The sequence below is a fragment of the Phocoena sinus genome, chromosome 11, assembly GCF_008692025.1.
Source record: "Phocoena sinus isolate mPhoSin1 chromosome 11, mPhoSin1.pri, whole genome shotgun sequence".
Classification (NCBI taxonomy): domain Eukaryota; kingdom Metazoa; phylum Chordata; class Mammalia; order Artiodactyla; family Phocoenidae; genus Phocoena; species Phocoena sinus.
In genome coordinates, this window is record NC_045773.1 from 80890123 (window position 1) to 80961046 (window position 70924).

At 46.0% G+C, this 70924-nt stretch overlaps 3 protein-coding genes, 1 long non-coding RNA gene and 1 pseudogene across 7 annotated transcripts; 3 read left to right on the top strand and 2 right to left on the bottom strand.

Annotated features, from left to right (window-relative positions):
• The first annotated feature begins 6784 nt into the window (after positions 1–6784).
• On the top strand, positions 6785–26244 carry LOC116761847 (40S ribosomal protein S29-like). The gene is made up of 3 exons (XM_032648181.1): positions 6785–6789; positions 8553–8554; positions 25979–26244. The coding sequence occupies exon 3, from the start codon at positions 25983–25985 to the stop codon at positions 26151–26153; it is 171 nt and encodes a 56-aa protein (XP_032504072.1). The 5' UTR covers positions 6785–6789; positions 8553–8554; positions 25979–25982; the 3' UTR covers positions 26154–26244.
• On the top strand, positions 15022–19275 carry LOC116761841 (BOLA class I histocompatibility antigen, alpha chain BL3-7-like). 4 transcript variants are annotated; one of them, XM_032648166.1, is made up of 8 exons: positions 15022–15182; positions 15511–15780; positions 15982–16257; positions 16877–17152; positions 17271–17381; positions 17811–17843; positions 17983–18030; positions 18193–19275. In XM_032648166.1, exons 1-8 carry the CDS (start codon positions 15119–15121, stop codon positions 18255–18257), a joined length of 1143 nt encoding a protein of 380 aa, XP_032504057.1. In that variant the 5' UTR covers positions 15022–15118; the 3' UTR covers positions 18258–19275. The 4 variants fall into 4 exon arrangements, with proteins under 4 accessions (XP_032504057.1, XP_032504058.1, XP_032504061.1 ...); XM_032648167.1 differs by lacking the exon at positions 17811–17843 and having other exon boundaries at positions 18193–18807; XM_032648170.1 differs by lacking the exon at positions 17983–18030 and having other exon boundaries at positions 18193–18806.
• Positions 26245–26532: 288 nt separating the features above from the next.
• Positions 26533–28356, top strand: LOC116761848. Its single transcript, XR_004352127.1, has 3 exons — positions 26533–27000; positions 27227–27263; positions 28065–28356. It is a non-coding gene; the product is annotated as an uncharacterized LOC116761848 (long non-coding RNA).
• A 7559-nt stretch (positions 28357–35915) lies between these two features.
• LOC116762182 (MHC class I polypeptide-related sequence B-like) lies at positions 35916–45629 on the bottom strand. Its single transcript, XM_032648929.1, is given in 8 exon segments — positions 35916–35925; positions 36809–36998; positions 40543–40709; positions 40711–40801; positions 40804–40824; positions 41057–41317; positions 44867–45288; positions 45589–45629. Coding segments are annotated over 8 exon segments (1203 nt in total).
• Positions 45630–51405: 5776 nt separating this feature from the next.
• On the bottom strand, positions 51406–51680 carry LOC116762778 (annotated as a pseudogene).
• Positions 51681–70924: the final 19244 nt, after the last annotated feature.

Genomic DNA, 70924 nt, shown 5'->3' on the forward strand with positions numbered 1-70924 from the left:
ATAATGATACCCAGAAAAAAGAAAATAATAGAGACGTACAGCTGGATCTCTTTTTTAGACGGTATATTCATGGAGAAAGTTCCTTCAGGGTGTTATTCAGCAGTTACTCCCTGGTGGTGGAAGCTTCTCAGATTTTTACTTTGTAACCATAGGCACTGTTTGAACTTTTTCAAGGAGCATATACATACAATACTAGGTTTACAATGAAAACAAAGAAACCAAACCAACAAACAAACCAACCCCTCTGCAAACGACTCCTTGTTCAAGAAGTCTTTCCTGACCCCTCACTGAACTCCTCTGCCCTGTGCCTTTCTCATGACATTGAATAATTATGGTTGTAACTACTGTAACTAATGGGCCAGGCACTAAACTCTCCAAATCTGTTTCCTAATCTGTAAAAGGGGGGATAGTCAGAGATCCCATGGGATAGAATTGCTGAGATGACTCAAGCAAATAATTGCATGTTAAATGCTGACCATAGTATCTGCCATAAGATACTGCAATAAGAACTGCAATAAAGAACTCAATAAACTGCAATAAGAACTCAATAAACTTTTGCTGCTGTTACTATTATTACAATTTTCTCTAATTCCAAACAACCAGCCAAGGTAGGCATTATCAACAATATAAATGATGAATTCTCTTGCTTCATTTTATATGAGGTAAACCCCTCTGTAATGCTTTCCAAGGGAAGACAAGAGGAAGGAACCAGCACTGAGGAAAGACAGAGAGTACTAGGCAGCTTACTGTAAGAACACATTCATTCTGGCAGTCGTTGCTGCTGACCTGGGGCATGTTAGAGCAGCTCTCGAAGTTTTTATAAAACGGAGATAATAATATCGCTCCCCAACTTGTATGGATTCAACGAGACGAGTCATGTAAATCACTTAGCACCGCTGCTACAACTATTGCCATTTCTGTTGCTGCCCAAACTATAACCATTAATTATCCTCGCTACAATTCTGCGAGGTGGGTAAGATCACTAACGTTTTTAAGACGGGAAGTGGGGAAACCCGCGCTCCTGTCACTCCGCAGACTTCCACTAGAGGGCAGGCCGAGGCAGGGGATGCGTGAAGGAGCCAGGGCTTTGGGTAGCTTTGTAAGCCGGAACTAGCAGCAACAGTGGGGAATAAAAGCAAACACTGATGCTCTTACTGAGTAAGTGTGAGGCCCCAGAGTTTTAAAAGTACTAGACAGAGGGCTTCCCTGGTGGCGCAGTGGTTGAGAGTCCGCCTGCCGATGCAGGGGACGCGTGCCTCGGTCCGGGAAGATCCGTGAGCCATGGCTGCTGAGTCATGGCCGCTGAGCCTGCGCGTCTGGAGTCTGTGCTCCGCAACGGGAGACGCCGCAACAGTGAGAGGCCCGCGTACTGCAGAAAGGGAAAAAAAAAAAAGGACTAGCCAGGGCTCCATCTCTTTCTCCCTATCTCTCTGGTCCTGAAGTCTGTCCTGCCCAAGGTCTCTTGTGGTCTTTCCTTCTTTCCAGATGACTCAGCTCACAGTGACACCTAATTCCGCCCCCTCTCATCCTTTCTTCTCTCCATACTTTCTGAAACTTAAGGACTGGGTCTCCCTCACCCTCATATTTCTTTCACTCCAGTAAGTGAGAGACAGGATGCCGAATCCCACCCTGGGGCAGCTCAGATTTCTCCTTTAGGCTGAACAGCGGCAAATAACATGCACCATTCCCTGCTGCAGAGCCTTAGATCCACGGGCTCTTTTGATTCTCACCAAGATAATTCTGGTGATGACCCCTGTCTGGAGCCCCGCTCCTTCCCCTCTCTTCCCCCCCAACACTCTCCAAGCCGTAAGGGCAGTCCCTACGGAGAACCTTCTGGCAATGTAAGCAAAGCAGTCCGGGGCGAGCTGGGGCGGGCTTGGGGAAGGAGCGGTGCCCTTACCTGTATAAGCTGCCCTTCCGGGGGCAGGACCCGCAACCTGGAGATTTAGAAAGTTACCACTGCTGTATGCTAAACACAATTTTAAATGTACCAATAGCTACTCTTTCAGTCCTGGATTCTATTTGTAAAAATTTCTGTGAACGCACACTATTTCACTTCTAAATGTCTCAGGCAACAGAAGGCATCACATCCTTCAGATCCACTGAGGAAGCCCTGTGCTGTCCATTTAGCAAGAGGACATTTCAAGAGGGGACATCAGGCCCAAGTGGATTCTGGCCAGTTTGGTCCCCAGCCTCCTAAACACTGGAGCCCAGTGAGAATCCAGCACAGGAAGTTTGGTTCTGTGAGCAGAGCAAGGAAAGGGCTTTTTTCTTTTTCCAGGAGGAACAGCTATTCCTGTGTTGGTTTGCAAAGATCACATCTACACAAATGCCACTGCTGCTGAAGAAGGAAGACACTCAGCCTCATGAGGAGGGTAAACCCATTTACCGTCTTGTCTACACCAGGCACAAACCGGGGGTGACTTGCTCTATTACTGGCTTATGTACTAGTACAGAGACATAACCTACTGTGCTCTAAATACAATTCTATGAACGCACGTTATTTCACTTTCTGAATGTCTCAAACAACAGAAGGCACGCTATTTCACTGTGAACACACGCTATTTCACTTCTAAATGTGAAGTGAACATTTAGAAGTGAATGCATGCTATTTCTGTGAACGCACGCCATTTCACTTCTAAATGTCTCAGACAACAGAAAGCATCACAGCTTCTCTACCTGCAGAATATAGAATCCTGAGTGTTGCTCTGAGATTTCACACACCCTCCAGAATCCCTTTCAGATTTCTGAGTGTGAAGGAAACATGATTAGACACAAAGCTGTACAAACAAAATGTTCTCAATGAATAGGGCTTTTCCTTGAGGTGGGCTCTACTATTTGGGCAAATAAAAACACTATGTTCTTTCTAGAAAAGTGAAACCTTGATGTATTCATCAGTTACGTTTCTGCTGAAAGTGGTAGAAATCTGACTCAGGCTTGTCAAAGGGGAAGTCATTGTCTTACTGAACAAACTAAAGAAAAGCAGGGGAGCAAGTGAACCTCAAGTACAGCTAGAACCAGGGGCTTGAATGCAACTAAGACTCCCCACCTCTTGTTTCCTCTTGTCTCTGTATTGGCTCCTTTTTCAGGCCAATTACCTGTATAAGCTGTAACCTTGCCATGTCTAGGTTCATATCTCTTATCTCCACCTCTGCTCTTCCCTCAGTTCTGCCTCGTCTCTGTGTCCCAGTCCACACATGCACACTGGGTGGGATTCTCCAGAGTCCTGGTGTGTTGGGCAGAGTCACCTGTGGTGTGTCGTGGATGTTTACTGGTTGTGGATGGAAGGCGGGAGAGACAAAGGCAGCTTTTCACTCCTCCGTGTGGCTGATGTGTCTCCTCCAGGTCGCAGTTTTATGTCCAGAATCTGCCGATTCTGTTCAGCTGGAAGCCTGGCTCAGCTGCAGCCTGTGGGGCCCTGGGGAGCCTCCCCTGACCCCTGACCCCGAAGTCCTGGGTCAACATCAGCGCCAGAAATTAGATCTGAGTCCAGGACCACAGGGCCTTTAAGTTCAGGTTGGGAAGTGGCTGGAGGGATCCAGACAGCAGGTCCCTGTCTATTATTAGGTCCACGGAGGGGAAGAAGAGGCAGGACACTGGGGTGTCCTGGGCTCTCGGGACTGGGGAGGAGCAGAGAGGACCCTTGAGGCTTCAAACGGTGGTGGATTTCATGCCTGGACAGGAGGGGCCATGCTTGGTGTCCTTGGGTACGGTGTTGGGACGCCTGGGTCCTGTAGGTCTGGGGATGGCGGAGGTCGTTTTCGTGTCTCAGGGAGATGTTAGGGGGACCCCCGGGCCCAGACTCATGGCTGATCTCCTTGTCCCACTGTGGTCTCCAGGCTCCAGTCCATGTCCTGTCCTTTGCTCACCTGTCCTCTCCTCTGCTCTCCACCTCCATGGTCACCAGCTGGGCAGGTCTTTTCCCAAAGGTCTTTAGCCAGTCTTTTTGGCACAGTGGTCCCCGCTGTCTTAGCTCACAGGGAGACGATGTCCAGGTAGCCCTGGGCTGTGAGCTGGGATGGACTCTCCCTTCCTTGAGTCTCCCTGCTGCCCGCCAGCACCATGTGTGTGTGAGGTGGAGTGAGGACTGGGGGTGAGGTTATTTCTCTGGAAGAGAGGAATTCCTTTAACCACCTCCCCTCTCTCCTTTTCTCTTTCTTCCAGGTGTATTTGAGTTATACCATACCTGTAAGGACAGGAAAACACCTAAAACATAAGCATAGTTTACCAGCAAAATATAGAGCTGACACCTGTGTACTTATCATCCAGGTGAAAAACAGAGCCTCTACCAGTGCCCAGGCCAGAAGCCCCTGAGCCTCTCCCCACACAGACCCCACCCTCCCCGCATACGTGTCCACCGAGTGACCCGCCCTGCCCCCTCCCCTCTCATTCCTCCCCCTCCACTCCTGTTGGCCTCCATCCCCTAATGTCACTGTTTCCTTCCTCTCATCACTTCTCACTTCTTCATAGGCTGTTACCTTGGGGATTCCCTCCTCCTCTGCCCCCTTTTCCACCCCATCTTAGGGATGGAGGTTCCAGAGTTGATTCCTTGGAGGAAGAGCCTATACCCCTGTCAGCAGCCAGAAGAAGTGACAGGGACTTGGGGTTCCAGGTCCCACGCCAGGAGGCTGAGGACACCCAGTATGTTTGTGGGGTCCACCCTGGACTGGGGAATCAGCTGTTATGGCCTTGAGATCTGATCCTCCCTGGGGCCAAAAGCTTTAGTCATTTAATGGGGAGAAAAACGTTCATGTCAGCGTGTATTTTGGGTAACAATTCAAACTTCAAACTTGACACTGGATGGGATGCCAACTTGTGTGCACAGCCCTGGCCTGCTGCTGGGAGCCCAAGGAGACCCTGGGCAGGTCCCTGGTAAGGAGGTCAAAGGGGAGCTCTGGTCTTCTGTCATCAGCACTGTGGCCACACGGGGGCGCCACCACTCTGCTCTCTCCTATTCAGCACAGCGCGGGAGAGGATGGACTGTGGTCTGTGAGAAAGAGATGGCTGCCCTGGAGGCTGGACAGCAATGGGGGGATGAAGATGCCTTCTGAGCAGCTCCTGGGGGTGAGGCAGAGATTGGAGGGGAGGAGGGCCCTGGAGCCCTGCTGTGTCTGAGGTTTCCATCTTTTCTCTCCACAACTCCTCTCTCCAGCTTATTCATGAAAACACCCTGGAAAACTCAAAGTCAATAATTGTTTCTTCCACTCCCTGTTTGTTTCTGGTGGATATCTGAAAATATATATATTTTTTTAATTTTACTATAGTTCGAGATTTACAAAAAAGTAGCAGAGTTAGTAGAGAGTTCCTGTAAATCCCACGCTCAGTTTCTCCATGTTAACATCTTACACCACCATCATACATTTGTCACAGCTAATGAAGCAATATTGATACAATATTACTAAAAACACCCAAATTTATTTGGATTTCATTAGTTTTTCTTTTTCCTGATCCAGGATCCTATCAAAGACACATTATATTAAGTCCCAATCATGTCTCCTTCAGGCTCCTGTGGTTGTGACAGTCCCTCAGAGGTCCCTTGTGTTTGATGACCTTGATGTTCTTGAGTATTCCTCGGGGATATTGTAGAATGTCTCTTTATCTGAGTTGGGTTTTGGGGAAGAATACCACAGAGATGAAGTGACATTCTCCACATATAAAGGGTATATACTGTTCACTGGAATGTCACTAATAAGTTCACCTCATCACCCGGCTAAGGTACATTTCCCAGGTCTCTCCTTGTGAACTTCTATTTTTACTTCCCTACTTTCCATACTGTAGCCTTTAGAAGGAAGTCACTTCGTGCAGCCCACACTTGAGGGGCGCTCTGCTATAAACTTTGGTGTGCCGCGGTTTGTGCATATATAAGTTTTCAGATGAGTTGCATGAGGACTAGAGCGCTCAGTAGACTGGATGGAGGGTCTATGTGCAGCTTTACAAGAAACTGCTGACCATCATTTCTATGGGCTGTGCTGCTTCGTATTCCTGCCCCAGTGAGTGAGGGTTTCTGTCGCTCCACATCCTGGACAGCACTTGGTATCATCAGTTCTTGGATTCTAGCTATTCTAATAGGTGTGATGATACATCATTTTTTAAAATTTACATTTCCTAATAATATATGATGTTGAGCATCTTTTCATATACAGGTCCATGGATAGATCTTGAAGAGGTGTGTGTTCAGACTTTCCTTCATTTTTAAATTGTTTTCATATTATTGAGTTTAAGCGTTCTATGTGTATTCTAAAACAAGTCCTTCATCAGATATGTGAATTTGCAAATAATTTCTCCCAGTCTGTGGCCTGAGCTCTTTTACTGACATAACAGTATTCATTAATGCAGAGATATATTTGGGGAGAAGAAAAATGAGAAATTGCCAACTGCAGTGGTTTCCAAGTAGAGGACTTGGGCAAATGGGGGACAAGAGGGAGAACATGAATTATTTATTTTGTATACCCTTGAGTACCTTTTCAGTCCCCTTCTGTGTAGGTAAATATGCTTTCAAAAATTACATTAAAATCCCTTGCACTTGGGCTTCCCTGGTGGCGCAGTGGTTGAGAGTCCGCCTGCCGATGCAGAGGACACGGGTTTGTGCCCCCGTCCGGGAAGATCCCACATGCCCCAGAGCGGCTGGGCCCGTGAGCCATGGCTGCTGAGCCTGCGCGTCTGGAGCCTGTGCTCCGCAACGGGAGAGGCCACAACAGTGAGAGGCCCGCGTACCGCAAACAAAAACAAAAACAAAAACAAAAAAAATCCCTTGCACTTGTAAAACACCTGACAGATCCTCTTCAGATCGTGCATTAGGAAACACATTCTCTACTTTGGCACCCAAAGTCTTTTAACTGAGCTATTCTGCCACAGAAATTCCATTACTGGAAAAGATGGGCTGGATTGTAGGGAGAATTCTGCTCACTGAAAATGCCATGTAAAATATAAAAACCATCTTAAAAGCATCAAAGAGGTAACAAGGTCCTAATAAGTGACCACACTGAAAAAAGAAGGGAAAAATCCTGCTTGGCCTCCAAAGAAAACATGGTCCTGAGAAAAGGAGAAAAGGCTGTGTGAGTTCACTGCCCAGAGCTCAGAAACGGAGCCCGGCACGTCCAGCTCTGTGCCCACAGCTCTTCACTTTTTCTGCCCACTTGCCTTCCTTTTAAAAATTTAAACAAAGCTTTAAAATTCTTATCATTATGTATATGTGTAACGTATAATATAGGATATAATGTATGTTCACTGTAAAGCAAGTAATAAAGTGTCAAAAGTGATAAATGACAAAGTAAAAAGAATGTAATCCTCACATTTGGAGATATTTTGTTGCATTTTTCTTTCGTTTCTTATACATCCTCCTGTTGTTGCCCAAGAGCTGGAAATTTCTCTAAGCTGAACAGCCCAGACCTCAGTGGCCCCCACCCTGCACTCTCCAGATGCCATTTCCCAGTCAGCTCACTCTCACACCCCTGAGAGGGCAATTTCTCATTTCCTCCTTTTCCCTCAGACCCCTCCACTCATCCCTCACTCCCTGTTCTTAATGATGAGCTTTTCTTTTTTAATTCAGAAAAAAAAAAGCACTCAGGTGAGAATTACATCCTCCTCCTCCACTATTCCCACATCTGCACCTGTATCTCACCTTCCCACCAGTGATGATGGATGGTCCCCTCCTGTCTACGCCTGCCCCTCAGCGTGGGTACAGGATCCGACTCCATCCTCCCCTGTGTCATCAGTTTCCCACTCTCTACTGCTCCTTCATCCCTGCCTACAAACATGCTGCAATTCCTCCCATTAAAATTAATCAAACAAAAATAAATAAATCAAAACAAAATTCTCCCATAAACATCCACCACTCTGTGTACAGTTTCCTTCCAACTGCTGCTCCATTTCTGTGACTCTTCTTAACAGAACAATTCCTAAGGCCAAAGGCCATTCTCTCATCTACTAGGTTGTCTTTTTTATTTTTAGCTAATGGATATGTGCACATAGTTTTAAAAAGTAAAATACTTCTACAAGACTTGATATCTGGACCGATGTCCCCAATCTTCCATGTCCCCAGTCTCTTGAATCTCAGAGAGAAGCTCTTTTAGTTCTTAAGCTGGTTCTCTAATTGTTTCTTCTATGTCTCTAAAATGCATGCCTTTAATACTCCTTTGCTTTCAGTTTTATGTATCATCTTTAGTTAGTTGGTTTTTCTTTCACACACCCCTGTCTTCCCAAAATAGTTATAATTATACATCTATCAGTTTTGTAATTCTGATTAGCTCAGTGTGCAATATTTGCCTTATGACGATGACGGAAATGCTAGTCACAAGTGAGCATTTAGTAGACTATGATTACTTTTCTTGAATGGATATTTAAGATTTCGCTGGAATAAATAATGTCTTACTTTGATTGTACTGATTTTTTTTTTTTTTTTTAGTTTATTTGCCTGCTTCGGGTCTTCATTGCTGCATGCGGGCTTTCTCTAGTTGCAGCGAGCGGGGCTACTCTTCGTTGCGGTGCGCAGGCTTCTCATTGCAGTGGCTTCTCTTGTTGCGGAGCATGGGCTCTAGGTGCGCGGGCTTCAGTGGTTGCAGCAGGCAGGCTCAGTAGTTGTGGCTCACGGGCTTAGTTGCTCCACAGCACGTGGGATCTTCCCGGACAAGGGCTCAAACGCTTGTCCCCTGAACTGGCAGGCGGATTCTTAACCACCTCACCACCAGGGAAGCCCCATATTGTACTCATTTTAAATCATTCTAAAACTCTGTGCAGAATCTAAGTCTTTCTGAATACATTCAAGCACATCGGATATTTCACCAACTTCACCTCTTTGCACAGACTCTCCCACAGCCCTCCGTGCTGCCACACGGAGACTGGTTCCCTGCACACCTGGGGCAGGGCTGACGTCCCGGATCTCCTTCTCCTCATTCTGGGCAGCCCTCTGCCTCTCTCTCCTACTGTATAATTTTACAAGGCTTCCCTGTTGCCTGGATACCATGTTTCCCTGCTGTTGGTTTTCTCCATCATTTCCCCCGCACTTTGTCTAACAGTATCCTGAAGAAGGGAACATGGAAAGGAAAACACTGTAACTCTGAAATGTCTTAGGCTACCCTAGGACTTACTCTCATCTTGACTCAACATAGAACTCTGTGTTGGAAATACTGATTTTGGACTTACTCTCATCTTGACTCAATATAGAACTCTGTGTTGGAAATACTGATTTTTTTCCTTAGAATTCGGAAGGCATTGCTTCACTGTCTTCTAGCCTCCAGGCCCATGTTTTTTGCCTCTTGAAGTTTTCAAGGTCTCTCTTCTTTTCCATCCTTTCTGCAATTTCACTGCGATGTTTCTTAGCGTCTGTCTGTTTTCATCCACTGCAGTAAGAGTTTGCTTAGGCCATTCCAGATGTAAATTTTTGTCTGTAAACTCCAAGAGGTTTTCTTGAAAAATTTTTTTTATTATTTCCTACTCTCCCTTATTTTTGAAACTTGTATTGCTTACTCGCTGGAATCTCTTGATTGTTAGAGGAATATTCTTATAGGTCTTCTCTCCTCCTTGCCATTACTTTTCTATTCCTATTACTTACTGTGAGTATGACTGTAATTTTTCAATTCATCTACTGAATTATACACTTCTATGACATTATTTTTAATTTCAAAGAGCCCTTTTTTGGTTCTATGATTTTATATAATTGTATAGAATTCTGTTTTTGTTTTATATACCATATATCTTTTACATCTTTCAAATATTATTGCTAATAGTGGTAGGGGAGCTGTCAGGTCTCTTGGTTATCTACTTTCATGATATCATGAACTTCTTCCTCACAGCACTCAGCTCAGTAGTGATTTACAATTTTCTTTGTCATTTCTGTCTATCCCCCTCACCAAAGTGCCTGTCGCACATCACGCAGGGCCTAACTGTTGTTCTTCATTTTTTCTCCAGTGTCTCCAGATCCTGATTGAAGGGGGCCTTGAAATATACACTCCTTAACCTCTCTGAGTCTCCACTTCTGTGTCTCCTCTCTCTGAGTCTCTCTCTCTGTGTCTGTACAAAGGGATCACATGTTGGGTGCCTCATGGGTTTGCTTTTTGTTTTAATTAATTAATTTATTGGCTGCACCAGGTCTTCATTGTGGCATGCGGGATCTAGTTCCCTGACCAGGGATCGAACCTGGGGCCCCTGCATTGGGAGCTCAGAGTCTTAGCCTCTGGACCACCAGGGAAGTCCCCTCGTGGGTTTGCTTTCAGGAATAAATTTGACACACTATGTAAATCACATGGCATTATTGCTTTAATTCTTATTAAGTGTTCCTCTATTCATAGTTACCATCATTGCAATGACTATAGCATTTAGATTTTTTCCATTCTTTGCTTTTATAAACCACAATTCAAGAAACATCCTTGAATATATATTTTTGAGGACATGTGTGATTATCTTCGCAGGATAAATTTCTGAAAAAGAAATTTCTATGTCATAATGTAAACATATTGAAGGCAACCCTCCTACACTGTTGGTGGGAATGTAAATCGGTACATCCACTAGGGAGAACAGTATGGAGGTTGATTAAAAAAGTAAACATACAAGTACCATGTGACCCAGCAATCCCAATCCTGGGCCTAGATCCGGAGAAAACCATAGTTTTAAGAGACACGGGCACCCCAACGATCATGGCAGCACTATGTACAATAGCCAAGACATGGAAGCGACCTAAGTGTATAAGGACAGATGAATGCATAATGAAGATAGGATACATATACACAATGGAATATTACTCAGCCATAAAAAGGATGAAATAATGCCATTTCCAGCCACAAGGAAGGAAGCGAAACAGGAAAGGACAAGTCTCCTATGATATCACTTACAGGTGGAATCTAAAAATGGATACAAATGAACTTCCTTACAAAAGAGAAACAGCCTCACAGACCTAGAAAAGAAACTTATGGTTACCAAAAGGGAAAGGTGGTGGGCAGGGAAAAATGAGCAGGTTGAGATGAACATATACACACTACTATTTATAAAATAATCAACAAGGACCCACTGTATAGCACAAGGAACCCTACTCAACACTCTATAATAACCTATATGGGAAGAGAACCCAAAAAAGGACATATATACGTCTATGCATAAGTGAGTCAAGTTGCTGTACACCTAAGAAAACAAAACACCCCGCAACATTGTAAATTACCTATATACCAATACAAAATTAAAAAAAATTTAAATGTAAATATACTGAAATTGAGACGTTTTGCATAGTGAGCTTTAAAATTTTTGTACCAGTTTTCAATCCCATCAATCTTTATGACAGTATATTCTCCCTAAATTCCTGTCAATACTCTCCTCATACTATTATCTTTGCCAAGATGATAGATTTTAATTTATTCCCATTCCTTACTCCACATCTGCATTTTCTTTACATTTATTTGTTATATATTTGTTTGACATTTGCATTTCTTATTTTCCAAATTGTTTTCTAATACACTTTAATTATGTTTTGTTTGGGATTTAGTTATTTTAAACACTGAATTCAGGAAGGACAAAGCAGCCTCCAACATCAGAAGCTGGTCTGACGTTTACCTTAGGCCTCAGCCTTGCCAGAAGCTGGGCTGGTGCTCACCACGCAGCCGTGTTCTTCTCCTGTTGGACATATGTCACCTCACAGAACATCAACATCAGACAAGGACACCTGAGACCATGACACAGTGAGACAAAACAAGACCACAACATCATTTAGTCCAAGCACAGACCAAACAAGGCAGCACTATGCACCTCACAATGTATCAAACCTCTCCCTGTGCTGATACCAGCAACCACGGCTTCTTTCCAATCACAGCTGCATCCTCACTCTAGTCTTTCCTCCTTACAGGGAAGATTCACCGACATGCCCGGTCATAGAATTGCCCCCACTTCCTGACAACACCCAATGTAGAGTGAGCCCCTCCTCCATACACCCTCCTCCAAATCACCCAAACAGAGCCCACTTCCTGTATATGTTCTATCTAACACCTCACACTAAGACACCATGGTCCCCGATGGTGTGTCATCTCCCTCGCTGCATCCAGTAATAAATCCAACTTGTTTGCCCACAGATGTTCTCCTGGTGGTCTTTGGCTGAAAAACATTGCTACCTGTTTGTCAATGTTTTTGTCTTTGAGTTTGATAGGGGCATGTGTTAGTATCTTTGTGAATGTCTGGTTGACATACAGAAAATTTATGATTTTTTAGTGGTTTTTCTTCTTTGGGTCATACAACTCTTTATTCCCCAAATGTAAAAAATTCAAGTATTTTTTTGTCTAGCAGAGAGGGGTCCAAGGGTGAAGGGAAACAGAATTGATTGAATTTGGGGGGAACGAATAGCAGGAGCAGTCAGTAAAGAATTCTAAGCTGGTGGATTCTAAGGTTTACATCTCCTGCTTTATCATTTCACAAGTATGTACAGGTCCTGCAAGGTATTTGATATATGCTGTGTTCAGTGAATACTTTCTCTTGGGCTAAGTGAAGACTTCAGTGTCTGCTTATATTTACCAGGTTAATGAAAAGAACAGCAAGAGCTCAAGGTTATAAAGACAAGAATTAGCTCCAGCGATGGGCAGTTTTGAACACATATGACCTTAAGGCGATAAACCACGGTGTCCTTAATGTCTGAACACTCTAGTTGTTAAAATACATGTTAATGAAACTTTCTGCGCATGCTGCATTTTAAGGATATATCTAAGACCCACATAGACAAATCCATGATTTCCATGTGAAGGTTATTTTAATATGCATCAACTTATGAGTCACACAGTATCTTTTTGGGGGAAGAGACTGGAAATTAAGAACATTATAGATATGCAATGCCCAGTAGGCTAGCTACTAGCCACATATTTAATGTTATTTAAACTAAATGACATTAAGGTGCTCAGCACAATAGCCACTTTTGAGGTGCTAAATAGGGACCTGTAGCTAGTGGCTACCTGATTTTGACAGTACAGGTGTAGAACAATTCCTTCACCACAGAACATTCTATTGGACAGGACTGCTCTTCATGTTTTCTGGGCCTCAAGTCAGATATAATGGACCCATGAAAGGGCCAATATTATTTCTCTTAGAGATGATGTCAGATTTCTGTCTGGGATATGAGTACATACTCAGCTGGTGTGTAACAAAACCAAACTAGGTTATCAGTGGGTATGGTGCCTTCGGGCACAAAGTGTTTTCAGGTCCAAAGGGGAAACACCTGTCCCCCTACCTCCCTTCCCAGACTGAGGACACTCTCTGGGATCAATTTCCAAGGGGTGAGTTCTCTCCTAGAGTAGCCCCGGGGGCAGGGCCCTCAGCTAAGTGTGGGGAGGCAGGGAGTCCAGCTCAGGGAGAGGGATTCTCCAAAACGAAGAGGAGGCAAAGGCAAGGGTCACTTAGGAGATTTTCCCAGGTTTATTCGAACAGCAGTTCTCAGAGTGTGATCTGTGGAACCCTTGAAGTCACTGAGACCCTTTCATGAGATCCATGAGGTGAAACCTACTTTCATAGCATTACTAAGATATTATTTGACTTTCCATTATGTTGACATTTGCTTTGAGGTATAACTTAGCAGTGATGGAGACTACTGTAGCAAACTGCAATATCATTATTTTCACCACAACTTACTTGCAGAAAGAAAAAAGCAGGTTTGCTTTAAAACATTCTGGTTGATGCATTACAAATTTTTATCTTTCCTTAATAAGCTATAATGGAAAAGAAAATGAAAAAGAATGTATATACACATGTATAGCTGAATCACTTTGCTGTACAGCAGAAATTAACACAACATTGTAAATCAACGATACCTCATTAAGAAAAACTTTAAAAATAAATAAAAATTCCTTTGTTTCCTAAATCATCCTTAAATCCACTTTTTTTTTTTTTTTGGCCACGCCCCACAGCATGTGGGATCTTAGTTCCCTGAACAGGGATTGAACGCTTGAACCCAGACCATGGCAGTGACAGCTCTGAGTCCTAACCACTGGACGGCCAGGGAACTCCGTTAAAGCCACATTTTAAAAGTACCTTCTAAGTACCTTCTAAGATGACATGGGAAGTACCCATCAAGCCCTTCTGCTACATTCCAAAGTACTATATGTCCCAAGGAAAATAATTTGTGTGACCTGAACTACCCTCTTCTTCACAGAATACAATGTTTACTTGAAAGAATGAATGACACTGGAAGATCTATATAACTTAGTGAAACAACGTATTACTTTTTAAAAATCTTACCTTAGTCCAAGAGACATTCAATGTGCAAAATAGGGTTATGGAGTTTAACGTAACAGAATAGGAAATAGTTAATAATATTGTTTCAGGTCCGCTTTGAAGATAACCTTTGAGAAACTACCACTTGTGTAGTTTTCGTTTTGTATCAAAGACTAACATCCATGACTGTCTGAAAAGGTTTTTAAAAATACTACTCCTACATATGTGTGGGCCTTTTTATTTTCATAGACTTCAATCAAAAGAACGGATTCATTGAAGAAGCAAACATGAACATCCAGGGGTCTTCTAATGAGACAGACAAGAAAGAGAGAGACTTGCAAAAATATAAAAATCTGAAAAGCTCCACTTTTCCCACTACCGTGTTTATTTTGGGAAGTAGTTATTTTTCATATTAAATCATGGGTTATTAATATTATTCTAAATAAATTAATTTAAAATTTTTAAACTCTATTATTTCTGCTTTGGAAAGTACCGGTAGAAGTATCCACATAAAATTATCTGTGGGTCGTCACTAGTTTGTAAGACTGCATAAATATTCTGACCACAAGGCTGTGAAAATCGCTGACTACACAGTCCCTGGGCCGGGACCCAGGGACACACTGTGACAAAGAGCTCTCGGTGTAGGAGGGGCGGGATCAGGCAAAGTCCCAGGTCCCGGGACACGCAGGCTCTCAGGCTTTCAGGGTGTCAGGCGGTCTCTGGGGCGGGGACGCTCTGTGGTGGGGATTCCCAGTCTCCCGGAGTTTCACTTTCTCACAACCTGTGTCGGACTCTCCTGCCCGGACACTCGTGACGCGTCCCCACTTCTCACTCCCATTGCGGGTCCGGTTTCTAGAAGCCAATAAGCGTCCCCGCGGTTCCTGGTTATAAAGTCTCCACCGACCCGCCTCACGCAGTTTCTCCTCAGACGCCGAGGACACAGGTCATGGCACCGCGAACCCTCCTCCTGCTCCTCTCCGGGGCCCTGGCCCTGACCGAGACCTGGGCGGGTGAGTGCGGGGTCGGGAGGGAACGGCCTCTGCGGGGAGGAGCGAGGAGACCCCGGGGGTCGGGGGTCAGGACTCGCAGGGAAGGAGCCACGCCGCCGCCCCCGGCCCAGACCCGCCCCCTCACCCCGGTCCCCGCCTCTCCCTCCCCCCTCCCTTGCTTCCCGCCCCCTCTTCTCTCCCCCAGAGGTGCCGGCCCTTCTCCGACCTCCACACCTTTTCCGTCTCACGAGCCCCTCGCCCCCTCCCCTCTGCCGGCCCCGTCACCTCGGACCCGGGGACCCGCGCCGGGAGGAGGGTCGGACCGGGTCTCACCGCTCCCCGCCCCCAGGCTCCCACTCCCTGAGGTATTTCTACACCGGGGTGTCCCGGCCCGGCCGCGGGGAGCCCCGCTTCATCATCGTCGGCTACGTGGACGACACGCAGTTCGTGCGGTTCGACAGCGACGCCCCGAATCCGAGGGGTGAGCCGCGGGCGCCGTGGGTGGAGCAGGTGGGGCCGGAGTACTGGGAAGAGGAGACGCAGATCTTCAAGGACGCCGCACAGGTTTACCGAGTGAACCTGAACAACCTGTGCGGCTACTACAACCAGAGCGAGGCCGGTGAGCGACGCGGGCCCGGGTCCGGGTCACGACTCTCATCCCCAGGGACGGGCCGGCGTCGCCCCGAGTCTCCGGGTCCGAGGGTCACCCCAACATTGCGGGACCCGCCCGGCCCCCCGACTCTGGAGGAAACGGCGGGACTTTACCCGGTTTCATTTTCGGTTTGGGTTTAATCGCTGCGGCTGGGCGGGACGGGGTCAGGGTCTCACACCTTCCAGGCGATGTTCGGCTGCGACGTGGGGCCGGACGGTCGCCTCCTCCACGGGTACGCACAGCACGCCTACGACGGCGCCGATTACATCGCCCTGAACGAGGACCTGAGCTCCTGGACCGCGGCCGACGCGGAGGCTCAGATCACCAAGCTCAAGTGGAAGAGGACCGTTGCTGCGGAGCAATGCAGGAACTACCTGGAGGGCACCTGCGTGGAGTGGCTCCTCAGATACCTGGAGACCGGGAAGGACACGCTGCAGCGCGCAGGTACGAGGGGCCGCGGGGCCTCCCTGGTCTCCCCTCGGGCTGGAGCTGGCTTCCCACAAGGGGAGGAAATGGGGTCCCTGTGGGAACACTGCCCCAACTTCTTGTTGGGAGAGGGAGGAATCGCCCAGGTTTTCGTATTCTGTACGAGACAGTGACTCGCCGGTGGCCTAACTTCTCTGAAAGACAGTGAAGGAATCCAGTCTCTTTGGGGAAGAAACAGGAAACCATCCCTAAAATAACTGACCAGCGGTGCCCTTTGACCCTGACCCCCATCTTGTGAACCATGACTTTCTCTCTCAAGCCTGTTCTCAGCCTAAGAACATCTTAGGAGGCCTGACTCTAGCTTTTCTGAGTCATTCAGCCTCCACCAAAGTCAGGACCATTGCTCTGTATTCTCCCCTTTACATGGAGCCTCCTACCTTGGCTTTCATCCTTATCACAGAACTTGCCAAGGACTGGGAGATCTTCCCAGACCCCGGAGTCCAGGCTGGTGTCTGGTGTTTGTGCTTGTTATTTTCAAACCCGTTGTGCTGTTCATTCTCAGGATGGTCACGTGATGCTGCTTCAGTGGCCCATGAAGGTAACACTAAGTGTGAATTTTCTGATTCTTCCTCCTCAGACCCTCCAAAGACACACGTGACCCACCACCCCATCTCTGACCGTGAGGTCACCCTGAGGTGCTGGGCCCTGGGCTTCTACCCTAAGGAGATCTCACTGACCTGGCAGCGTGATGGGGAGGATCAGACCCAGGACATGGAGCTTGTGGAGACCAGGCCTTCAGGGGATGGAACCTTCCAGAAGTGGGGGGCCCTGGTGGTGCCTTCTGGAGAGGAGCAGAGATACACGTGCCATGTGCAGCACGAGGGGCTTCAGAAGCCCCTCACCCTGAGATGGGGTAAGGAGGGACATGTGGGGTGGAGCTTCCTCTCAGATAAAGCAGGAGCCCTTCTGGACACGTTCAGCAAGGTCGGGATTCAGGCCTGAGGTCAGGGCCCCTTCCCTTTCCTCCACAGAACCTCCTCAGCCCACCGTCCCCATCATGGGCCTCATTGTTGGCCTGGTTCTCTTGGTGGTCACTGGAGCCGTGGTGGCTGGAGCTGTGATCTGGAGGAAGAAGCACTCAGGTAGGGAAGGTGGGGAAGGATCTGAGTTTTCTTGTCTCACTGGGGGGTTCAAGCCCAGGTAGACGTTTGCCTGCCTCTTTACTGGAAAGTACCCTACACACACGTGTGGAATATGGAGCTGAGTGCTAACACTTACCCTTTCATAAAGTACATATGAAAATGAAATACAGATTTTTCACCTTCATAATTCCAGTTGAGGGCCTGTTTCTTAGCACTTGAAGGTCAGAGGGGGAAGGTCCCGCTAAGGACAGACTCCCAGGAGGGAAGCTGGTCCAGTCCCCCACATCTCCTTTCTTTGTGTTCCTGATCCTGTCCTGGATTTTTGGTTACATTTCTGGAAAGTTCTCTGTGGTCCAGGACTAGGGGGTTCCTCTAGGATCTCAACTCAGTCTTCTCCCTGGCCTCTCACGTGAGCTTTTCTTCTTACAGGTGAGAACGGAGGGAGCTACGCTCAGGCTGCAAGTAAGTGTGGAGGGGCTGTGATTCCTGAGACCCTTGTGAGGGTGCAGACAGGAGGCCATGGGGCCTCACCCTCCTAAAGTTTCTTCTCTAGTTTCTCTCCTGTGGGTTCTGACCGCGTCCTGGTTTCGTTCTCCCCCAGGCAGTGACAGTGCCCAGGGCTCTGATGTGCCTCTCAGGCATCCTAACGGTGAGGCTCTGGAGGGTCTAGATTAGGACGGGGGATGGGGCGAGGGGATGCCCTGGGAGATAGGGATTCTTTGCGTGGGACATTTGAGCAGGTGGGGGGCTGTCAGAAGGTCAGCACTTACGTGACTGCCCTGAATTTGTTCATGATTATTTTCTTCTATAGTTGGAGACAGCTGCCTTGTGGGGACTGAGTGTTGCAGGATTCCGCATCCCACCCCTGCACGGTGACTTCAAGATCTTCTGACTTTCAGCAAACGTCATCTGAATGTGTCTGTGTTCCTGTTAGCATAAAATGAAGAGGTGGGGAGCCTGGCCCACCACTGCCCACCACGACCCCTCCCCACACTGGCCTGTGTTCTCTTCCCTGATGGCCTTTCCTGACCGAACAGAGGCGGGGCTGGGCCGTCTCCATCTTTGTCTTAACTTCATTTTGTGCTGAAAAGTAATGTCTTTCATATCCTATTGAAAATCAGGATCCGAACTACAGCTCTCCCCCTACTATATAGATGGGTCCTCATCGGTCTTGTCCCCCAGTGTTTGTTTGTTTGGGTCTTTTTCCTAAAACTGTACAAATGTTAGATACTTAATCTTTGGTAATATGATATTACAAAGAAATTGCTTCCTTTGTTATTGTTCAGCTTAGTCATCTTCATATATGCTTAGTCATTACTAGTTACTTCTGTTATTTTGTTTCCTTCTGTTTTATTTATTTAGTTATTTTTAATTTATTTATTTTTTGCGGTACGCGGGCCTCCCACTGTTGTGGCCTCTCCCGTTGCGGAGCACAGGCTCTGGACGCGCAGGCCCAGCGGCCATGGCTCACGGGCCCAGCCGCTCTGCGGCATGTGGGATCTTCCCGGACCGGGGCACGAACCCGTGTCCCCTGCATCGGCAGGCGGACTCTCAACCACTGCGCCACCAGGGAAGCCCTGTTTTATTTCTTTAATTCATTTCCCTTGGCATTATCAACGTCTTTGTTACTGGCTTCTAAGAACTAATTTATGACTAAGGATGTTAACAATTTGTCATGCAATGTAAATGAAATACCATGTTTTACTGCCATCAATTTACTATGGTGTTTTGTATTTTGGTTGTGTATTAAAATATACACATGTTGTGCCTTAAAAAAAATCAGGATATGAATTTGTTTTTTGCTATTTATGCCATGAGGGGTTGATGGGATAATAAAGGAGAGGCTTCCTAAAGTTTGAGAGAGGAAATAAATGGAAGCGCTGAGAACCTTCCAGAATCCGTGTGCTTGCTGTGCTCTGTCTGCTGCCGGTGGGATAGGAGGAGGTGATGAGGAGCTGAGCATGGACGCGGCCTGTGCCCACTCCGTGCTCACTGCATCTTGGGCTTTGAGGTGGTCACTCCTGGTCACATCTTCTCAGCTCCTTTGTCATTGTCTTTTCAGAACTTTGTCCCACCAGCAGCTGTGATCTCAGAAGAAGTCACCAGGTCAGCCTCGGCTCAGGCCTGTGTCCAGTCCTCAGCCCCTATCTTTTGGGTGTTATTTGTTGTTTCTTTCTTTCTTTAGAGGTTCTTGCCTGAGTTTGTGTTTTATTCTCCTCTGGGTGTCCCCCACCTCTGACAGCTGGAGGAGTCGTTTGGCCTGTCGTGGTCCCCACAAGGCCCAAGGCTGCCCCTGCACACAGGAGAGTCTGTGGTGTCCAGAGGTGGATTTTCAGATTCATCCAGCTCTTGCCCTTTGTCTAGGGTTTGATTGTTCTTTCCATATTTCCCCCAACCTTCTCAAAGGATCCAGATTCTGGAATTAGCAGAAAGGCGGGAAACCATAATGTCTCGTCTTAGGTAAGTTCCTGTCGGAATTCTGCTCTGCTCGCCTACCCATTCTCCCTGCCCTTAGCTCTAGTAATCCCAGTGCTGGCTCCAGTACAAACTCATGGACTTACAAAGCAGAGTCTAATTTAGGTTTATATTTGGTTGGAAAATAGGACTCATAAGTCAAGATCATTGTTTCCTGAAAAGAAAAATATACTTGTGTGAGGCAGTGCGGAGGAGGGTTGGTTGGGGGGAAGGGGAGAACAGCACTTGTGAGAAAAACACCGGCAGCATTGATGTCAATGTGAGTAGATGTTGTGCTGTAGCTGCCACAAAACAACGTTTGGCCTTAGGTCACATTAGTAAAGATGCTGTCTAGAATAGGGAGGTGCTTTACATTGAACATTCACTCAGCTGATACCGGTTGTGTGCCAGATATATGACACAATGTTTTGCATGTAGGAAACTTCACTGAAGTTAAAACAAAAAAATTGCTGGCCTTGTGGAGCATGTATTCTAGTGGGAAGAGACAGACTATGTGCTATCAGCATAGTAAATAAGGAAAGTGTTCTGTTACAAGGGGATACGTACAATGGAAAAGATGCAGTGGAGAAGGTGATCCAGAGTGTGAGTACGGGGACAGGGAAAATGGGTGTTTTACTAGGGCGGTCAGGGTAGGCCTCACTGGGAAGGTGACCTTTAAGGAAAGATTTGAAGGACATGAGGAATTATCCCTGAGGATGTCTGGAGGAGGTTCTTTCCAGGCAGAGGGAACCTCCAGGCAAATGCACCAGGGCAGAAGCATGTCTGTGTGTCCCAGTTAAAGTGAGGAGGGCAGTATGGCAAGAGCAGAGATTAATTGAGATGGGATCAGAGGTACAGCCAGACCATGTAAGGCCTGGAGGATGCTGGGAGGGTTTTGACTTTTGCTCTGAGTGGGATGGGCGTTATAAGATTGTTTTGAGCAGAAGAGGGACATGGTATGACTTCTTTCTTTATTTTTTAATAGGTTTTATCTCTCTTATTTTTTTATTTATTTAAGCTGAGTTGGGTCTTCGTTGCGGCGTGCTGGTTTTCTCTAGTTGTGGCTAGCAGGGACTACCCTTCATTGCAGTGCGTGGGCTCTAGGCGCGTGGGCTTCAGTAGTTGCGGAGTGTGGGCCCAGTAGTTGTGGCTCATGGACTCTAGAGTGCAGGCTCAATAGTCGTGGCGCACAGGCTCAGTTGCTCCGCGGCATGTGGGATCTTCCCGGACCAGGGATCGAACTGTGTCCCTTGCACTGGCAGGCGGATTCGTAACCACTGCGCCAACAGGGAAGTCCCTATTTTTTTTTAATATTTAAATTTTATTGTATAGTTGATTTACAATGTTGTGTTAGTTTCAGGTGTTTAGCAAAGTGATTCAGTTATACATATATTTGTTCTTTTTTAGATTCTTTTCTCATATAGGTTATCACAGAATATTGAACAGAGTTCCCTGTGCTATACAGTAGGTCCTTGTTGGTTATCTGTCTTATACATAGTAGTGTGTGTGTGTTCATCCCAACCTCCTGATTTATCCCTCCCCTCCACGTTTCCCCTTTGGTAACCATAAGTTTTTTTCAATATCTGTTAAGTCTGTTTCTGTTTTGTAAATAAGTTTATTTGTACCTTTTTAAAAAAATTAGATTCCACATTTGAGTGATATCATATGGTATTTGTCTTTCTCTGTCCTTACTTCACTTACTATGATAATCTCTAGGGCCATCCATGCTGCTGAAAATGACATTACTTCATTCTTTTTTATGGCTGAGTATATTCCATTGGACTTCACCTTTAAAAGTATCACTTTGGCTGCTGTGCTAAGAACAGAACTGGGAGGCAAGGAGGGAGTGAGGCCATAGGGAAGCAGTGGGAAACTAGTGCAGTGTCCAGGCTGGAGATGGCCGTTGCTTCGACTGGGGTGTGAGCAGTGGATGTAATGGGAAGTAATTAGATTCTGGACACGTCCTGAAGGTGGATTTTACAGCATTTGCTAAAGGATTAAATCTGGGGTATGAGAAAGAGGAGTTAAGGAGGACACCCTAAAGTTTGGACTATGTAAGTAAAAAGATGGCATTACTCTCACCAGAGATGGGGAAGACGAAGGAGCAAATTTTGGGGGAGAGGGGGCATTATGGGCATTTGGTTTAAGAGATGTTAGAGCTGAGATTTTGTTAGAAATACAAGCCAGGTAGTTGGATTGGCAGTTGGACAAATGAGTCTGGAGTTTAAGAGCAATGTCTGGGCTGGAGAAATAGATTTGGGAGGCGATGCCACATCGTGATATTTAAAGCCTTGAGAACTGATGAGGTCTCCAAGGGAGGGAGTGATGGCTGTAGAGGAGGAAGGACAAGGACTGAACCCTGGACCCCCCAGCGCTATGCGATCGGATCAGATCACACAGCTGAGCAGACTGCATGGTTCTGACACTGCGTCTAGACGGCACAGAGACCCGGGAGTCTGATCTTTGCTTTGTACAGGAAAGCCCTGGACATCTTTTTAAGATTCAGGAAGTCAGAAAGCATGAAATTCTGGGTTTAGAACAAGGTTGGTGTTGATGCTGCTGGTCTTCAGATCACACTTTTTAAAAAATTTATTTATTATTTTTGTCTGCATCGGGTCTTAGTTGTGGCATGTGGGATCTTTGCTGAGCATGCAGGATTTCGTTGGTGTTCGAGGGCTCTTTTTTTTTTTTTTAGAGAATTGATATCTTTTTATTTATTTATTTATTTAGGGCTGTGTTGGGTCTTCGTTTCTGTGCGAGGGCTTTCTCTAGTTGCGGCGAGCGGGGGCCCCTCTTCATCGTGGTGTGCGGGCCTCTCACTGTCGCGGCCTTCTCTTGTTGTGGAGCATAGCCTCCAGACACGCAGGCGCAGTAGCTGTGGCGCACGGGTTTAGTTGCTCCGTGGCATGTGGGATCTTCCCAGACCAGGGCTCGAACCCGTGTCCCCTGCATTGGCAGGCAGATTCTCAACCACTGTGCCACCAGGGAAGCCCCTCGTGGGCTCTTTGTTGCAGCGTGCAGGTGTCTCTCTAGTTGTGGCATGCGGGCTTAGTTGCCCTGCCGCACGTGGGGTCTTAGTTCCCCGACCAGGGATTGAACCTGAGTCCCCTGCATTGGAAGGCAGATTCTTTACCACTGGACCACCAGGGAAGTCCCCAGATCACACTTTCAGTAGCAAGAATGTTCGTAGACCAGGATTCCCACATGGCTGTGCATCAGCCTTATGCATAGGACTTGCTGAATAAGCTTTTCCTTGATCTTGTGCCTAATACTCCGAGAAGGTGGTCCTGGGGAGAGGCCTGAGCATTTTGTAAGAAGCCTCACAAGCAATCCTTATGCTCAGCCACTTTGGGAACCACCAAGGTCAGCGACAGAGAGTGGCCAGAGAAGGGTCTTAAATCCACATTTAAAAGTGGTTTTTTTTTTTTTTTTCAGAAAGAAAAGGGAGTATCTATATTGTCAATTATGAGATGTGATGTTGGGAAATACATGTAGTTCTCTCTACGATGGGGTATAGTCGGGTGGAAGACTTAGGAAGTGGTTCACAGTTCAGCATAATGAAATCCATGCTCTCTGAAGTTATTCTCCAGACTGAGTTCTCACTCACTCTTGGAACAAACAATAGGATCCAAAAGTTTTCTAATTTAGGCCTAAAGTACCATATATATATGATATGGGGGCTCATATCATTTTGGGAAGGCTACGGAACCAGGCTTGAGGCTCCACGGGAACAGAACCCACAGTGTCCACCCTAGGCCAGGTCCCACATAGGAACATTTGCCCCTGTTGCTGGGCACAGATGTCACTGCTCACACAGTGAGCCCCGCATGCTGGACGTGGACCCTGCGGCGAGGACGGCTGTCACTGCGGTTGCTGACAGCTGGAGGTTGTGTAACTCCCACTCACACCAGCCTTGCCAAATGCATTCTGCTCAGTCCCAGCCTCTCTGTGTCACCACGTCCTGAGTAGAGCCTGAAATGTGGTCTCCTGAGTGGTGAGGCCTGAGCTCCATGCTGTATCCACCTGCCAGAATGTTTGGGAAAGTGGGTTTTCCTCTTTTATGGAGGAAGGTGGTCTCTGCCTCCTACCAAGACTCTTTTAGTGTGGAATTCTCCTAATCTAGGAATTGTCCTAATCAGGTAAGGGGGTGGTGAGGGATGGAAAAAGAATGTCAAATTTCAATTCTTAGAGCAAAAATCTGAGACTGGAACTGGATCTGGTACATTGTAGGCACTCGGGTTTGGTTGAAAGAACAAGTGACTAATAAATGACATCCAAGGTAGAGATTTACTTGCTTACTACTCTTACTCTGAATTTCTTTGTGAGCTGGTGAGGGATTTTTTTCCTTCACGCAACCAATTTTCTGATTCTCAGGCACCAACTGGGTGTCCTACAATTGAACTCAATTCTGACACGAGCTACCTGGAATTAGCATCAGACCCCACAGGTTTCAGGGCTCAGTCCCGCAGACTTCCTTTACTTCAGAAGCAAGTTGCAAGCCTCAAGTCCCTGTGTTACCTGCACTTCTGTCTGACTTGACTACAAAGCTAGGGGTTCCCCCCAAGTCTGATAATTTGGTAGAACAAGTCATAGAACTCAGGAAAATGCTATGCTTACCATTACAGTCTATAATAAATGACACAAGTAAGCAGCCAGATGAAGAGGTACCTAAGTCGAGGTCTGGAAAGGTCCCGAGTGTAGGAGCCTCAGTCACCGTGGAGTTGAAGTGTGCTACTCTCCCAGCATGTGGATGTGTTCACCAATTTGGAAGGTCTCCAAATTCTGTCATTTTGGGGTTTGTAATGAAAGTTTCATGATGTAGCCATGATTGATTAAATCATTGACCATTACTGATTGACCTCATCCTCCAGCCCCCCTCTCTCCAGAGGTCAAGGAGTGAGGCTGCAAGTTCCAACCCTCTGATCATGGCCTGTTTTTCTGGTGACCAGACCCCATCCTGAAGCTTCTAGGACCTTTCAGCCAAGAGTCATCGCCCTAGCACCCCAAAGATGCTTTGATCACTCAGATAGCCCCTGTCTTTGACCACAGATCCCTTAGAGCAGAAGGACCATAACAGTTAAAAGATGCTGACACGTGACTAGAGTCCCATTCAGTCATTAACAAGTAGTCCAGTCCATCTTCCTATCGAGGATATTTACATGGCAAATAAATTCATGAAAAATTGCTCAACATTTTTAGTCAGAGGGGGAATTCAAATTAACCGTACTATGACATCGCTGCACACTGCCCAGAGTTGTTAAAATGAAAAAACCACGCCAAATCAGTTGCTGGCAAGAATCTGGGCTAATTATCTCTCATATATTGCTAGTGGGAGAGTAAATTGATTCAAATACTTTGAAAACGTCTTTGGTGGTAACCAAGCATTCACTCACCAGCATTTCCACTCTTAGTTATATACTCAATAAATATGCATGCATATGTGTGCCAAACATACGAAAATATTATTCATAGCGGCCCGATTTGTAAAATCTGGATATAACACAAATGCCCATGAACAGTAAAGGACGAGAAATGTGGTCTATTCCTATGATGGAACACCACGAGAGTAAATAAATTACAACCACACACAGCAATAGGGGTGAGACCCGGTGACATAATGTTGAGTGAGAGAGCCAGACACGGGGGCATCCACTGCATAATTCTTTCCAATCAGAAACTGGCAGAACTCACCTATGTATGGCGTTAAAAATCAAGATAATGATTACTCTGAGGGGTGGGGTGGGCAGGTTCTTTTATGACTGAATAGGATTCAAGAGGGTTTCCTGGGATGCTGGAAAGGTTACGTGACGTGAGTGTTGTTTACCCCAGTGTTCACTTGGTGAAAATCCACTGCGCACTTACGAGCTGCCCACTTCTCTGTGGGTGTTGTCCTTCATGAAAGTATGATTTTCTTGGATTTTTGAAAGAATTCTTTCTAAGAATTCTTAGAATAACATAGAATTCTTCTTACTGAAAGCCCTCAGAAATGCTGAATTGAAAAAAAATCACTACAATTTTTAGAAACTCAAGGAAATACATGCCTGTGATTCAGATATAAAGAAGAGAAGCTAAAGTGAGAGCAGTGAGCCCGGGAGCCGACACAAGAATAGTTTGGGGCTTTTGCCTTGTTGCAGCCGAGAAAGCAACATGGGGCACCAGCAGCTTTACTGGAGCCATCCGAGAAAATTCGGCCAGGGTTCTCGTTCTTGCCACGTCTGCTCAAACCGGCACGGTCTGATCCGGAAATATGGCCTCAATATGTGCCGCCAGTGTTTCCGCCAGTACTCGAAGGACATCGGCTTCATTAAGTTGGACTAAGTGTGAACTTCATGAATGGGTCATCACGCATATCTACCTTCCTCAGAAACAATACTAACTCTTCGTATATAAAATAAAAAATTTTAAACTTCAAAAAAAAAAAAAAAAAAGAATAGTTTGGGGAATGGCCATCAAGCCAGGAAGTAGGAATCAAAACCCAAGGAGGGCTTCCCTGGTGGCGCAGTGGTTGAGAGTCCGCCTGCCGATGCAGGGGACACGGGTTCATGCCCCGGTCCGGGAAGATCCCACATGCCGCAGAGCGTCTGGGCCCGTGAGCCATGGCCGCTGAGCCTGCGCGTCCAGAGCCTGTGCTCCGCAACGGGAGAGGCCACAACAGTGAGAGGCCCGCGTACCGCAAAAAAAAAAAAAAAAACCCAAGCAGACTCTCTCCTCAGCATCAACACGTGGATCCAAGACAGTGAGGCCCCATCCCAGCCGCTCCTCCTGTCCAGCTAAGGGAACGGGGCCGCAGGGTACAGAGCAGACTTGGAGCAGGTCTGGGGTGGACGAGGGCTCAGCCAGAGGTGGAGCGTGTTCTCTCCGTCTCCCTTAGAGGGAGCAGGGCTTGGCCCCGGGCTTCACTGGCTCTGTGCTTTCTCCCCCAGGGGCCCCAGCCGTGAACGTGACCCACAGCCAGGACTTGGAGGGCACAGTCAACCTCACATGCTGGGCTTTCGGCTTTTTTTCCCCAGAATATCTCAGTGGCCTGGTTTCCAGATGAGGAACCCATGTGCCGGCATGCCCAGCAGACCTCCGTGACCATAAGTGTTCTCCAAGGAGAGGAGCAGGCGGGTCTAGTGTCACGTGGAACACAGCGGGAATCACAGCGCACATCCTGGGCCCCCTGGTGAGCCTGGGGTGATCCTGGAGGGGGTTGTGACCTTGGGAGGGTCAGAGGCCAAGGCCAGGGAGAGGAGAGCAAGCCTGTGGCTCTGGGGTGCCTGGGTTATATATAATAAGTCCCTCTCTCAGGAGAGACTCTGGTGTATCAGAGTCAATAGTGGACCATCCTGGGTGTTGCTGACTTTGCTCTTGTTTTTATCATCGGGCCTTGTGTCCTTTGCTACTCGAAGAAGAAGAAGAAGACAGCATCAGCTGTGGGGAGCCCAGGTGAGAAATCTGGGCGTGGGTGGGGATGGGAGGGGCTCTGCCTGGGATGTAGGGTCCCCCTCGTGTCCCTCTGCACAGATGTGAGAGGATGACAAGCCTCTGTTCCAGGAGTTGGACATTGGGGTATTTGTGAGGGGAATGGGAGCTACGTCTGCTCTAACCCCTTGGTTCTGCCTAAAGCCAGGGCCAGGCTGGGGCCCTTAGTGTCCTGCAAGGTCTTCTCCTTGCTCTGGGTGAGACTGGGTGGCAGTGAGAGTTGCAACTCCCTGCTCCGTTCTGATTTCTGTCCACTCTCAGGCTCGTCAGGCCTCATCTAGGGGGGATGTGTTGGATCATGTGCTGGTTGGGAGGGTCTAGAGGTGATCATGGATTGATTCAGAGGGAACCTGCATGCAGTAAAGTGTCTATGACTGGGTTGGGTTAAAAACTGAGGAAGAATTCAGATGGAAGGCGATGGCTCTTATCTCTTCCTGAATTTCTATTCCCCATTATTTTAGCCCTTCTTAAAAGTCCAAGGAAAAGAACCACAGACTCAAACTAGAGGTCAGTGGATGGTGCTGGAGCCCTGGCCGCGGTGTCCCTTTGGGTGGCCCCACTTAAAAAGAGATGTTTACATCTCTGGGAAGGCACAGTAAAATATCTATGATCTGGTGGGGAGGTGTTAAAAACTGAGGAGGAATTCAGACGAAAGTCCTGAAATCTGGAGAGCCTGAGAAGGGGGTATCCCTGAGAGCATACAAGGGTTTCCCACCCAATTAACTCATTTTTATTGGTCATTTTTTCTTTTACCTTTTCCCCCAGAACTTGTGAAGCTACAAGTCCAGTGATAACACAGATGGCACCAACAGACTGTAATGTCCCCCTTCAGCTGCGAATCAGTCTCCTTGGTCAGCTCCCCACTCCACTGATTCAACTAGGGGAGCTCAGGATCTGCAGCCAGGTGACCAGGATTCAACTCACTGCTCTGGTCTTCCTAGCACTTTCCCTCTTTTTTTTTTTTCTCACGGATTAGAAGAATTACATTAAAAAATTTTTTTTAATTTAGTTTTTTGTTGTTAAAGTATAGTTTATTTACAGTGTTGTGCTGGTCTCTGCTGTACAGCAAAATGACTCAGTTATACACACAGAGACATTCTTTTATATATATACATTCTTTTCCATTATGGTTTATCATAGGATATTGAATATAGTTCCCTGTGCTATACAGTAGGACCTTGTTGTTTATCCATCCTATATATAATAGTTTACATCTAATCCCACACTCCCGGTCCTTCCCTCCCCGACCCTGCTCTTCCTTGACAACCACAAGTCTGTTCTCTGTGTCTGTAGCACTTTCCCTCTTGATGCCTCCGTTTCTTCATCTGAGAAGTGATGAGGACATTGCAGCACTAACCTCTAGGACAGGGTTTCTCACCATTGGCACCATTAACTTACTGGGCCAGAGAGTTCTTGGTTGTGGTCGGCTGTCCCGTGCCTTGTGGGATGTTTAGCCGTAGCCCTGGCGTCTATCCGCTAGAGGGCAGTATTTCCTCACTTTACAACACCTGCTTCTGCCAAGTTAGACAACAAAAAATGATCCAGACGTTTCAGAATGTCTCCTGGGGTCCAAATCTCCCACGATTAGGACCCACGGAGGTGCGGCCAGGCCAGGAGCTCTGCTTGCCTGGGTCTCCTCTGGGTCCAGGGCAGGGTTAGGTCAGGCATTTGCCCACCTGGGTAGGTGAGCTCGTCTTTTGCTTTGGTCCAAATAAGGCCTTTGCCCCCCTATTTTTTTGTCCTGAAGACTTCTATCCATCTTTAAAACAAATCAATTCCCCCTTATCTCTGCATTCAATGAATCCTTCCCCACACTTTCTTTCGCTGCCTTCTGGTCTGTATCAATTCAATCCTAGTAAATGGCATATTTGACATACATGATACATGATATTGCCCTAAGTAGTTCTGATTCCTTTAAGGCAGAGAATGTGTTCTCGATTCTGCTATCCAGAGGGCCTAATTTAGTTTATTTTACTTTACTTCACGAGGATGTTTCCTCTCCTCTTTAAAATATGGATAGCACTTGAATTACTGGGCACTTCTTTTTGACCACATGGCTTGTGGGATCTTAGTTCCCCGACCAGGAATTGGACCTGGGCCCAGAGCAACGAAAGTACCGAGTCCTAACCACTGGACCGCCAGGGAAGTCCTGAATTATGGGCACTTTATTCCTTCATTCAATGTGCACTTATTGCACACTGTATCAAATATGTGGCATGATATTGTCTCAAGGATCTCATCAGGTAAATAAACTATATTAAAGATGCTGTAAACCGTATACATGTACTTTATGTCCAAGGAGATTCATGTCCTGTGGTCTTTCTAAGGAGTATCCCTGTGTGGTTTCTTATCAATGTCTGTATGGTATTTCTTTTTTCCATCCTTTTACCTTCAACATTTCTGTAACCTGCTACTGACATTGTGTCTTTTGTAAACAGCATATTAGCTATTCATTTATTTTTACCCACTTGACCATCTTTGTCCTTCATTGTAGTGTTTGAGTTCATTTACGTTTAATGTGATTACTGACACACTTGTGTTTACTACCACCTGGCCACTTACTATCTTTAATTCTTTTATTCTCTGCTTCATTGTTTTTCTTTGTTGCCTTCTTTTGGATTATCCAAAAACTTTTCAGTATTGTAGTCAATTAGCTTTCTAGTTACACATTCCTTTATTTTTCCATTAGTTACCCTAGAAATCACAGTATTAATTTGAGACTTATTATATGATCACTTTAATAACTTTTTGGCCTAACCATCAGACAAACCAAGGGAAGAAGAGGCACTCTGACTCTGAGACGTAATGGGATGGAAGTAGGAGAATCAGAAGACAGAGCTGTAGATGCACGCCTGCCAAACGTCAGGCTGCAGGCACTGAGTCGCCTGCCATCCAGAAGGGATGGGTGGGATTGGAAGGCCCCTGTGGCAGCTCTTTCCCTTGTTTCCCTCCCCGACCAGGGAAGGCAGGACCCACTCTACCCAGTGCCCTGTGCATATTCCATCCTCTCTGAGGCATCGGGACTTTTGTTTGTGGTGCACGTGAGGCAGAATCTTCCGGGCACCAGTATGGATTTTAAACACCTGTGAGTCTGAAAGGACGACAGGTTTTTGTTTGTTTGTTTTTATTGACCATGGGTTTTTCTGCAGCTCTTTGCTAGCGTTTGCCAGCCCCTGTGCCTGGGCTGATTTGAATACTCTTCCTGTGCCACTTCCCCTCCCACTTCCCCTTCCAGCCTTCCACCACCCTTGGATGAGTGGATTTTTCTAATTCTAGCTGTTGTATTTTGTGGACCTGTTATTCTTGTTTTTCTGTGAAGTACCTATATTGGACGTGAGAGGTAAAGGAGAATCTGTTGCTCCTGGTCACTCCCTTTATACCCATCACTGTCTTGTTTTTGTAACTCAGGTTAGATTTTGGCCTCTTGCTCCACTGCCTGAAGAGCTGGGACAGGAGGAGAGATCTCACAGCCCGATCTGCTGGGTTTTGAGGAATGATTTTCTTTCTTCCCCTTGAACAGGAAAAAGCTTTTTTCACTAGTACATTTAAAGTTCCCCAACTATAGGGAAGTACCAGTTTTGGATAAGTGCCACTCCAACGCAGAATGGTTGGAGAACCTGAACTTTGAAACTCTGGAGGTCTGAACTTTACTGTTGGCCATTGCTGGGTCTGTCTGGTATTTCCAAGGAATATTGGGTGTTGCAAATAGGAACTGAAGGGGTAAACTTATTAAACCCATTAAACCTGTGGGGGAAAATCAGTTGTAGATGCAGAGGCATCTGAGGCCTCTTCCTCTTGAACCCCAGCCCCAAAGACCCTCTCCTGCTACGGCTGTACCTGGCCTAGAACTGAGATGCTCCAGACCCAGCCGAAGGTCACCTCCCTGGTCACACCGGGGTCATGCGCAGTGACCTGAGGATGATCTGGGTTCTGAGGCTTGTCTTTAAAAAGGAATCCACTATTTTGCCTGTGCAGTGAATATTTATTACAAGTTTTTATGTATCATGCCTGTTCTTTGCTAGTGCACTCCAGTATGCTTTTAGGGAACTATGATATACCACCTGGATACAGCCAGGAGGGCTGTTGATCAATACTGATTGCTTCTTTTAATGAAGGAGTGGACAGCAGGCCCAAGCTAGACCGACTGGATGTGCTGTCACGGGAATGTGAACCCTGACTAGTGCAAGAGTGTGAACATTGTGCAGTATTATATTTTTTATCTCGATGGTCGTTCGTTAATGAGACTGAGGACCAGTAGTTGCTGCCCCATCCCCGCACTGCCCTGGCCCCCACCGGCCCTGAGCCTTACTTCTTCGGCTGCACCTAATGAGTCTATAATCTATATCCGTTATTCCCGACATGTTCCCTTTTCCCACAGAGTAAGACAGCTTTTGTTTTTTACAAATAACCCAACTGATTACTTCACAAAGTACACAATGCTGTGGGGATGTGACCTCAGATATACAGAGATGTTATTGGGCAATCTTTATCTTAAAAATAGGAAAAATGATGAGTGATTGAAAAAAAACCACATGTTTATTACCTGTTCCATATAATTCCTAGTGTCAGGTGGAACTTGTAGGGTTGTGAAGAGGTTTTCCAAATGAAAATCTAACAGATGAGTATATGTGATCCTTGTAGAATTTAAAGCATATAAGTGAAGGCAAACACAAGATTCGTCAGGAACATAAAATACATGTTAAATAAGTATTCAATGGGACAAGCAGTTTAGCTCAGGGCCACGACTTTTTAGGGGGAAGAACTCCAGGGGAGTTAACAGTCCCTTTTTCCAGCAGGTTAATACCTACAGGCCATGAGCTCTCATGTGCTAGTAGAATCTGAGGGACCCACTCTCATTTACCACCATGACCTTGGTCTCTAGGCTTACGCTGATACAGATCCCACGAAATGAACATAGGTCCCTTTTAAGTGGTTGTCCAGCCTGTGTTTGTCCATCCTGATTAATGGAGACCTCATCACCTTCTGGCTTTGGAGATTGTTCTTCTTCATGAATATCTGTAGCTATTTCCTCTCCCTTTCACTTAGACATAACCCATGGGGCCATATAGAATAAGCCTAATGTCTGTCATTTTTCCAACATATATTCTTATAACTGAAGACACACATCTTGTCTTTAATTTCACAGAATCTGCATAATCTCGGCATCCTAACTGTTCTTTGTCTACTCTCTAGGTTCTGAACCGCTTGTGGAGCATCACTTATATTTCCTGTTATTCTCATAGAACACGTCACCTGGGGGCTTTGCTCTCTGGCTTCTGGTTGGGTTTGCCATTAGCAGGCACTGCAGGGACCACTGTGTGGGAGGAGAGAATCCAAGGCATTGATGGCCACTCTCTCCTCCAGGGCTGCGCTACAGTAATGCCTACATTCCTCTCCCTATCACTTGTTCGGTGACCCCTCTCAGAGGCTACAGCTCTGCTGGGTTCTAGAAACAAATTCCTTCTGCTGTCCCTTCAGTCTAGAGGTGGTAACAGCTTCCGGCTTTTTCTAGTTCCGGGACCTCTGCCTTCTATTGCTATTAGCTGCCTACAGCTCTGTAAATAGCATGGTCATTACACTCTCTCCACTTATCTCTTTGATTCGGCCAACTGTTTCCTTCCAGGACCCTACCAGATTTTGGGCACTCAAAGGGATAAAATATCAACAAGAATTTACTCATATTACAACATTGACCCATCATACTAATGACAAATTTGGCTTACTGTAATATAGTGAGTTAAGAAGTGCTCTGGTGACAGTGCTAGAAGGAAGGCAGGGCAGAAAGAGTCTGGTAATTAATGTGTGAAATTCAGAGACCTCATGAGCAGCTGCTGCCCTGCTGTCTTCTCTCTCTCCCTCTGTCTCTCTCTGTTTCTTCAAAAGAAGAAAGAAAAACATGGAGCAGTGCCTCCAAATTTCAGCCAAACTATTCATCAAGCCAAAGAATAATACACTTTGAAACATGCAACATGTACTTCAAACATATGCTGATAAGAAACTACTAAAATATTAATTCCACCAAAATGAGAGAGGGTATAAAACAGAGAAAGTGTGCACATCCATGTTCGTTGCAGCATTATTCACAAAAGCCAAGAGGCAGAAGCAAACTGTGCATTGACAGATATATGGGTAAAGATTATGTGAGATATACATATAATTGAATATTATTCAGCTTTAAAAAGGAAGGAAATCTTGTCATTTGCTACAGCATGGATGAACGCGGAAGACCTTATGCTGAGTGAAATAAGCCAGTCACAAAAAGACACATACTGCATGATTCTACTTACATGAGGGGTCTAAAGCAGTCAAACTCTTAGAGACGGAAAAGAGAATGGTGGTTGCCAGGGCCGGCGGGGAGAGAGAATTGTCGTTTTTGTTCAGTGGGTATAAAGTTTCCGTTTTGCAAGACGAAGAAGTTCTAATGCTCTATTGCACAAAAATGTGCATATATTTAACACCACTGTACTGGACATTAGAAAATGGTTAAGCTGGTAAATTTTCTGTTATATGTTTTTTTACTACCATAGAATTAATTAAGCCTAACTCATTGAGAAACAAAACACATTACTTCCTTAATTAAAATGTATTAGTAAGGCCTATATTAAAAAAAGAGAGAAAGATGTAGGCTACAGAAAACTGGACATACAACACGGGAGAAAGACAAAGAGAGATCCTTTCTGCCTCATCTATCATCCATGAACCGGCAGAATCGGCATCATACTGGGTAGAAAACCAAGCTCACAGGTCCCATCCTCGACATCCTTACGCAGTCTGCATTTTAGCAGGATGCTCAGGTGGCTCCACAGCACTTTACTTATTTAAAAAAAAATGTTTATTAGAGTATAGTTGATTTAAAATGTTGTGTTAGTTTCAGGAGTACAGCAATGTGATTCATTTCTACATATACGTATATCCACTCTTTTTTTCTTTTTTAGGTTCTTTTCCCATATAGGCCATTACAGAGTATTGAGCAGAGTTCCCTGTGCTGTACCGTATCCACAGCACTTTAAAGCACTGCCCAGGTGGTGGTGGAGGGACATCCTGGGAGGGTGGCTCTGCTCCAGATGTAGAAGATTCCAGTCCAGGTGGGAGCACATCAGAAGGGCCCAGGAGGTTATCTCCAAAAAGGAAAAAGTGATAGAATGCCCAAAGTATCCTCACTTCTTGAAAGAATCATATAAATATGAGAAACATCAAAGTTCAATTCGTGAGAGCTACATAGGAAAGAATCAGACAAAAACAAAGGCAATTATTAACTCAGGGAGAACAAGAGGTTGTGCAGAAAGTGAGAAGTAGTAGTTTACACGAGTGTATTAGTCATGCAAAAGGAAAAGCTGAATGAACTAAACACGATCACTATATAAATAAACTGGGAAAGTGAAGGAATGGGAAGCGTGAAAGAAAGCAATGACTATTAACTATTGCATCAGCCACTGTGTGATGCGACAGACAGTGGCTGCGGCAGAGAAATCAAGCATCAGTTCTAACAAGGCATTTTGTTTAGAGACTTGGAAGTAAAAGCCAAAAGAATCAGCTAAAAAATATGGAAAGTGGTCACCTCTGGGAAGGTAGAAATTGAGGAGAATCAGAGAGGACTACAATAATAGTCTATTTCACGAGAAAACTAGCACAGATATTTGACCTCTTAATTTACAGATTAAATTAACCACACTGGGAATTCCCTGGCGGTCCAGCGGTTAGGACTCAGCACTTTCAGTGCTGTGGGCCCGGGTTCAATCCCTGGTCGGGGAACTAAGAGCCCGCAAGCTGTGTGGCACGGCAAACAGACAAACCACAAAAATGAACGAGTATGAAAGTTTATGCTTCATGACAACTGAGTACAACAAATGACACTTGAGAGCTGACTAAAATGCAAGAATACTCGAATGGAAACATGCAGCCACAAGTGTGTAAATGACATCAACCCTGAATAAAAACATGAAAGAATACGTCAGTATGCACCTATCTGGATAAATAGATGCATGAATGAATTCTCTTTCCCTGTTACCTTACTGGGCACCCTGTGGACCAGGCACGGAGGGAACAGTATCTGACTAGAGCCCCTCATTATCCTCTTGCTTCCAGGCAGGTCCTGCTGCAGAAAGCACTCCCGTCAGCTGCCTCGAGTCTGTGGGAGGCGCCCCCTAGTACACTCGGCCAGCAGTGCTTTACCCGGGTGGGGCTAAGGTTGTCCTGAACAAGAAGAGCACCACTCACCTGTGTGCCCCAAGACCAGAAGTCAGGAAGGACTGAGGATCAGATGGAGAAATCTCACCGCTCCATCTGCCCTGCAGAAATCAGTCTGAACTGGTGGAGACGCTGATGCTTGATCGATTCCTCCACCTTCTGGGTTCCTTTACTCTCTCACCTCCGCCCAAGGGTCCCCAGCAGTCACATCCCCCTAGAAGCAGACCGATCCCTATTCCTCATAATCAGGAGACCCCAAAGCCCCGTCCCTGTCCCCCTCCCGTGATATCACCCTTCAGCTCTGCTCTGCTCCATCACATAAAGGTTACAACTGTTCAGGGGAGATTCCCCCACCCAGGGTCAGCCCCTGAACACTGGCCCCAGGTGCATTTTCTCCCAGCCCTTTGTGCTTTGCTGTGAATCTGTCAGTCACTGGGAGCTGGAGGGGAGGGAGAGGTGGAGGATTTTTAGTGCCGCGTCAAGGCAGAGAGATGGACCTCTCCTTCTCCCCAGAATCTTACTCGCTGTCCCTTCCCAGACACGTGAAATAAAGCACAGACCAGACATGCGCATTTAAAGAGCAATTAAAACTCCTAATGTGAAATTATACAGACATTGCAGACATGAAGTAATGCATATACACGTGTGACAGGGTGTGAAGGGAACCTCAAGTTTCCAGAAATCTGCTATTAGTCGTTTTGGGAGAAGCCACAGTGAGGAAACTTACTGATAAAGCTTATTTGTAATAATTGAATTATTATCCGTGTATTCTATTATAACATAAAAAAAACAAAAATAGAGTTAGTGACTAGTGTAGCACAGCTGCAGCCACCTCATATATAGGAACGGTTTTAATCGTCCCCACCACGACTGGAAATAAACACTATTTTTCTCATTTCATAGATGAAGAAACTGAGGCATCAAGAGGGAAAGTGCTCAGGGACATAGAGAGCAGTCTAGTGGTTGCCAAGGGGGAGCGGGGTGGGAGAGGGATGGAGTGGGAGTTTGGGATTAACAGATGCAAACTGGCATATATAGGATGGATAAACAACAAGATCCCACTGTATAGCACAGGGAACTATATTCAATAACCCGTGATAAACCATAATGGAGAAGAATATGAGAAAGAGTGTATGTATATGGATAACTGAGTTACTCTGCTGTACAGCAGTGATTAGCGCAGCATTGTGTTCAATTATTCAACTATACTTCAATAAAAAATAAATTTAAAAAAGAGGGAAAGTGCTATACTGTAAATCAACTACACCTGAAAAAAATAACAAATAAAACAGAAAAATAATAAAATAAATAACAGAACACACACAAAAGGGAAAGTGCTAGTAAGACCAGAAGAGGGAGCTGAATTCAGGGCTCTGGCGGCAGATCTAAGCTCCTCCCGTGGAACTGATGGACACAGGGTCTGACAACGAGGACTGAAATCCCAGTTGTGTGAGGCCATTATGGTCACTTGGCTGCATCTGGCATTGATCCAGGTCTTGTAGGCTAACGGCTCTGGGGAAAAGGAAAAACCAATAAATAAATGACCAATTGGCTGCAGAATATTGCTCTTTATTCCCTCAGAGATTCTCCTTCAGTTGCTCCAAAGTCAGGTTCTGCCTTTCTCTGAGGGAAGAAAGCACCGTGCCTATTTTGCTCCCTTTTCGCCCAGCCCTTGCTGGGCTCCTCCCCTGACTCCCCAACATCATCACCTGTCCCTGCTTCCACCACCCTCCACGACAGGGACAAAGGTCGGCAGGACGAAAGGACAAGATCCAGGAGTGGAAACCCAAAGCCCTCCCGCCTTAAGCCCGGACCCATCCCCGACACAGTGCGAGGCTCCATCACAGACGGGTCCCGACTCCACGTTCCTCCAGGCCTGGGAGTGGACACACACACAACTCCTTCCTCTCCTCCGTTCTCGGGCCTCCTCACCTGCACAAGCACCTGTTCCACTGCCCGGCTCCACCTCAGGCCCTGACCTCCACCTGCAGCGCAGCCTCCTGCCCGCCCCCAGCCCTGAGCCAGCAGCTCCTAACTGGAAAGCCCATTGGGAAGCCCAGGTGACAGCAGCCCCATCTAGAAAAACTGGGCTGCCACAGGCCCTGCCCCTGACCTGCCCCTGGAGCACCCCTGGCTTGCAGAGGCCTGGCCTTCCCTGCTCCTTCCTGGTCCACTGGCTCCTGGAATCCCAGCTCCACCCCAAGTGCTGCTGCTAGGCTGAGGCTACACAGTCCCTCCTGCCCTGTTCCAGGCAGGGATTCAACCAGGACCGCCCTCCCTTCCTGTAGGGATCTGCTGCTCAATGTGGATGCCGGGGACACCCCTAGCCCGAGGCTGTACCTGGCCCCCTCTGCACCCTGCGACTGCCGCTGCCACCCTCCACCTCCGCCCCATTTGAATTCCTCTTTCATTTAATATGCACCGCAAGATCAGTATTGGAGGAAATCCTACTGAGCTTTGCCACCTGAAGTCATAAACATTTTTATTGGACATCAAAAATTTAAAAAGTAATTTTGAGAAGTTAGCACATGATCTTCACACTGTTTTCCCAGCAGATGCTCCAGTGACATACAAGACAACCGTTTCTGCTCCAAGGGAACCAGAACTCACGTTCCCTGGGGGTGGGTGGGTGGGGAGGGGTCGGGGGTGCCCCAGGTGAGAACAGGAGCGACTACAGAGCTGCCTGGTCCCCTGCTCTGGGTGCTGCATGGACAGAGCCTCTTGCCGTGGGGCAGGGTGACTAACCATCCCTGTATGCCCAGGCTGAAGGCCAAATGATAAGGGAATTAGGCTCATGGATGAGAAACCACGTCCCCAAGCACGCCAGTGACACAAAGAGGTGGCGTCAACAGAAGGAGCTGAGTCTCTGCACACGCCACCCTTGCACTGTTCCACGCTCTGCCTTTGCTCTTTGCCAAACACAAAGCTCTGCTGCTCTTTTCCTCTCCCCTCAAGCAACCTGATTATGGGGAAATCAATGTGACCATCCCCTTCTCCAAATCTACAGGGCAGTGACCACCATGAGCAAGGGAACTGGCTCAGGGAGGGCAGGGTGAGACCACAGAACGCAGACCCAGTGCCCTCCTCTAAAGAGCCCTTGGACTGTGAGGCTGGACACGGAGGGGCTGGACAGGAAAGAACCTGGAGGTAAGATAAAAGCAGTGACCCCAGGTGTCCAAGGATTGGCTGGTCTCCTCTCCCTAAATGGTCAAGCGGTATCTGCTCACTACTCCTCCATATTAAGGAAATCCCAGCAAGCATGGGAGCAAGTGATGGGAACTTGAGAAGGATGCAGGCTGGGGGTGACCCAGAGGAATCGAAACTCAGAAGACAGCTCATGGAGGAGGAACTGGAGAGGTTGCAAGACATCTCTAAGTGGGGCCTCACAAGGGAGCATCACAGGCAGGGCTCTGGCACCATCCACTGAACCCTAGTTTGAGTCTTATGATCCTTCTACTTGGATTCTTAATACTGGCTGAAAAACTGGGGGAGAGAAACGCAGACAGGAAATCACCTTTCCTCTGAACTCCTCCTCAGTTTTTAACCCCTCCTCACCAGGTCACAAACACTTTACTTCAGGTTCCCTCTGATTCCAGGATCACCTAGACCCTCCCAACCAGCACATGATCCAACACATGCTCCCCAGACAAGCCCTGGTGAGCCTGAGAGTAGAGAAAAAGAGATGAGAACAAAAGGAGCTGCAACCCTCACTGCTGCCCAGTCTCACCCGAGCAAGGAGAGGCCTCGCTGGACACTAAGGGCCCCAGCCTGGCCCTGGCTTTGGGCAGGACCAAGGGGTTAGAGCAGACGTAGCTCCCATTCCCCTCACAAATACCCCAATGTCCAGCTCTTGGAACAGAGGCTTGTCATCCTCTCACATCTGTGCAGAGGGACACGAGGGGGACCCTACATCCCAGGCAGAGCCCCTCCCATCCCCACCCGTGCCCAGATTTCTCACCTGGGCTCCCCACAGCTAATGCTGTCTTTTTCTTCTTCGAGTAGCAAAGGACACAAGGCCCGATGATAAAAACAAGAGCAAAGGCAGCAACACCCAGGATGGTCCACCATTGACTCTGATGCAACAGGCTCTCTCCTGAGAGAGGGACTTATTACATATAACCCAGGCACCCCAGAGCCACAGGCCTGCTCTCCTCTCCCTGACCCTGGGCTCTGACCCAGGGTCACAACCTCCTCCAGGATCACCCCAGGCTCAGCAGAGGGCACAGTGTGTGCACTGTGATTCCCGCTGTGTTCCAGTGGCACTGGACCCGCTGCTCCTCTCCTTGGGGAACACTTTTGGTCACCCAGGTCTGCTAGGCCCCGTTCCCATCAGGCAGGGCACCCCCAGACCGCTGGGCCTCCTGGCTCATGGGTTCCTCATCCCAAAACCAGGCCATGGAGATATTTTGGGGAAAGAAGCCAAAAGCCCAGCATGTGAGGTTGACTGTGCCCTCTGAGTCCTGGCTATGGGTCACGTTCACGGCTGGGGGCCCCGTGGGAGAAAGCACAGAGCCAGTGAGGCCCGGTGCCAAGCCCTGCTCCCTCTAAGGGAGACGGAGAGAACACGCTCCACCTCTGGCTGAGCCCTCATCCACCCCAGACCTGCCCCAAGTCTGCTCTGCACCCTGGGGCCCAGTTCCTTCAGCCGGGCAGGAGGAGGGGCTGGGATGGGGCCTCACTCTCTTGGATCCACGTGTTGAAGCTGAGGAGGGGGCCGTGCAGGGGGGGCTCCTGGGGACCAGGAGGGAACTTTCTGGGACAGGGGCGCCCACCCCGGTCTAGGGGCTTCCTCTCCTGCCTGACACCCCTCTTCCCTGGTACAGATTCTGTCGGAGGGCCCACTGCTCCCCTGGCTGATTGTCACTGGTGCGGTTCATTCCCCTCCCCACCTGCCCATCTTTCTACAGTGGATTTAACAGAGCAGGAAATTGCAGGACACCACGCCAACAGAGCAAATGTGCACCCAGAGGACAGGAAGGGTCTCCGTGTGCAGAGTCACGGCGGGGAGGCTCTAGGGGTCTGGGGGAGAGGAAGGGCCCTGGCCCAGGAGCAGTACCTGTTCTCTCCCTGAAGCCTGTCCAGGATTCCAGATAGCCCCGCAGTCTTCCACAAAGCTCTCCCTGCACGTGGGCCTGGTAATACTTGCTTTGAAAGCCATCTGTGTCCCAGGACTTCTCCATTTCCACGGCCAGGTTCTGAGCCAAGGACTGGGGCGCTGTAGTGGGTCTCTGGGTGACAGGAGAGGAGGAGCTCCCCATCATAGTAGCGAAACCTGAAGCTCCAGGCGTGGTTGTCTTCTCGGATTTCACAGCCCAGATCTCCTGGAGGGAATTCACACCTGCAACCCACCCCACCAGCAGTGACTCCTCCAGTCCCTGCTGTCCCTCTGTCCTCACACGCAAGTGAGAAACTCCAGCCAGAGGGCACTCTCCCTGCTCCCCTCCATGTCTTCCCAGGGCTGCTGAGTCATGGCCACCCCCCTGCTGAACTCACAGACCCCTATCCTCTGGCCCCTGCCCCCAAATCCAGTGAAAGGCCTCACAGCACTCTCGGACCCTCCCCACTCTCACCTCCTTTCTCCTCCTGCAGGGCCAAGATTTCTGCTAGAAGCTCTCTGAAGTCCTTCCACGTCTCTGTCAAGTCCTTGGACTCTGTGTCCCACGTCTCAGCTCCCAGCTCTTCTGCCCACAGCCCCTGGGGTTGTACCCTGCCTGTCTCACGGTCATAGCGCAGGAGGGCCTGGCCATCCAAGTGTCCCCCAGCGAAAAAGCTGGACTGCACAGATCCATCCCGGGTCAGCGCCGTGAGGTTGTAATGAAGACTGTGTGATCCTGGGGAAGGGGGAACCGCAGATGAAAGAGCTTTCCGGAAACAAGTGCACATCAAATGTTTAGCAGACAAGTTCTGCTGTCCTGACCTGCTCCAGGACTGAGGATGCAGAACATGCACATGTACAAGGGACCACAATGAGAATTTTTCCAACACAGGGGAAAGAAGAAAAAGAGAAGGGAAGGAGAGGGGAATTGAGGAGTGGAGGGAGGGGTGGAGATGGGCAAACATGCAGGACAAGTGCCAGGACAGGGAGGCACCGGCTCCCTAAGGGTCCAGGCAGGAGGCCAAGGGGAGAGGCTGGCCTGCAGGGGGCAAGGGAGAGGCAGGAAGACCAGGGTGAGGGGAGGTGGAGTCAGAGGGGAGGGAGGGGCAGTGTCAGGCCCAGGATCAGAGGCATCCCTGGTCAGAGGCGGGTCAGGGGAGATGGAGAGTGAGGGCTGCTGCCTGTGGGGCAGGCTCATCATGGACAAGGTGGGCTCAAGGGAGGGTGAGACACGAGGCAGAGGGGCCTGAGGGGCTGGGCTGTGGCCCTAAGAGAGTGGAAGGTGGGCCAGTACCCCTGGTGGAGGTGAAGCAGTGGGTCTGGGCCCAGAGTGCAAGAGGCATGGTGAGGCCCCAGGTGGGGAGGTGGATGGACCTGCCAGTGTCCCCTGGGAGAGGTGGGTGTTGGGGGCCTGAGTCAGTGCCATGGGCCCAAGGGTCATGGAGAATTAGAAGGAGTGGTGGCAAGAGAAAATAGAACTGGAAAGCCAAGGTGCACATAGGGAGGGACCTGCATGGTGGGAGTGGTTGGGGGCAGGTCACACCTCCACAGAGGCTGTGGGTCAGGCAGCCAGCACAGGAGGGGCAGGGCTGGGGGAAGACCCCCTGTAGGGAAAGGCCAACTGACCATGGCATCAACAAGGATTTTGGATACATGGTTGATGCCGTGAGAGCCCACTGGGGTCAGTGAACCCAAGAGAGGGTGATGAAGGCCAAGGAGGTAGGCAGTTGGACCAAGGGTAGTATTCCTATTGGGGAGGGAGGAAGGGCAAGGGGCTGCAGAGGAAACAGTGGTGAGGGTGTATTGGGGGGCAGGGGATGAGCATGCCTCAGGGGTGACTCTGGGGGCTCTTGGGTTAGGGTGAAGACAGGAGAGGAGGGGTGCTCTGGTTGAGGGAGGGTGAGGATGGCGTGGTGATTCCTGGGAGGAAGCTTGCGATTGATGAGAACGTGGTGATGGCCCCAGGCACTCAGGCAAGGAGTGGAAGCTGGGCAACGTGCCATGGGGGTAGGTGCAGAGGGACCAGGGCAAGTGGAGTCCAGCACCTGAGGCCTGGAGAGTGGAAGCCTCCAGAGGGTGACGTTTGGGATGCAGGAGTGGGGAAGGGGCAATGCTGGGTGAAAGGTCCACAGTTAATGAGGGCCAAGAGCTGGTGCCTGCACTGCGGCAGAGGTAGGAGGATGGGTGCCAAGACCGGGGGAGAGGTCCTCCCACAGGGGCTGTGCACTGTGCTCAGGGTACAATTGTCAAGGCCCATCACCACAGCTCCCCCTGGTGATGAAACTAGTGGGGATGTAGGGAATTCATACTGGGCAAAAGTGAGTGTGGGCAAAAGTCAATCCCAGAAATGTAAGGTCAGTGAAAGCTGGGGGAAGGTAGGAGCCATACAGGTGACTGATCCTTGCAGGTAAAGATCCATGAGGGACGAGAGGATGAGGGTGAGGACGCCCTAGGAAGGGATCAGAGAACCGCAGGGAGGCGGGAACAGCAGGGAGGGTGAGGGTAAATACTGAGGGGGCGCAAGAGATGGCAGGGGAGGAGGCAAGGAGAGAATCAGGGGTGGGAACAGGGGCACAGCAGAAAATAAGAATTAACATTGGTGGGGGGGGGCAGTGGAGACCACAGAAATCACAGGAAGAATCCCTTGGCTCCAAAACAGTCAGACCCTAACTTCTCTCAGTGAAAATAATGAATAAACAATCTATAATAAGAGTAGAGGGTGTGATGAACTGGGAGATTGGGATTGACATATATACACTGATGTGTATAAAACGGGTGACTAATAAGAGCCTGCTGTATAAAAAAATAAATAAAGTAAAATTCAAAAATTCAAAAAATAAAATATAGTAAAAAAAAAAAAAAAAGAGTAGAGTGTTTTATTTGAGCCAAATTAAGGACTAGCCGGGAAGCCAGCTTCCCAGATAACTCTGAGAAACTGCTCTGGAGAAGCAGGGTTTTCAGCACAGTTGTTTTTTGTTGTTGTTGTTGTTTTTTTGGGGGGGTAGTTTTTTGGCTGCCTCGCACCAGAATCTTAGTTCCCGGACCAGAGATTGAACTCCGGCCAACGGCAGCGAAAGCTCTGAGTCCTAACCACTGGACCGCCAGGGAATTCCCCTTCAGCACATACACGTGTAGCACATACAGTATGATGGCCTTGGCACCTGGGAAGGAAGTCTTATCATCAAAGGTGAACCAGCGTTGGAGTCCCAGGAAGAGGGGCATTTAGTCTTTTTTTTTTTTTTTTTTTTTTTTTTGTGGTATGCAGTCCTCTCACTGTTGTGGCCTCTCCCGCTGCGGAGCACAGGCTCCGGATGCGCAGGCCCAGTGGCCATGGCCCACGGGCCCGGCCGCTCCACAGCATGCGGGATCCTCCCGGACCGGGGCACCAACACGCGTCTCCTGCATCGGCAGGCGGACTCTCAACCACTGCGCCACCAGGGAAGCCCTAGTCTTTATTTTTAACATGGAGATTCTTTACTTCTGGTCAATGTGCTCTTTCCTTTAATAATTAAAGCAGATGTACAATGTATGTCTGACAGGCCACAAAGAGGCAAGTTACTTAGCCCAAAATTCAACTTAGTTCATGTATAAGCCAGAATGACTTTTCTGTATCTGAATATGGGAAAACATTTTTTGTCACTTCCCTCAGTGAAAGCCAGCATCGGCCACGGTGCCCACAGCAGTAGGAAGTGTGGTTCAGGGCCCTTGGGCCCTTCCTAGAGCTCCAGTCACTAGAAAGAGACCCTCAACTCCAAGGCCTGAGGCCCTTGAGCGCTGTCTGCCTGGAAGCCCCCTGATTCCCGAGGCCAGAAACGGGAAAAGGGCAGAGCTGAGAACAGGAGGAGAGGACAGCGCTCAGGGGCCTAAGAGGGCACCCAACACACCGGTGGGAAGTGGCCGCCTGAGCGTCGGACCTCCAAGAGCCCTTGATCGCCTCTGACGGGAGCAACCCGGGCTTGGGGGCAGCCTTCCCACCCAGGGCAGTCAGAGGACGCGGATGTGTGAGGAAGAGGAAAGCAGGGAGGGCGGGTGCAGCAGGGGGAGCAGAGGGTGGGAGTTGGAAAGAGACTGAAAAGCGGGAACGTGCTGTGGTGGCCACAGGCCGCGAGCCGCTCCCGGCCCCTCCCCGACCTCATCCCGCCCCCTACTCCCCCCACTCCCCCGCCCCCACTCCCCACCCCGCTGCACCGCAAGTGAGACGGTCCCCGCGACGCTCACCGAATCCCACCCGGACCCTGAAACCGCCCCAGGCTCCCGGCTGAGGACCTCTGTGAACGCCACTCACCAGCGGCGGTAGCCGGGAGCACAGAAAGGGCAGCGCCGGCTAGAAACGGCAGGACAAGGAGGAGCCTTGGCAAGCCGCGCGGAGCTGGACCGCTGGGTGGAGCTGTTTCTCCCCGGGAGATGCCGCCTCCTGGCCTGTGGTCGTTCCACTGACCGGCCCTGCTCCGTTCCTTTGCAACTTGCTTCTCCTTCCTCGCCGCTGCGCCTTCTTCCTTCTCGCTTGCTCTCCTTATTCTCCTTTTCTTTCCTTCCACTCTCACCCTCAGCGGTTTAGGGGTTTTAGCTGTGCTGGCCCAGGACCTGGGGATTTTATCTTTTGTGTGGCAGCTTCTAGAGGGCCTATTGCTGAGGCTGAGATGTGAGGCCGTGATGAGGATGACGGAGGAGAAAACGGGGCGTCCTCTCAGCTCGCTGCCTTGGGAGCTTCTCCGCAGGGACCCCTTAGGCTAACGCCCCTCCTGGAGTCTTAACCACTGGACCACCAGGGAAATCCGCGGGTTGAATTCCTGGGTTTCTGCACCCATCTTCTTAAAAGAGAATGGTGTATCTCTTCAGAAGGGACTTTATCCAGGAAAAGTAGGTGGATTACTCTCAGGGCCTGGAAAATACTGATGTTTCTTCTGTTTTAATGATGTTTTCCACCACCTAAACTCATTAGGAAACCCATTGAGGTGAGAAATGTCTCTCATTAAAAACAATCCAGATAACTTCTCCAATAACCACCTGCACTGGCCCTTTAGCTCTCCCCGCTGCTGAGGACCCATCCCCGGATTATCTTCTAACATCCATCAGTTCCGCTCTCTCTGGTGACAATCTGCAGGAACATTCCACTTTTTTGATGCTCCAGCGATTCTCAGCTCTTCACAAACAAACTAGACCAGAAAATTGCAGCGTCTTGTGCCTCAAGCATTGGCTTGGATTGGACTCAAAGCACTTCCTCTTCAAAGGGCAGCACCTTGAACACTATAAACCTGTTTTGTTAGTCATGATGGAAAGACATTTCTGGAGTTTCAAGTACCAAATCTACCTGAGGAAAAAAAGTGCGTTGACTCCTGGTTTTGGCAACGTACTACAGTACGTGAGATGCTTTCATTGGGGTAAGATGGCTGTAGGTTGTGTGGGACATCTCTGAACTATTTTTGTAATTTTTTTGGTGAGTCTAGAATTATTGCAAAATGAAAAGAAGGAGGAGGAGGAGGAGTGGGGGGAGGGGAAGAAAAGGCAGAAAAGGAGGAGGATGAGGAGGGACATTAAAAAATGTCCTTAATGAGAAATTGAGGACATTCCAGGAAAAGGGACTCTTTATTCCTGAGGTTTGGCCCCAACTCTATTGTGGCTTCTGAGCTTAGTAAGCTGGATTAGTGAACATGTCTAATCGCAATGACCCTTTGCCTAGACAAGAGGTACGGTTGTGTAGAAGCCCGCCTCACCATGACCTGTCACATGTCCCATGAGTCCTTCACTCTTGGGCCCTCAAAAGAGGGGCGAAGTGTCCCTCACCAGCAGGAGGGGGCTCTGAGTAATTCCCATGGACCAGCCTTAAAGAGTGATTTTGCCTGGAGTATGTTTCACACTTATCTCCCTCAGGACCCCAGCAGGGCCATTGTAGCTCGTAGGTGACTGATGGAGGATTTTGGGATTTAGGATCTTGATTATGTCAACTTTGAAGACTTGCCCAACATCTGGCACGGTCTGGAAGATGACATCAAGGAGGGTATACGCAGAACCCTGGGAATTGGAGAGTTGAGTCACTTGAGAGTCTGAAAGTTCAAGAGCAGCTGCCTTCTCTTGGGCACAAACCAAGATTGAGGGGATTGAAAATACATTGAATCTCCTTGGTCCCCACAGGCACAAGCTTATTTGTGACCGCAGCTGCTTCACTGGCACGAAGCTAAGGAAGCCTTGGGTTTCTGCAGGGTGTAGAGGAAAGCAGCAGATGGAAAGGTGGAGAATATAGGGCCCTGAAATTTATTTGATATCTGCTAGAAATGCGAGGTGCCGCATTCACTAAAAAGTGTAAGGATACCAATCTCAGGATACCAGGGGAAAGGGATAAATGAAGACAACCTGTAATATGTTGTCAGGAAAAACTGAGAGGCATATACATTTAGGAGAGGTGTCCTTATCATACATTTGTAAATTTTCCAAGATGTGGGAATGTTTCAGACACGACTTTTAAAGAAACAACACAGTCTGCATGGATGGTGGAGCTTATTTTTTAAACCCAGTATATGTCTTACTGTATATTATCTCCCAAATGTGTTTTTGCTCATTTGACTATTTTAAATTTTTACCAAATTTATACATGTATATAATTTTAAAAGGAAGAAGACTTATAACAAAAAGCTGTGGTCCTTATTACCACTTTCCCAATCTTTAGTTCTCTTTCGCTAGATGCAAACATTTCAATACTCAGTTGGCTTTTATCTTCCTATTTTTAATAACAAGTTGTATCAGTCAGGGTTGAGTGAAGGAACCAGAGATTATTCTGGGTTTATTAAACAGGAAGGGATTTTACAAAGGCTGTTAGGAGCTTTTGAAATCTTTAGAAGGGCTGAAAGAGCAAGTTCTCAGCTGAGCCTTATGGAATGACAGCCAGAACAATGTAGATATATTTGGTGTTCCTTTAATGGCTTGTATATAAATTTATCACTAATCTGTCACCAAATTCTCCTTCAACAGTGTAGTTTTCCTCTCCATTCAAATGCATGACAATTAATCAATTTTATCTTTTTCTTGGACATAGACTTCTGTAGCCAGGTGAAGTAATTCTCTTTATTCCTGAGGCCTTGGCTCCAAACTCCTGTTTCAATATGGACCTGTTGATCCCTTATTGTCCCACATAGGTGCCTCTTGGGATGTTCCTTTAGCATTTGTGTGTATATATATATATATATATATATATATATATATATATATAAAACATTTATATATATAAAACATTTATATATATAGCATTTATATATATAGCATTTGTGTATATATATACATAAAACATTTATATATATAGCATTTGTTTATATATATAGCATATTTATATATACACATAAATATATATATACATATGTACAAATATATATACAAATGTATATATACAAATTGTAATATATATACAAATATATATAATATATATACAAATATATGCAAATATAATACATATCTATTATGTATACAAAAATATATATATATTTAAATATATACATATATATATATAAAATGATACTGTTTAACACCTGAAGGCGACAAATTATTCTGGATTAGACATTTATGTATATAAAACAAAACTGCTTAACACCTGAAAATGACAAGAGAAACTCTGGAACTTTTTTGACCCAGGGACAGGAAAGAATGACCGGACCATTGGTTGCCATGGACACTGTTTCCACAGCTGCATTGCTGTTTCGACTGTCATTACATGTAGTTTGAAGGACTGTGCTATGAGAAAAAATATAGCTTTTTCTTGATTTAACAATGATCTAGGCAGGACAGACAATAATAACCCCACTTAATTAATGGATAAACTAAGGCTGAGAGAGATTACACACTCTATAAAGGGGAAGAACTAGATTGGAACCCAGGTTTTTTGACTTTTTCTTTTCTGGTGTCTGTTTTCAGTCTGTAACTCATCTATGGTCAAAAAAGGAGGAACTCATTTGTGGCAAAAATCATCAGACATCCTACAGTCACTAGAACAAAAACCTCACAAAGGTAGGACACCTGTTCACTACTGTAGCCTCAGTGCTGAAGTCAATGCTTGTCCCAGACCTGGCATTTAGTAAATATGTGTAGAATGAATGAATGGGTAAATGAATGAACGGTGTAGCTGTTTATAAGTAGGGAAACACAGCTCCAGAAATGTTAAGCGACTCACCAAAAGTCACTTATCATATTTTATAAATTACAAGACATATGTGGACATATACTGTGCTCAGTGCCCAGAAAGTGCAAGACAAGGAGGGAGCTGGTGTGTGACACTGTGAGATGGTAATGCAAGCCAACTTCCGCTGAGATACTCTAGGCGATCAATTTCCAAGAGAGGCTCATCTCTCAGAGGACCACTACCCAGCCATTGCCACTAGAGGGCTCATCAAGACATTTAATCAGGAAGATACAGGCAGTCTGGGAGCCTCTTTTTGTTCAGGCCGTTTGTTTCCACAGTTTCTTTTCATTGCATTCCCCCCGCCCCCCCATTATCTCTTTTCCCATGCTAGCTCTGTATTCAGATTAAATCTTCATTCATGTCAATTTAACAATTTTACCACATCCAAATTTTTCTAATGCCAGTTTTCATCAATCCTGACATTTATGTTATTTGTCTGACTTCACTAGTGAGTTCTGCTTTTTAAACACTTGCAGCTCTGTGATCCAGTATCCAACGATGCGTTATACTTCAGCTCCATTCACAAATCGGGTATCAACTGCAAGCAGCTAAACACAAGCAGTGAATACTAATCAGAACAAGGAAGAATGTGTCTGTTGTGGTCTCAGTGTGAGAGAAAATGCCTCTGCTCAGGGGTGCATCTGTACCTCACTTTGCTTGCTGCCCCATATTGGTTACATGACCGATGGTAAATGTCACTGCTGAAAGCTCCATGAGCTTTTTTTAAGGCTCCCAAAGAGGGTGTAGAACACTAAAATATTTCATAACTTTTGCATCTACATGACAGCAATGTCCACGAGCTTCCGCCAGGCACGTTGAAGGCAGAAGCTGTTTATATGGATCTCCACTGTGTCCTTGGAGCCACACATAGTAACTGGCATATGTGTCCTATGTAAAGATCTGATGGATGGTTAAGAGAATCATCACACACCATCTCTCCCATGGGTAGAGCAGAGGAGCTGAAAAACTCTCCTGGGTGGAGAAAATCAAAAATACCTTGAAGCTGCCCTGATTCAGGGATGCTGCCTTAAAAACTCTTGGGTGGGGTCCTAAGCCAAAAATGGAGCAACTCTGCTTGTGTCATCTTCAAATTCTTTCAAGGGTGAGGCCTGAGATGCTGCAAATATTTTAAAAAGCAGAATGCACCTGTCAGGGCAAATTAATGCCATAAATGTCAAAACTGATGACACATTTCCTACTGTTCATTGTACACACAGATAGGTTTATTTGTGTCTGCATGTCCAAAATTCGTTTTCAGGCTGGGGGCTCCCCAAGAATGGGGAGGGTGTCTGGTTTCTCTTGCTTGGCTCAAAACTCAAAACAGATTAAAGGCTAGGTCCAAGGACCTGTCATTGAAAACCTAGAGAAGAAAAAGCTGAAGGATAAAAGCTTTATGAGGAGGGTGCTGAGCAGTTATTCATCACTTGAGATTCAGCTCTAATGAGGTAAACAGTGAATGAAGACCCGAGTTTAACTCCACCTCTTCCACTTCCACTCTGCCACTCTGAGTGGGAGCTACTCTTCGTTGCAGTGTGCGGGCTTCTCATTGCGGTGGCTTCTCTTGTTGAAGAGCACGGGCTCTAGGGACATGGACTTCAGTAGTTGTAGCTCACCGGCTCTAAAGCACAGGCTGAGTAGTTGTGGCACATGGGCTTAGTTGCTCCGCAGCATGTGGGATCTTCCCGGACCGGGGCACGAACCCGTGTCCCCTGCATTGGCAGGCGGACTCTCCGGACTCTCAACCACTGCGCCACCAGGGAAGCCCGGCAGGCAGATTCTTAACCACTGCGCCACCAGGGAAGCCCCATTGAATTGAAACTTTTAAGATGAGACTATTTTTTTTTTGAATTGAGGTGTAGTTGATGTACAATATAAGTTTCAAGTGTACAACATAGTGATTCACAATTTTTAGGTTTATAGTTATTATAAAATATTGGCTATATTCCCTGTGTTGTACAATATATCTTTGCAGCTTATTTATTTTATACACAGTAGTTTGCACTTCTTAATCCCTAACCCCTATCTTGCCTCTCCCCCCCCCCACCCACTGGTAACTACTGAGTTTGTTCTCTATATCTGTGAGTCTGTTTCTTTTTTGTTATATTTACTAGTTTGTTCTATTTTTTAGATTCCACATATGTTATAGCATACAGTATTTGTCTTTCCCTGTCTGACTTATTTCACTCAGCATTGTACCCTCCAAGTCCATCCATGTTGTTGCAAAAGGCAAAATTTTCTTCTTTTTTTGTGGTTGAGTAATACTCCATTGTATATGTATACTACATCTTCTTTATCCATTCATCTGTTGGATACTTTTGTATCCAACTGACACCTTTGTCAGTTGCTTCCATATCTTAGCTATTGTAAATAGTGCTGCTCTGAACATTGGGATGCATATATCTTTTCAAATTAGTGTTTTTGTTTTTTTCAGTTATATACCCAGGAGTAGAATTGCTGGGTCATATGGTACTTCTATTTTCAATTTTTTGAGAAACCTCCATACTGTTTTCCACAAGAGGCTGCACCAATTTACATTCCCACCAACACTGTACAAGGGTTCCCTTTTCTCCACATCCTGGCCAACATTTGTTATTTGTGTTCTTTTTTTGTGGGGGTGGGGGTCTGATTCATAATTTAATAGGTGTGCAGGTCCGGGTCCCTTATTTCTGCTGCTCACGGGTCCACTGCTCTGGGGTCACGGTTTTCTGCTCAAAGGCATGGATGTGCAGGAGCTCTTCTGCTAGGCAAGTGTTCACAAGCCGGTGTCTCTGAAGCAGCGGCTTCCCCTCGAACTTGGCCGACACCACCAGGACCGGAAGCTGGACGCACAAAGGCTGGGAGTCGTGTCCTGCATTTCCACATGCTCCGCCCCCAGGTCCCACTGCAGCTTCTCCCGGCGGTACTCGGCGCCGAGTTCCATTGTGGCAGCCCAACGGGGGCGGCAGCCCAGCAGGGACAGAACCCCTGCTCGGACCCCTGCCACACTTATTTGTGTTCTTTTTGATGACAACCATTTATTTATTTATTATTGGAGTATAATTGCTTTACAATGGTGTGTTAGTTTCTGCTTTATAACAAAGTGAATCAGTTATACATATACATATGTTCCCATATCTCTTCCCTCTTGCGTCTCCCTCCCTCCCACCCTCCCTATCCCACCCCTCTAGGTGGTCACAAAGCACCGAGCTGATCTCCCTGTGCTATGCGGCTGCTTCCCACTACCTATCTATTTTACGTTTGGTAGTGTATATGCCCATGCCTCTCTCTCGCTTTGTCACAGCTTACCCTTCTCCCACCCCGTGTCCTCAAGTCCATGCTCTAGTAGATCTGTGTCTTTATTCCCATCTTACCCCTAGGTTCTTCATGAATTTTTTTTCTTAAATTCCATATATGTGTGTTAGCATACAGTATTTGTTTTTCTCTTTCTGACTTACTTCACTGTGTATGACACACTCTAGGTCCATCCACCTCACTACAAATAACTCAATTTCGTTTCTTTTTATGGCTGACTAATATTCCATTTTATATATGTGCCACACCTTCTTTATCCATTCATCCAATGACGGACACTTAGGTTGCTTCCATCTCCTGGCTATTGTAAATAGAGCTGCAATGAACATTTTGGTACATGACTCTTTTGAGTTATGGTTTTCTCAGGGTATATGCCCAGTAGTGGGATTGCTGGATCGTATGGTAATTCTATTTGTAGTTTTTTAAGGAACCTCCATACCGTTCTCCATAGTAGCTGTATCAATTTACATTCCCACCAACAGTGCAAGAGTGTTCCCTTTTCTCCACACCCTCTCCAGCATTTATTGTTTCTAGATTTTTTGATGATGACCATTCTGACTGGTGTGAGATGATATCTCATTGTAGTTTTGATTTGCATTTCTCTAATGGGTAATGATGTTAAGCATTCTTTCATGTGTTTGTTGGCAGTCTGTATATCTTCTTTGGAGAAATGTCTATTTAGGTCTTCCGCCCATTTTTGGACTGGGTTGTTTGTTTTTTTGTTATTGAGCTGCATGAGCTGCTTGTAAATTTTGGAGATTAATCCTTTGTCAGTTGCTTCATTTGCAAATATTTTCTCCCATTCTGAGGGTTGTCTTTTGGTCTTGTTTATGGTTTCCTTTGTAAGGAGAATGTTGAATCACTATTGCTGGACAACTTCACCAAACATTCTCGTTTGTAAAGATGGGAGACTAGACGGGAGTGTGCATTCGCTGACATCTTTGTGAGAGGTGACAAATGGGCGCAAATCCTGTTCGGGAACAATTCATTAAGGGGTGTGCTTGCTCAGCTTCCTCAATCTGGGCAGCACAGTAACCGCATGTGCCAGTTGGGGTCACTTGGATTTTGTACTGCCCTTTAACAATACCTAAAGAAAGACATCCTCTAAACTTTGGGCTTTATAAAGAAGAAAGGAGGATTAGATGAGTGTGGCTGGACTCACATGCTGGAGTGAGCTGTATACAGTCACTAAATAGATGACACACATAGATATATGTAGCAAATTACAAGTGTCACAATGAGTATGATGAGTAATATGACTTGGAAGCCAACTACCAAATCTTGTAGTTCAGGATTCCAAGACTAAGGGCGGGATTTCCCTGACTCTTTTTTTTTTTTTTTTTTTTTTTGCGGTACGCGGGCCTCTCACTGTTATGGCCTCTCCCGTTGCGGAGCACAGGCTCCAGACACACAGGCTCAGCGGCCATGGCTCACGGGCCTAGCCGCTTCGCGGCCTGTGGGATCTTCCCGGACCGGGGCACGAACCCGTGTCCCCCGCATCAGCAGGCGGACTCTCAACCACTGCGCCACCAGGGAAGTCCTCCCTTACTCTCTAAGGCTTCATTTTTTTCCTTCGGGATGTTTCTGCAGCGTCTTCACCTTGTCCTTTTCTACCTTCAGTACTATCCAGAGACCAGATGGCCATGCATCTGTCTGTGGGTCCTTAAAGGCAGGAACCATGCCCCCCTTCCTAGCAGCACCTTGCAGAGGTGGCCACATTCTGGAGATGGAGGCTACGTGGTAAGATGAGGGAGGTGCACTCAGCAAAGCCCCTGCACTTTTGGCAGAACTGCTGACCCAGAGGGACATGGGTGTCTTGGGGGTAATTAGTATGGGCCAGTTGACTTTAAGAGTTTCCCTTATCCTATGTTCCTTTATGCCAGTATCCTATGTACAACCCCAGGATCTGTGGAAGCAGCAAAAAGAACTGAGACTGAATTTCCCTCTAGTCCAACTGTACTCAATTCATACTTGATGAGTGACCAGTGGGCTACCTCCTGTAGACATGGTCTTTTGGCCTGGATGTTGGGATGACTCGGATGTGGTGCTTTTGAGAGAACAGAAACCTGTATCCCTCAGCTAGACAGACCGAGATGAATAGACAAAAAGGCATGGAGTGTTTGACCCCTGCTGGGCACTTAATAACTGTGTTGTTAAATGAATGGATTTAGATATGTGACCTAGACTGGAACAAATATTTGCTTTATTTCTTTGATAATACTTAATGAATATCTCTTATATTTGAATTGTACGTATCTCCCCCAAATAGTTTTTATGACTAAACCTGGTAGATAAGTAAAGGCAATTTTCCTGAGGGTGTAATCACGGCCAGAATTAGGTGATACTCAGAGAAGACAGGCATTCTGAGTGTCCCTAACATGTTTATTCCCAGGGCCAGCCACCTTCCTCATCTGGTGATTCCAGGGCTCCAGACTGGGGGAGGGGAGTGGAGGCCTGAGGACAACACACATCATACTTCATGGTCCTTTACAGGCTGAGGAGTCTGGTTTGCTCTAGAACCAACTGTAGCCACTGCTGGGATCCTCTTTATGGTGCATGCCAATCCATGGCATGGGGATGATAAACAACTCTGGTGGATGGATTTAATGGATGAAGGAAACAATTTTCCTAGGGAGAAAGAAAGTGGTTTGTTTTTAAGACTTGGTTCCTCTCTTAGTCCTGGTGGTTTGTGATTTATAAAGATCTATTCAACTCATCTCTATGGCTCCTTCCTATTTACCACTTTCTTCAGATCCTGATACCACTAAAGATACACAATTTCCAAAAATGTTGAAGTAATATAGGAAAAATAAAATTATTTTGATCAGTGGAATTGGGGGAGGGATGGAAATACAGATAATTCTTTTTTTAAAACTTTTTTTGGTCAAATATTTAAAAGTTTAAAATTTAGCAAGTTTGGTAATACAAACTTTCCTCTTACTTTCTGTACACTGAGTCTTTTGAATCGTCTCTTGGTTTTAGTCTCTATAAGAGGTTAAGAAGGTGCCATTGCCAGGACTTAGAGTCCTGGTTTGGAGTGAGAAAAGGCTCCACCAACCTGGAGCGAGAGTATCTGACTTTTCATCACGAGTCATATGATCAAAAAGCCACTTGTTTGTGATTACAGTGAAGTCAAGAAGGGCCTCCCTCTACTGATGAATATTGAACGTGATTCATGCGTGTGTCAAGTACATATGAAGGCTTTCATCCCCTTTTTCCTTTTCTTAGCCATCCTTCAGAGTGCCCTAGTTTCATGGTGTGCTTTTGGTGGAATTAAACTGAACTCTTCAACTGAATAAATCATTACTTTTGGCTTAATCACACTTACAAATGGATCCTGCACTGTGGGTTTGCCTCTTGGGGCAGAGGTCAGTGCACAATGGCATCAGTGACCAACAGGAATGAATGAGGTTTTAATGCCCTGCATGGGCTGGCTAATCATGTAAGTGCCCCTGCTGAGATTCCAACATGCACTTCATCCTTCAGTCAGGATGGCCCCAAAGGGCTGGCCCTTCCATGTCCAGCAGAGGCCAGAAGTTGAAGGCTTGGATTTTAGACTGAAAGTCAGCAAGAGGAAGTCACAGGGTGGGCATGGAGTCCTTTTATCTCCCTTTTTAGAAACAAGGCCCCTCAGAGACAGAAAAACACCTAGAGCCCCCCTTTGAGAGCTGTCACCCATTGTCTCTCCAAGACAGAGTAGCCCTGCTCATAAAAACCTACCCAATCCTGGTTTAAAAAAATCTTCTGCAGAATTCCAGAGTGGGTAGTAGTTAATACAAAATAACATAATTTCTGACATGAGTGGATGTCCAAAAATGTTTCCATTTTCTCCTCTTCTCTTACCCGACCAATTTCTCATCTTATAAAAATTTCCAAAGTTTTACATCTGCATTTATTTAATAGTTTAAGCCTCACTCCAGCTCTCACCATGTCTTACTATATTTGTGTTTTTATGCTCCTCTTTCTGTCTGCTTTATCTCTCTCCATACTGTCTTTCCCTTCCCTCCTCTCTCCTTTTCCCTCTGTCTCTCACACTTTCCTTTGTCCCTCAGTTCTGCCCTCAATTTTTATGCTTCTTGCCCCTTTTCTTTCCATCTCTGTGTGTCTCTGCGTCTTTGCAGAGCTCTCTCTGTGTACGTTTCCTCGCCTTTGACAATTTCTTATGCCTCAGCTCCCCTTGCCCACCTCATCTTCCTCAGGTGCCCTTATTCCCATAATGTCCTGCACATTTCAGAGCCAGGTGCTCACCACTAGGAAGCCGAATCCAACAAAGAGTGCAACAGTGGTGGCAGTGGCAGCCAGGGAAATGAAGGGGATTCTGATGGGTGTCAGGAGCCCAGGGGGTTTCACTGCTGTTACTGAATCTGTTCCCTCTGGTTTAGTGTCTGGATGTTCAGTGGTATAATCTTCTGTGGTCCCCAGGTCTGGGGTGGTGTAGTCCTCCGTGGTTCCTGGGTCTGGGGTGGTGTAGTCCTCTGTGGTGCCCGGGTCTGGGGTGGTGTAGTCCTCTGTCGTGCCTGGGCCCTCAGTGACATGATCCTTAGTGGTCTCTGGGTCAAAAGTGATAGAGTTTTCAGGGCTGGTCTCTGGGTGTTTAGTGGAAACATTTTGGCTTGTTCCTACTCAAAAATAATCTCTTTTAATGTGGATCATTGATGGCCCATCATCATCCGCTTTGCTTACTATTCTTCACGAGTATCTTGCCCATTCAAATGACACTTCTCCCCATATAATGTGATTTTATTTATTTGAGTTAAGGATCATTTGATATTTTAGGTTTAATTCTGATAAAACATTCTACAACATGCACCACAATATGGAGTATCCAGAGCTAAGTCATGTCCTTAGAAGATCTTCTCACCCAGCCTTTGATTCTGCCCTTGGTGGTTCTGGTCTCTTTCCATGGAAAAGTAAGCCTGACTCTTTCTAAACCTCCCTTCCCCCTGGGTTGGTATTTCAGTATCCCGGGTATTCAGACTCCATGTTCCTTCGTGTCACCTCTCATCCAGTTATGCCTGGGTCTCTGGTAAACAAGTAAGGCAGGAGCCATGATTCTTATTAGAGATTGAATTCAGGTCGTGGCTTGGTATATGTTTTAGAATGAGGCAGCTCCTGGGTCAGATCTGGGGCCAAAGTGTCAAGATTGAGGGCAGGTAATATTCAAGGTGGTTTGAGGGTAGGAGAAGTCACAAGGGGCTGTGGATGTGGTCTGGTTGGGGTTGATAGAAGCACTGAATTGGGTATAAGTAGAAGGAAGAGATGGATCTTTCCACCTCCCACCACCTCCACCTGCAGGGCATCAGGACTGAGAGTGTTTATCCTTATGAATAAGTGCAGCCCACATGGCATAAATTTTGGGGTTTTCGGCTCCTCTGCTCAAAACAATTCCCCCCTACCTGCTGCCGATTCCTCAAATAGGGCTCAAATATTTCATTTCCCAAGGAGGGATGAAATACAGAAAGTTAAGGTCTAAATAACAAAAAGCAGAACATTTCCTTAAAAGAGGATGTAAGAAAGATAATGAACAGGACCATTGGAACCTACTCCCCTGTGACAGGGAACTGGGGGTAGGTACCAGGGTGTGGAGCTCCCCAAGGATCTCTCACCTATTCCACACCTTCTCTCAAGACTGGCCCTGCCTGAGTCCTAAGAGGTTCCTTCTCCAGGGATCCCGGCCCCTACCTCTCCAGACCCTGGGGAACCTTTGCACTCTTCTCTCCAAAAATAGTTCACTCACCCAGTTCCAAACACCGGAACAGAAGCAGCAGCAGGAGAAGGGATGAGGCAGCACATTTGCATCTCAAGAGAATCCAAATGGGCTGGAACCCAGGATGCTTTTTCCTCCCTCCTTCTCTCTACTTTTTCTCTCTCTCTTTCTCCTTAAGCACAGAGTGGCTGTGGGGTTCATATGTGCTGCTACAAAGGAATCCAGAATGCCTGGGTCTTCCTTCCTTCTTTCAGGGAGGAACAGCCTGCTTCTTTACTCTCTGTCAATCAAGAGAAGAAGAATTTGATGCAGAGGAGGGCCAGGGCAGAAGAGAGATGTCATAAGTGCAAGAAGGGGATCTTGGCTCTGCCCAGAGCCCAGAGTTGAGCATAACAGGTGATCAAACTTGTCAGCGTGGGTGGCATCGCTTTCTGATGCAGAGCCCTAGATGAAAGCTGTCCCCCACACAACGTCTCAGTGCTCAGGGCTTGGGCTTCCTTTTCCACAGGTGGGAGTGGTAAGGTTGGGGCGACCAAGGAGGGTTTCTGGCAGGCCTGCCTGGGGGATAGTGCATGGTGAGAAGAGGGCTAGATGTCAGAGGGCACAGAGCACCTGGGTCCTTAACAGAAAGGAGGAACGTTGATGAGGGGGGAGAAATACCCAATCTCTCTATCTTTTTAAAAATGTTTGTTTATTAATTTGGCTGCGCCGCACCTTAGCTGCAGCACACGGGATCTAGTTCCCTGACCAGGGATTGAACCCCGGCCCCCTGCATTGGAAGCCTGGAGCTTTAGCCACTGGACCACCAGGAAGGTCCCCCAATCTCTATCTTAGAACTGCCCTCTTCTCTCAGTCATCCACCCAAGTCCTTGTCAGTGGCTCATCTCCTACCTGCAGATTCATCTCCTTGCTGCTATTACTTGAATGCCCTCAACCCACCAAGATTTCCTCAGTGACCAGATGAAATTAGTTCACCTCCAAGAGTCCCATCGGGCTTGGAATGAGAATACCCATATTCCTTCCTTTGCTGATTCCCACCCCTGCATCATTCAAGATTGTCCAGAAAATTATAGCTGCTTCTTTTCATTCAGAGTCAGGAAGTTTCCTGCCATTCGTGGGGCCTCCCTCTTTCCCAGTATCCTCTTAAGTGGAAGAGGAACTCGGGAATTACAGGACGGCTGGAACCATGTTCCCCTGTCAGATGGCAGCTGATTCCCTGAAAGTCAACTTAGTGAATGGCTGGTTTACCAAATTTAATTGATTACTTCAACTACTAATTTTATTTGAGTGGATTAAATATTATTTAGATGAATTAAGAAGGTATTTGTATATATTTAATATAACTAATGAATATATTTTAAAGGACTATCATAAGGAATAGATATTATTTTTAAGTCAAGAGACACAATTTGCATATAATAAAATTAACCTTTTTTCATGTATATATCTATAAAGCTTTTTGTCTTGTTTTATTGTAAATTTATTTTGAGATAATTTTAGACTTACAGGAGAGTTGCAAAGATAGTACAGAGAAATTATAAAATTTATACAATTATAGAAACTAAGAGATTAACTTTGGCATAATACTATTCACTAAATTACAGAATTTATTCAGATTTCATGTGTTTTTCCATTGATGTCCTTTTTCTGTTCCAGGATCCAATCCAGGGTTCCACATGGCATTTATTTATAGGTCTCCTCAGTCTCCTCCAATCTGTGACAGTTCCTCTGTCTTTGTCTTTCATGATGTTGACACTTTTGAAGAGTATCAATATTTTGTAGAGTGTCCTGAAACTTTGTTTCTTTTAAAAAATTTTTATTATAGTTGATTTATAGTGTTGTATTAGTTTCTGCTGTACAACAAAGTGTATCAGTTATACATATACATATATCCACTCTTTTTAGATTCTTTTCCCATATAGGTCATTACAGAACATTGAGAAGAGTTCTCTGTGCTATACAGTAGGTCCTTATTAGTTATCTATTTTATATATAGTAGCGTGTATATGTCAATCCCAGTCTCCCAATTTCCGCCCCCCACCGAGACATTTCCCCCCCAGGTAACCATAAGTTTGTTTTCTATATTTGTGACTCTGTTTCTGTTTTGTAAATAAGTTCACTTGTACCATTTTTTTAGATTCCACATGTAAATGATATTATATGATATTTGTCTTTCTCTGTCTGACTTACTTCACTCAATATGACAATCTCTAGGTCCATCCATGTTGCTGCAAATGACATTATTTCAGTCTTTTTTTATGGCTGAGTAATATTGCACTGTATATATGTACCACATCTTCTTTATCCATTCTTCTGTCGATGGACATTTAGGTTGCTTCTGTGTCCTGGCTATTGTAAATAGTGCTGCAATGAACATTGGGGTGCATGTATTATTTCCAGTTATGGTTTTCTCTGGATATATGCCCAGGATCACATGGTGATTCTGTTTTTAGTTTTTTAAGGAACCTCCACACCGTTCTCCATAGTGGCTGCACCAATTTACATTCCCCTGAAACTTTGGTTTGTTTGATTTCTTTTTTTTTTTTACATCTTTATTGGAGTATAATTGCTTTACAATGGTGTGTTAGTTTCTGCTTTATAACAAAGTGAATCAGTTATGCATATACATATGTTCCCATATCTCTTGCCTCGTGTGTCTCCCTCCCTCCCACCCTCCCTATCCCACCCCTCCAGGCGGTCACAAAGCACCGAGCTGGTCTCCCTGTGCTATGTGGCTGCTTCCCACTAGCTATCTACCTTACCTTTGGTAGTGTATATATGTCCATGCCTCTCTCTCGCTTTGTCTTGTTTGATTTCTTATCACTAATTTGTTTTTGTGGTTAGATCAGGGTCATGAATTATTGGGAAGGAGACTGCTGAGATGATGTTCCCTTCTTAGTGCACCACATCAGGGAGCTCGTGGTATCAACGTGCCTTATCACTGTGATGCTAACCTTGATCACTTGGTTAAGGTGGTGTCTGAAAGAATTCTCCACTGTAAAGTTATTATTTGTCCCTTTGTAATTACTAAATATTTGGGGAGGGGTATTGAGACTATGCAAATATCCTATTTTTGCTTAAACTTTCATGCACTAATTTTGGCAACTATTGGCGCATCTTGCCTGCAGCTATTATTATTGTGGGTTTGTCCCTCCTTCCTTCTATATTTATGAATTGGAATTCTTCTGTAAGGAAAGTGGTGCCTTCTCCCCACTTTATTTATGCGGTTATTTACATCAGTGTGGACTCACAGGTATTTATTGTGTTCTGTGGGTTTTGAGATAATACTATCACAATTTATTTTGTTGCTCAAATTTCGGCATTGTGAGCTCTCTCAGGCTGACTCCAGTGCCTTTTTAATATTCCCCGTCCTTTCTTCAAAGGACTTTTCTCCACTTTGGCATCACAAGATGCCCCATGCTCATTTTGGATTTTCTCTGCCCAGGCCCTGGAATCAACCATTTCTATTAAATCTTTTTTCTTAAATAAGCTTACAGACAGTGAAATGCACAGGTCTTAAGTATTCAGTTAGGTGTGTTTGACAGATGTCTATTTACCTGTGTAACTAGCAGCCCAACCGAGATATAAGACATTTCTATCATCCAGAATGTTCCCCCTTCCTAAAAATTCTCACCCCTGTGGGAAATTAGTGATCTGCTGTCTGTCACTGTGGATTAGTTTTGTCTATTCTAGAATTTCAGACAAATGGAATCATACCGTAGGTTCTCTTTTGCGTTTGGCTTCTGTAGAGCTGTTTAAAGCTGTTTTGTTAATAGTATTGCAAAATGTACGTCAATGGCCTTGGTTCTGTTAAGAAGGCTCTGGCAAAGGTCCAGACTGTGAGAACCATGGCAAGGGCCAAGTTGATGAAACAAAGGTGAGTGATTCATTTGCCCAAGGAAGGATCAGCAAATGCGTGTGATGAGCAAGTGACACCAGAACCCTTGACAAGGGCTTGACTTGCAGCAAGAGTCCAGTGCTGACACACAGGCTTTTTGTACCTGTTCTGAGGCCTGGTTTTTCAGGGACTGCTGAGAGCCTGGCTCCTGACAGCACAGGCTGGGCCCGCCCTTGCAGAAACTCGCAGCACGTTCTCCCTGCCCAGGACTGCCACTGGGGCTGCGAGCCCGCAGGAGAGCAGGCGAGAAAGGAGGTGGCTTACACCTGTCTTCCCAGTGAAGAGCAGACCTGTGTGGCCAGGAAACCAGGGAATGTGCCACGCCTGGGTACAGCCGCATTAGCAAGACCTTCTCTGCTTCACAGCTGGTGTGATCACTCCCCAGCCCCCTTGTGCTCTAATCTTGCATAGACTTTCTTGCTGTGCACCACAAACTTGTGAAGTCCAGCATCTGCCTTCCCCCATCTTTCCTGATTCCATTCTTCCGTCAGCCCAGAGGCCTTCAGGGAATGGGGATAGAATGGGGAAGAAAATGGGACAGATATAAAGTCTGGATTTCACTCTAGGGATTTGAGAGCTGGGAGAACACAGGGAAGAGGGGTCTTTAGGATATAAGGAACCTCCATTCACAGTGATAAATAAACACACACCCACAGAGTCTGGTTCCGCATATATTAGATGCATTTATATAATAATTCAGTCACAGGACTGTCAGAGGCTGAAGCAGAGCTGGGAGGAGCAGCCCTGGGGGCAGGAGGGACAGACACTCAGAATCGCAATCCAGGTCAGCTCCCTCTCTGCCCCCGAGGAGCATCCCTGGCTTCAGGGATGCTCAGGCCACTTGTGTCTCCCAGTCAGCTCCGTAGCTGCAGGAGGAGACAGCTCTCCTCTGCAGTCAGTTACAGTGGCCCTTGACCCTTCTGGAGCTTCATAACAGCCGTGAGTGCATGGCCATGGGGTGGTAAGAGATCTACGCTGAAGAGGTTTCTTAGGCACAGAGAGTTTCTCTAGAAAACAAGAGGCTGAATAGCTTCAGAGTCCTGCCCCCCTCTTCAGTGCTCTCCGATCCCAAGCGTCTCCCCTCCTGCCAGCTCTCTCCCTCCTCGTTACTTCTTCTGGTCCCCTTCTTCCCCTCATCAGTTTCCTCTGAATATGTCTTGGCTTTTTGACTCTCTGTCTTGCTGACTCTAACCTGCTGTTTCTCTTTCCTGATTTTCTCATCCTTGTTACTCCCACAGTGACTCTGCTCTCTCTAGCTTAGTTCCTTCCTCACTTGCCTGCTCTCTTTCCCTCAGAAAAAGGGTTTCCTATACATCAGGCACTCATGAAATGGAAGAGTCCAGTGAGGAGAATCACAGCCACCGTAACCAAGGCCAGGGTAACTAGCATGACTTCCGACAGCCTCAGGTGTCTGCTAGGGTTTTCCTCTTTCATTGGAGGAGCAGTACTTGTGCTGGTGACACTGGAGATAGTAGCTGTTGTGTTAGTTCCACTGGACAGTGTGGTTGATCCAAGGAAGGTAGCTGTAGTGTTAACATTAGAAGTTACAGCTTATTAAGGAAGGATGGCTGATTAGTTCCACTGGAAATTTTGTTTCCAGGTGTTGTGCTAAGTGCCACATATGAATTAGTACTTCAAATACTCACAATACCTCCATGAGGTAGGAACTGCTACTACCCAATTTTATAGATAGGGACATTGAGGTTTAGAGAAATTAAGCCTGGTCCCAGGTTAGAGAGCTAGCAGGTCATGTAACAGGGATTTAAACCAAGGCAGCCTGACATGAGAGCCAACCCTTAACCCATATACTACTCCACATTCTAAGTCACATGACTGGGGGAGTCACATGACCCAGGGTCACAGGTATTAATCCTTCTCTAACTATTCATGATACTCTTCAGATAAAGAATATAAAAGAGATAGTTGAAGGGTCCATGTGTATAACTGAGCTACCCTCCAAACAGAATTGTACCCTTCTTCCAGAGGAGAAATAATCAAGGGGAAGTTTGGGAGGGGAAATAATGTGCATTTTCACTATCAGGTAATTCTTATGCACACAGAAGTTTTGGAGCCACCAGGTACAGGATCCCACATGACCTTGGCACCTGGCCTGGCAGAGAACTAGCCACAGGTAGCTGGAGGAGATAAGGTCTCCCAGGATTCCAGGAAGGGACCCAACCTCCTTGCTTAGTGAATCAGAGTTAAGGTGAGGCTCATGCTTTTTCCCTCTATCTCATGCCTCTTTCCTACCTGTTCTGATTTTCCATCCCAATAACAACCAAGCTCTGGCTTCCCAGATGCCTAAATACTCTCACCTCATCTGTGACTCTATTCTTCTGCTGGGATATAGGTTTTCTTCCCCTTACCTATTACTTTCTTAGTATTATCAGGACTAACATAAATATTGCAAATTTAGGCAGAAGACCTAAATAGACATTTCTCCAAAGAAGACATACAGATTGCCAACAAACACATGAAAGAATGCTCAACATCATTAATCATTAGAGAAATGCAAGTCAAAACTACAATGAGATATCACCTCACACCAGTCAGAATGGCCATCATCAAAAAATCTAGAAACAATAAATGCTGGAGAGGGTGTGGAGAAAAAGGAACCCTCTTGCACTGTTGGTGGGAATGTAAATTGATACAGCCACTATGGAGAACGGTATGGAGGTTCCTTAAAAAACTGAACATTGAATTACCATATAACCCAGCAATCCCACTACTGGGCATATACCCAGAGAAAACCATAGTTCAAAAAGACACATGCATCCCAATGTTCATTGCAGCACTATTTACAATAGCCAGGGCATGGAAGCAACCTAAGTGTCCATCGACAGATGAATGGATAAAGAAGATGTAGCACATATGTACAGTGGAATATTAGTCAGCCATAAAAGGAAACGAAATTGAGTTATTTGTAGTGAGGTGGATGGACCTAGAGTGTGTCATACAGAGTGAAGTAAGTCAGAAAGAAAAATAAATACTGTATGCTAACACATATATATGGAATCTAAAAAAAGGTCATGAAGAACCTAGGGGCAGGACGGGAATAAAGATGCAGACCTACTAGAGAATGGACTTGAGGACACGGGGTGGGGGAAGGGTAAGCTGTGACAAAGTGAAAGAGTGGCATGGACATATATACACTACCAAATGTAAAACCGATAGATAGTGGGAAGCAGCCACATAGCACAGGAAGATCAGCTCGGTGCTTTGTGACCACCTAGAGGGGTGGGATAGGGAGGGTGGGAGGGATGGAGACTCAAGAGGGAAGAGGTATGAGGATATATGTATAGCTGATTCACTTTGTTATAAAGCAGAAACTAACACACAACTGTAAAGCAATTATACTCCAGTAAAGATGTTAAAAAAATATATTACAAATTTAGATTTAGGGGAAGAGTCCAAAAACTTCTTGTTAATGCCTCTGATTAGGGTTATGGTCAGAGTCAAGAGAGAAACTAGGGGAATTACCTGGCAGTTCAGTGGTTAGGACTCCGTGCTTTCACTGCCAAGGACATGGGTTCAATTCGTGGTCCAGGAACTAAGATCCTACAAACTGCGTGGTGCAGCGAAAAAAAAAAAAAAAAAAAAAAAAGAGAGAGAGAGAGAGAAACTTAGTGAGAAATTGAGATGGGAAGCTGGCCTATGGACAGGGAATAGATTTTTTTTGTTTTGTTCAGGGGCATAAACAAATGAGTCAAAGTCAAGGAGGGGCAAATTCTAGAAAAAATTCAATCTGTGCAAGTGTGGAACAGCCCCCTGACAAGTTTAATTAGAGGGAAGGTGACTGCTGTCAGAGATGTTGGAAATGGATTCTTGCCTACTGTGGGTTATCAGGCATTAACTTTAAGATCCCTTCCAACTCCAATGCATCTGTATTTGGGATTGGTTGATTACAGAAGAAATAGTCCAGACTTATGGGCAGAAGAGTTGTTACTGGGAACAGAATAGAGAACAAATGCTGGGTTGGATTGAAGAGAATAGAGCAAAATATTGGTCCTTACTTCTTTGATGAGAATGAGAGCTAACAGGAAGAGTGTGTATCCCAGGACTGGGCAACACTTCCCACAAACACTACTCAAACTTCAAGATTATCTTCTTTTAAACAAAATTACTCACTATTTCCTAAAAGTAATAGAAGACGAAACAACAGCCAGCATTCAAGGGAAAATGTTTTTCTCTTCATCTTGAGATTCTCTGCCTTGCAAGCCTGGAAAGGAACGTTCTTGAGTCCCAGATATGATTAGGCCTAGAAAGGAAAGAAAAAGAACTGAGGGTCTTGAAAAAGAAGAGTCTCAAGTTGGAGATCTGAGGCTGGAGTTCTGGGGGTTTTGGTCTCCAAAGAATGGGCCTACAATGGGAAGAAAAACACCAGTAGGCAGAACCTGGGGTTGCAGACTGGGGACGCTGGATGCCTGGTCCCTTAGGATCCCTCCACAGAATGTCACCTCTTTCTTTCTCTTTCAAAGAAGGTCTTTATAGCGTCATCTGGGTTGGGCCGTAGCTGGGTATATGACCTGTTGTTCTTCCAGCTGTGGGCAGGTAACAGAATACCTGAACTCAGAGAGGAGAGGTATAGAGGCCAGGAGATCCGTGAGAATGAAGAGTGACATGGTCGCATTAGGCAGGGCCTCAGGAAGAGCAGGAAGTAGTACAGTTCAAAGGGATCATGTTGTCAAAGTGGAGGGGACTCATCCTCTGAGGCAGGGATGGGGCTAAAAACCTGTTCTAGCTCAAGACCTTGTTTCCTGGAGAGAAGTCCTGAGTAACTGGGATAACTGTGTGGGGGCAGGGTGCGGGAAGGTAGACTTGATGAGCAAACCTTAGTTGGAAGGACACATCAAGTGAGTTTCACTGTGAATGGGGACGGCGGCCCGGACCTCTGGGTGCTGGTGAGCATGTGATAGGCACACATCTTGGATGAGGTGGGAAGAGAGACTCACGGATAGACTCTGGGATCTCTGAGGTATGGGAGGTGGGGGTGGGGAGAGCGGGGCTTGGGCTGTTGAGGAGATGGGACCAGTGGTGTACCACTGTCAGTGTATACCTGTTTGCAAGGACCCCAAATTGTTAAAATTTCAGGATTTCTGCAGCATAGCCATCATTAAAAATTTGAGTTCTAATTTGATACTATGTGTAATCAAAACAAGGTGTCTCTACCCCCTCCAGCCATGGAGGCTTCCTGGAAGAGGAACCATTTCAAATTCTTTTTTTTTTTCTTGGAGCGCCATGTGGCTTGTGGGATTTTAGTTCCCTGACCAGGGATCAATCTCAGACCCTCGGCAGTGAGAGCACATAGTCCTAACCACTGGATGCCAGGGAATTCCCCTGAATTTCAGATTCTTTAAATGTTTGGGTGAAAGAGTATTCACTGCGTGTGAGGCCTGATGAAAGTGAGCTGACAAGCAGGAGATGAAGATTCATCCCACAGATATTCAGTGATTTCCTACTATGTGCCAGACATTGTACTCCAGTAAACAAAACAAATAAATTTGTGTCATTTTGGAGCTTATATCTAAGATATGAGAGAACTGTGAATGACTGAGTTTTAAAAGCAGGAAGAGAATGGAATGTGGTAGAAAATGTGGTGTTGGATGGGGAGTGGTCAGGAATCTAGATTCTAGGATGCCCTAGGAAAGGGCTTGGTAGTTGACCTGCCCACTGTCTGCGATAGGAAGTCCCATGTGGGGGATGGATGAGGAGTGTGGTCAGTAACAAGTCAGTATTGGGATCTCAGCACCCTGGTCTAAGGGTAAACATCCCAATAACATTTCTAAGTAGAAAGATGTTTTCTCTACAACCAATTAGAGTTACAGGGTTTGTTTTATAGTGCAGGTTTGCTCATATATTAGCACTTCTCTCGTCTTTTTAGTGGGGATTACAATCTGAACTTCACAGGGTTGTGAAGATTAAATGGTGGTATATTAAAAAACTCACAGAAGCCACTCAGAAGCAAAGTACAATAGCAAAACAAGCACAAAGTTTAAAAGATAAGCATTTCATCTGGTTACAACATACATTAATAAACTTTTATTTTTTAGAGTATCTTCATTTCTTAGACTGTCTAGTAATTTTCTTCTTCATCACACAACATCTGGAGGAGACACAAGCAGGGAGGAAGACTCTTCTTAAAAGTCAAGCTCTGGAGGGCATTGAAGTGACCTGGGTGGAGGGAAGATGAGGAAGCAGCTGCCATAAGAGTAGTCACTGTGCCCATCCCCACGCCCTGTCAAGCAGCCTCCTTGATCCTGGGATTCTGAGTTATGGGGAGAGCCAAGGGAATACATTTACTTGACATCACTCTAAGCCTGATGAGGCTGTGGGTCTTCCAAACCAATACGCTGCCTGAGTAACCTTGTTGGTCAGACATGGAGAGGCTTTCCTTGGTCCTGTCCTTGACCCAGGCCATAACCTATGGCCATTCGCTGGGAACATTCTGGTCTCCCATCTTGAGTCACTCCCCCATCATTGTTCTTTGTCTTCTCCTCCATGACCCTTTCTTCCGCCAAGTTTTCCTCCCTTAGAATGTCTCCCATTATCCAGTGTCCATAGCCATGCCCTCTTCAATGACCTCCTCTAAGGTCTGCCCTGTGGTTGTCACTGGTGTGGCCTTTTCCATGGTCTCTTTCATGGCCCCAGGCCTGTGGTTTCCATGATGGCTTCCACAGAAGACACCTTGATGGCTCATTTCCACAATCATCTTCATGACTGTGGCTCATTTCATGGCCCACATTGTAGCTTTCTTCATGGCCAAGGCCACAGGCCCCTCCATGGCTCAGTTTATTGTAGAAGCTGCAGAACAATGGACCCAGGTCAAGGTCATGGGTGTAATAAGTGTCAATGTTTCTTAGAGGCAGAAGAGTATCCCTCTAAAAGAGAAAGATGTGGATATTTTAAGAGAGTACTCCTCTCACATTTCACAGTCCACCTGGTTGACTAAAATCACAGACTTTCACTTTTTTTTCAGGTATATATCTTTATTTTACTGAAACTGAAATTAAAATTAATAACAGTAAGCAAAGCAAAGCACAGCAAATATATTGTAGAAGATGTATATTAAAAGGTCAGAGGTATAAAAATGAATGGTTTATCCTTTTCCATATTGTTCCTGCTTTGAGGATTTTTAAAAATTGAAGCATAGTTCATTTATAATGTTGTGTTCGTTTCAAGTGTACAGAAAATTGATTCAGTTATACCTATATATATAATATATACTATATATATTCTTTATCAGATTCTTTTCCATTATAGGTTATTACAAGATATTGAATATAGTTCCCTGTGCTATATAGTAGGTCCTTGTTGTTTGCCTGTTTTATATATAGTAGTGTGTATATGTTAATCCAAACTTCTAATTTATCTCCCTCCCCCTGACTGTTCCCTTTGGTAATGATAAGTCTGTTAGTCTATTTCTGTTTTGTAAATAAGTTCGCTTGTGTCATTTTTTTAGACTCCACATATAAGTGATATCATATGATATTTGTCTTTCTCTGTCTGACTTAACTTCACTTAATATGATAATCTCTAGGTCCATCCATGTTGCTGCAAAGGGTATTATTTCATTCTTTTTTATGGCTGAGTAATAGTCCACTGTGCGTGTGTGTGTGTGTGTGTGTGTGTGTGTGTGTGTGTATGTATATATATATATATATATATATATATATATATACACATACATACCATCTTCTTTAACCATTTATCTGTGATAGACATTTAGGTTGCTTCCATGCCTTGACTATTGTAAATAGTGTTGCTATGAACATTAGGGTGCATGTATCTTTTCGAATCAGAGTTTTCTCCAGATATATGCCCAGGAGTGGGATTGCAGGATCATGTGGTAACTGCCTTTTTAGTTTTTTAAGGAACCTCCATACTCTTTTCCATAGTGGCTGTACCAATTACATTCCCACCAACGGCGTAAGAGGGTTCCTTTTTCTCCACACCCTCTCCAGCATTTATTATTTGTAGACTTTTTAATGATGGCCATTCTGACTGGTGTGAGATGACACCTTTGTAGTTCTGATTTGCTTTTCTCTACTAATTAACAATGTGAGCATCTTTTCATGTACCTATTGGCCATCTATATGTCTTCTTTGAGAAATATCTATTTAAGTCTTCTGCCCATTTTTTGATTAGGTTGTTTGTTTTTTGATATTAAGTTGGATGAGCTGTTTGTATATTTTGGAAATTAACCCCTTGTTGGTAGTATTGTTTGCAAATATTTTCTCCTAATCTGTAGGTTATCTTTTTGTTTTGTTATGGTTCCTTTTTCTGTGCAAAAGCTTTTAAGTTTAGTAGAGACTAAAAAAAAATAGAAAAGATCAATGAAACTAAAAGATGGTTCTTTGAAAAGGTAAACAAAATTGATAAACCTTTAGCCAGACTCATCAAGAAAAAAAAGGGAGAGGCCCCAAATCAATAAAATTAGAAATGAGACAGAGAAGTTACAACTGACACCATAGAAATACGAAGGATCATAAGAGATTACGAAGAGCAATTATATGCCAATAAAATGGACAACCTAGAAGAAATGGACAAATTCTTAGAAAGGTACAATCTCCCAAGACTGAACCAGGACGATATAGAAAATATGAACAGACCAATTACTGGTACTGAAATTGAATCAGTAATTTAAAAACTCCCAACAAGCAAAAGTTCAGGACCAGATTGCTTCACAGGTGAGTTCTACCAAACATTTAGAGAAGAGTTAACACCTATTCTTCTAAAACTTTTCCCAAAAATTGTGGAGGAAAGAACACTTCTATGAGGCCATCATCACCCTGATACCAAAACCAGACAAAGATATCACACAAAAAGAAAATTACAGGCCAGTGTCATTGATGAACATAGATGCAAAGATGCAAGTGGGATTTATCCCAGGTATGCAAAGATTTTTCAATATCAGCAAATCAATCAATGTGGTGCACCACATTAACAAACTGAAGCATAAGAACCATGTGATTATCTCAACAGATGCAGAAAAAGCTTTTGATAAAATTCAACATCCATTTATGATTAAAAAATCTCTTCAGAAAGTGGGCATAGAGGGAATATATCTCAACATAATAAAGGCTATATGTGACAAACTCACAGCTAACATCATACTCAAAGGTGAAAAGCTGAAAGCATTTTCTCAAAGATCAGGAACAAGACAAGGATGCCCATTCTAGCCACTTTTATTCAACATAGTTTTGGAAGTCCTAGCCACAGCAATCAGAGGAGGGAAAGAATAAAAGGAATCCAAATTGAAGAAGAAGAAGTAAAACTGTCACTG

What these genes read in the sequence shown, in the direction of transcription:
- LOC116761841 (XM_032648166.1), top strand. Translation starts at nt 15,119, where the DNA reads ATGGCACCGCGAACCCTCCTCCTGCTCCTCTCCGGGGCCCTGGCCCTG. An exon ending in GCCCCTCACCCTGAGATGGG is followed by an intron (nt 17,153 to 17,270) that starts GTAAGGAGGGAC and finishes TTTCCTCCACAG; the next exon opens with AACCTCCTCAGCCCACCGTC. An exon ending in GCCTCTCAGGCATCCTAACG is followed by an intron (nt 18,031 to 18,192) that starts GTGAGGCTCTGG and finishes TTTCTTCTATAG; the next exon opens with TTGGAGACAGCTGCCTTGTG.
- LOC116761847 (XM_032648181.1), top strand. Translation starts at nt 25,983, where the DNA reads ATGGGGCACCAGCAGCTTTACTGGAGCCATCCGAGAAAATTCGGCCAG.